General features: G+C 30.7%; 3 protein-coding genes across 5 annotated transcripts; all 3 read left to right on the top strand.

Annotated features, from left to right (window-relative positions):
* The first annotated feature begins 18,008 nt into the window (after positions 1-18,008).
* LOC111636119 (retinal homeobox protein Rx1-like) lies at positions 18,009-21,942 on the top strand. Of its 3 annotated transcripts, none has more exons than XM_023381303.1 (3): positions 18,009-18,210; positions 20,194-20,396; positions 20,747-21,942. In XM_023381303.1, the coding sequence occupies exons 1-3, from the start codon at positions 18,105-18,107 to the stop codon at positions 21,059-21,061; spliced, it is 624 nt and encodes a 207-aa protein (XP_023237071.1). In that variant the 5' UTR covers positions 18,009-18,104; the 3' UTR covers positions 21,062-21,942. The 3 variants fall into 3 exon arrangements, with proteins under 3 accessions (XP_023237071.1, XP_023237065.1, XP_023237079.1); XM_023381297.1 differs by having other exon boundaries at positions 20,735-21,942; XM_023381311.1 differs by lacking the exon at positions 20,747-21,942 and adding an exon at positions 20,462-20,593.
* Positions 21,943-23,397: 1,455 nt separating this feature from the next.
* LOC111636290 lies at positions 23,398-36,671 on the top strand. The gene is made up of 2 exons (XM_023381508.1): positions 23,398-23,503; positions 36,337-36,671. Exons 1-2 carry the CDS (start codon positions 23,398-23,400, stop codon positions 36,669-36,671), a joined length of 441 nt encoding a protein of 146 aa, XP_023237276.1.
* An 856-nt stretch (positions 36,672-37,527) lies between these two features.
* On the top strand, positions 37,528-49,029 carry LOC111636282 (acetyl-coenzyme A synthetase, cytoplasmic-like). Its single transcript, XM_023381496.1, has 16 exons — positions 37,528-37,865; positions 37,937-38,028; positions 39,794-39,897; positions 39,971-40,043; positions 40,123-40,198; positions 40,271-40,400; positions 40,471-40,586; positions 40,668-40,860; positions 40,946-41,079; positions 41,156-41,288; positions 41,784-41,840; positions 47,027-47,107; positions 47,181-47,289; positions 47,375-47,574; positions 48,337-48,382; positions 48,466-49,029. Exons 1-16 carry the CDS (start codon positions 37,528-37,530, stop codon positions 48,690-48,692), a joined length of 2,109 nt encoding a protein of 702 aa, XP_023237264.1. The 3' UTR covers positions 48,693-49,029.
* Positions 49,030-53,230: the final 4,201 nt, after the last annotated feature.

The raw sequence follows: 53,230 nt of genomic DNA, 5'->3' as shown, positions 1-53,230 counted from the left end.
ATTATTATTAAAAAGAACTTACCATTATAGTATGCTATATATAAATAATAAATTAGAATTTGTCAGGAACAACTTGAAGGTTACTGTGTAGTAATTGTTTGTTACTAATGTAAAAAATAATCATTGTAAAAATTAAAGAAATGTTAATGAACAATGGAAGTTAGTGTTTTATATCTTAAAAAATACACATGCTTTCATTTATGTAAATTAGAAGGGAAGGCCAATTGGTTCAAAATTCATTTCTAATTTTTCATCAATCACAAAGATGGCGCCGGACAATTGTGCATGCTCGTGATGTCGACTTGAAATCTCTCTATATGAAAAATATCTCTCGATGTGATAATTATTCTTAAATTTAAAATGATAAAATTTCACTTCAGCAGAAATTCAACGATTATAATTTCGTTAAATCTCGTCGTTTTTTCAATTCGGGAAAGATTATTGTATTAGAAATAAATTTTAATACATAATGCGTTCAAAATTTGAAGTTTAGGTAAAGGTATTATTTTATCACTTTTGTTTTTATATTCTGTGGGCTCTAAAAGGGCAATTTTAACTTTTTGTAGATTCGGCCAAGTCCACAATGGGACGGGCGAGTGGTGAGGGATGAAACCTGATTTATTCGGAACAACAAACAAGAAAAATCCTGGGGTTGCGCATCCGGATTCACTTCCGGACCCTTAGACTAGTAGGTTGACATCTTAATTGCCTCGACCACATACATGTTTCGCTACAGTATACACATGAGCAACTGGCCTTTCAGCCAGATGTTTATTGTTAATTGTCCCTTAACCCTTTTAGAAGAAACCATACGTTTACAGTTTTTATTTTACTTCGTTTATACGAAATGAGTTGGATTGATGGTGTAAGCCTATAAGGTGTTAAGGGAAGATCTGGCAACACGGAAAGAGAGGGATGTGCAAGACAGATGGCCTTGACTAATGTATAAGAGTGGAGATCGCCCGGTCCAAGTAGGACTCCGAATAAAGCATTCGGAGTAAGTGTCTGTATTCCTGTCTCGCGGGGGGGTTTAAGTGCGTCACGAAGGGCGTTTAAACACTAAGTAAATCATATAAAACATAAGGTAACGCGATGGCGATCTGCCAAGGGTGCCTTCCAGGAGGACTTTTTATAGAAAAGGTGTTAGACACGTGAAAAAACCCCACTCTCCGTTGGTGAGGCACGAAACCGCGAACAATAATCTGTGGTTTTATCCACTCGGCCATTGGTGGTTGGAAAAAGGATTTCGAACAGAGATTTATATCTTAATTTTGAAAAGTGGAAAAATTTTTCACTGCCGCAACAAGTTACTGTACTGTACATCATATTACGGGTACTAACAGATGCATAAGCAGGTAATGAAACATTTTGTAAGGAATTAATAAACATTATATTCGTTAATGATTAGCAATCACTTCTTCAGCATTTTTGAGTTAAATTCATAAGAATTTTTTTTTAATATCCTACAATCACTTCAAAGAAGAAGTAGATAGAGGAAGTCAGCAAGGATATGTGGGTTGAATATCAGACGCAGAGAAGGCCAAAATTTTAGTATTTTATATAAGAAACGTGATATATAACTCGATTAATGTGGCTAGGAAGAGTAAAAACGAATCAGCTGTTTATAATATACATATTGCACGTAAGCGGTCTTTATATAGACTTATGAGCGGCCTTGGGAACTGTACCCTTAATTGCCATTATGTTTTATGCTCGACTTACGACCGGGGGTCATGGAAGAGAATTCCAAAACTATTTGTATTTTAATTTAATTATAGACAAAAGTGGTTTGAAAATTCCTCTCGGCAAAAGTTTTTCATGAATTTTTTCAAGAACCTTTGATAAAGCTAATTATTAATCGGTTAATTAAATATAAATTCAACAAGTTAAATTATGAAACAATTCATAATTAAATAAAGAAATTTTCTTTAATTTTTTTTTCCAAAAAATAACTAATTATAATTTAATTAAATTTAAAATATGGAATTTAAATTATAAGGAATACTTTTATTCATACGTTTAAAAAATTTTGTTAATATTTAGATTTTTATTAATTTTAATTTTTAAAAACTTCAGAAGTTTGCGGAAATTCTCGTCAGATGGTGCCACATTTCTTCATAATATCTGTAGATTTTTACATAATAAAATCAATAAGATCTATTTTATTATTTTTAAAAAATAATATTAATCTTTTCTTCTATTAATGGATGTTATTTTCTTACTAGTAAATTTTTATTTTTAAGTTTAATTAATTACAAACTTTTCTCTGCAAACTCTGCAATTGGGAGAATTAACAAATTACTTTGCAAGAAATAAGATTTATTGCCAAATGATAAAGGAGGGATATCTCCCGGAAGAATTTTTTGGGAAATTTATGACCCCTATTTAGATGTAGACATATGAAAAAAACCCGGAAAGTTTCATCCAGCCGGCATATTGTCAAGCGCGAACCAACGACCAATTGCTAGTGTTCAGTGGTTTTATCCACGCATCCACTGATGGGCCCGTTTTTGGCAAGATTATGTTTTGTTTGTGATAGAAGATCATATAGTTATTAATTTTAAGCCAGTAGCTGAGCGATTCCGTACCCTGAACTGGTGGGTTCGCGCCTCACCAGAACGGGCTGGCCAAGTGGAGTTTTCCGGGTTTTCTCCACGTCTCTAACGCCTGAATAGGGCATTAGAGACGTGGAGGAAACGTTCTTTTAATGACCAAATACCATTAAAAGATCTCCTGGAAGGTATCCCCTCTAGTCAAGAGTTGCGTTGTCGTAACCAACAAAACAAACAATATACTGTAAATCCTAAGTCGAGTTGCAAACTATAAAAACGTTTCATAGATTATTAGAAAACAACCGAAATAATAACACTATCTTTTCTGAATACTGCGATTTTTTTCATTTTTGGTTCACTCCGCCCATTTGGGTACTCAGAAGGCCCTTTTCAATACCCATCGTGTGTTCGGCCAGGCCCTTAATAGAGACGACCGAGTGGCGAGCCCGATATGGCCGGGACAGACTGCTCATGAAAAATTTCTGGGGAATTGCTCCCGGATTCGATTCCGGATCTCTTGGAGAAGTAAGCCGACGCCATAACTTGCTTGTTTGTTTGTTTGTTAAGTTATGGCAACTCAACACTTGGGCGATTTGTATATAAATAATCTTGGGCGATAAATATAAATAATCAACATGCAGTCTTATTATAAATTAAATACAGAAATTATATCTGATGTAAGACATATTTGAAAAGAGCTTTTTAAGCTTATTACTGTTCTTCGAATATCTTGCTAAATTTAAAAAAAAATAACGAGTGAAAAAGAAAACACTTTGCTACAAAATGTAGTACATTATGAGAAAATGTAGGACGCATATTTTTCTCAGTAAATACAACTAAGTTACAGATTATCAGGATTGCAGAGGTTGCCTTCAATTAAAGGCAACATTTCTACCCAGGAATCGAGTTCGGGGAACAACCCCAGGAGTACCCATCAATGGTCGAATGAAGAAAACCACTGAACACTAGTAGTTGGTGATGATTTCGCGCTTGGCCAACAGGTGAAAGCATACAACAATGTGGTCTGACCCTATCTCTCATTAACTGGCCACCACCTTCGTAGGCTTGGCCGAACTTACAATGGTATAATTTAAAAGTCTTATTAGTGCCCAAAGAACGGAGAGAGTCAAAAATGGGAAGAAAAGAACTAAGCTACAGGTGATATGGTGTAAATCAATGTATCTATTGTACATTTTATTTGTTTGCATGTCCACCTCTAAAAACAGAAATTTTTAAAATGTAGGACATTCGCGATATTTTGAAAATTACTCTCGAAACCAGACACAAGCCTAATATGTAGAACATATTCGGGAAAATACATTTGGTCAGGTTATTTTTGTGTGATTTATCTGAATAAACTCACAGTAATAAATTCTAAATATTTCATACTAGGGGACTTCGTTCTTTCCCCCACGCCAATGAAGTACCAGTATAATTTTTTCTTTCTTTTCTTTCTGAGTCCTAAGGGAGCCTTTTTTTTTCTCACACTTACTGTGAGTTCATCCAGACGGAGTGATGAGAGAGACATATCTAAGCTAGACCATCCATGAGAAGTTTCTGGGAGTTTCATCCCTCCTATTCGATCCCGAGTCACTCATTGTAGGCCATTTCGACCAGGTCAAATTTTCCAAGCTTTCTTTGTGTGTTTAACAACTAAATACAGGCCAGTTTTCCCTACAAAGTACTACCGGGAAGCACCTCCTTGTCAGATCTCTGCAGTTGGTCAGAAGCGACCAAATACCACTAGTGGGCAAGTTTCAAATACATGGAGTAATTAAAAGCAAATCGTTGCCATTAAAAACATTAAAACTACGATTTTTTGTGATCAGATTGATTTACACTTACTTCTACCAAGAAATCCGCGGATCCTTTCCGAAAATAAAATATTTAAAATGTTTCTGTTCAATCGATTTAACAGAATTTTAATGAGCATCGTTTCGAAGAGACTCAGCTTAATCCATCCCCAATTTTAATCCATTATGGATAGGCCCGATTCAAAAGTAGAGGTTGAAGTGAACAGAAATAATAGCTATGAAAAAAGCAAGAAACTGAAAATACAGAACCTTACGGCAATAAGTATGTTCTTACTCAAATATCAACACTAATTTATGATTATATTTGTTGTTTCTAATCACCGCAGAAGGATAATTAAAATGGGAATATGCCATCATGTTGACAAACTTCAACATGATGGCATATTCATATATAGCCTATATCTAAAATATAAAACACCGTATAATCTCTAATCTGTCATATATCGAAAATAACATTACTGCAATTATCATACGACGCCATTTTATAAAATCTCCACCAGTTCCACGTATCAACCGAGTAAATATTACTGCCTATTATAAAGTTCACCATAACAAAACTACATACTGTATAACTAGTGATTTTAACATAGATTTACTCAACAGAAATGTTTTAGATGTGTTGGTTTGATTAATTTCTCTCAGAAAACCTGACAAAAGCAGCATATCTTTCCCATCCTAAAAGATTTGATCATATTGCTCGCTCATTACTTGACTATGGATTAACTAAACAGAGTTGCTGGTTCTTGAAACTTGATTTAATTTCAGAACACCCCTTAATATTCTCTATTCCCTGTAAAGAAGAAGATGAGAGACATGAAAATCAGAAGAAGTTTGATGAATTTTCAGTGAATCTGTTATGGCATGCTTTGCAATCTTACTTTTCTTGAAATTACGGTGAGTTATTTACAGTATATACTGATAAAACACTTACTGTAAATCAATTATTCGATTTTATTTACAGTCTATTAATATTTATAAGTGAATCTAAGATATAAATATATACAATTGAATTCATGTCTGTCTGCTGTCTGTCCGTTTGTTCGACTATCTTTGAGAAAGGCTGAACCGATTTGTATGAAACTTTTTACATATACAGTATCAGCCATTTTCGAATTCACATCTGTATGTCTGTTTGCTGTTCACGCGAGATCGGCTTAATCCTTCTCAGGCTATAGAATGTATTTAGAGTAAGTTTCCACGTAAAATTGTTTTCTATTGGATCTATTACATTATAAGTACTGTACATATTTTGTTTATTACATATCATTACGTTACTAGTCCAATTTTGGACCAATGCAAAAAATTTCCCATAAATCTAATAAAATATAAAAAAATCAATAGGGATAGATGGAGAATAATGCGAAATATACAGAGACACATCTAACACCTTTTACAAATAAATACAGGACATTGCAAGTGTTTACACAATTCCCCATGAATTGTGTTCGTTCTCAAAATCCGTTCGAACGGTTTTGATTAAACTTTGCCATTTTCTATTAATTGCGACGATTAATCCAAAAATGTATTAAAAAATGGGCGTTTATGATTTCGTTTTCGAGATATAAGGACGTTTCACCAGCGTGCTCAACAAAGCGATATCGCACGAATCGCGCGACTTTGTCGTGCGATGTTTCACAGTCGCTAGCACTTTTAAGGGCTTATAGAATCGAGCTCGTTCTCAAAATTTAATAGGACGATTTTGATGAAACTCTGCTATTTTCCATTAATTGAGACGAGGTATACAGAATTGTAATGTGGATAGATTTAAATGTAAAAAAAAATTCCAGCAACGAGTTGCTTAACTTTCCTGGCAACATTTTAAATTTTGGCAGCGCCATCTGTTACGATATTTTATTTTAAAAACTTTTTACGTTTTTTAATTATTATAAAATGCCTAAAAGCTTAATTTTGTAGATAGAGAAGGGTTTTATAAAAAAAATTATAAATGCTAATAACAAGTAAACTCGTCATTAAGTCCGGTTATACTCGAGATATGACACACGACCCCCGTTTAAAGTGACAATGTTCGAGCTGTCTGATGTGACTGAGCGCGCCTAATCCAGGCCTGGAGCAAAAATAAAAACAGCATTGCGTCGTTCAGAATTACTTTAGTTACCTAATCTTACCTAATTGAAGTCATGAGATATGCATTATTATATTCATTTTTATTTTAAAGTAGCAAAACTCGCTGTGCTTGTATCAAAAGAGGATGCAGCACGTAAGCACCCTTTTCCTGGATACCCCCTGCAAATTGTTAACCATGCAATAGATAGAGTATCCCGGTATAACTATAGATGAAAAACTTATTTGGAGAAGTTTTTCATCTACATGTAAGAAAGTTATAAAACGTTTGTTTCCTGCCTATATAGAACCAAAAAAAAAAAAACGACTGAATAGTCATACTGGAAACTGCACCCGAATATATATAAGTTAAAAATGTAACTAAATTATTTCGTTTCATGTTTAAATAACTTGTGTTATTTAATTAACAGTATTATTAAATCTTTTCTACGTGCATCTTTCAATGAAAAAACAGAAAAATTCAAACCAGGAATTAAAAAACTACATACTACCTAAAAACAACTCCCTGTAGGGCACACTTCACCTGTATAGCAGGCAATACTGTATTATTGGAACCAAATAAATGAGAAATTAAAATTTTTAAAGACTATTATAATAAAGAATATAAATAACTAAGACAATTTAAAAATTCTATAAATAAAATTTTTCTGTTCTCTGAGCTGGAGAAAAAAGGGGAAGGAAGAGAATTCTTTGTCAATAAATAGCAATCTTAAAGATTTGTAATTGTTTGTATTTGATATTTTATAATTTTTAAAATTTGTATACGAATTATTCAGCATAATTAAGCATTAAGCCAATTAAATATAATTTTTTTAATGATTTAATAATTAATAAATTATTGAAAATCTCGCAATTTTGCTAAATGAATGAGACTTTTTAAGCATGTTTTGAAGAACTTTTTTTAAATTTTGGATTCTTTCCATCCTGTGGGCACTAAGAGTGCTTCTTTTCGGGCCCATCGTGGGTTCGACCCACAATGGGTTCAGGCCCACAATGGGTTCAGGCCCACAATGGGATGGTCGGATGGTGAGGACACACGAAAAAAATAATAAGAATTATGTTGTTTTTATAAAATAAAATATTCATTTTTAACAAATATATAGCTGCTTATTATTATTATTATTATTATCAAACGTTTTTATTTAACTTTATATCACATTTTCAAATCTTGCAACTCAAATTTCACCCACTTCTAATCGAGATAGAAGATAAACTCTGAGGTCTACCTAGGTCCCATGACGATGCATTTTAATGGTGTTTTAGGGAGTGGCCCCACTTCCACTATCCTCCCACTCATTCCGAAACCCGATAAACATAACCGAATGTAGACACATCATGATTAAATAATCATAATGTGTCTACTTGTATATGGGGGTGAGGCCATCCCTACCATCCCATCTCGAAAAACATGACAGATAAAAGCGTCATTTTTTTTATTTTTAATTTTTAAAAAATATATTAACATTTTTCTTTTTAATTTACATACTGTGTGACTCAAAAGTCAATTAACCGCGTTTTGTATTGTGTTTTTCAGGTAACTCGTGTGTATACGATTGGTAAATTCGTAAATTTGTGTATTTTGAGAAAGAAGGGTTTCAATTTGAACTATTTTTGTAAAGTTTGTAATTAATAAAGTGTTTTTACAAAATAACGAAAGTCAGTTAACCAACTTCTGAGCCAATCTGTTGGCTATATAAATTTTCAATTTTTGAAGCTAATAGGAGTTTTAATTACATACTTAGTTAATGAAAAATTAATTTAATTAATTTCTGAAGTTTTTAATGCTAAATGAATCAAGAAAAATTGTACACAAATGATGAATATTTATCTAATTCGTTCGTATAATGTATAAAAATATTTTCAATATAATTTTCATTGAGTTAACAGAAGAGCAGATTGATGTGTTTAATGAAATTATTAATTTTAAAATTGTACACAAATAAACTTGCATATTAAATATCTAATATATATATGTGTGTTAGAATGTATATGTATATATCAGGGAGAGATCTAGAGAGGTTCAGAGGAGGTGATCGCTCCTATCGCTCCCTTCTGAATCTTTTATTATTATTATTATTGCTAACAGGAGTGTCATTATTTTTTTAAGACAATAAAATATATTTTTTTGTGTTGTTTAAGTTTATGTAGTTTATTTAAAAAAGCAATAAAACTTTTATATATTGTTTGTTTCATTATACGAATTAAAAATCCCACTAAGATTTTACCTGATTCACCTTTCCTATGGGCTATATATACAATACAGTATATATATTTTATATTTACATAAATTATGCTACTTACTTAAACAGGCTACATAACTAAAATTGATAAATACAAAACCGTCAATGGAGGTAAAAAAAACCTATGGAAACTGGAATGGACATATATGTTCATTCTAATTTTGACCTCCCTTGCCAGTTCTTCGTATATTGTAGATGTCCTATCGTTCTATCCTCCACGGTTATAATCCTAATAACTATCCAAACTCATCTGAAAAGCCTTAAATGTTGAACTGTTATACGCTTCAAAAAGTGCTATTCTAAACACCTCTAGCTTCTTGAGACGATTTCTTAATAAATTCTAAACTAACGCTGAGAGAAATTTTTAGAGGCTTTGCAGGTTAGTACTGGGTCCCTCTGGGCATCTACAATATACCATTATAATTTATTTAATATATAGTTATAGTTATATTTCAAAATAATGAAGAAAATTGCATAAAATTGTGCANGTAAGTAAATCAATAAATTATATTAGTTTAATATATATAGGCTATATATATATATTTATTTTCCAAAATTTTCAAATATTTATTTATTTGTTTGTTTAATGTTAAAATATCGCAATTGTAGCATTCTGTTTTGCTAAGACAAAATAATTATCGATGTATCTCATAGAGTATAATGGAGAAACACTGAATATCTTTAATTATACTGTATTTAATCTAGAATATGCATTAAGATTATGCCATAAATCACACAAATTTAGCAAGGTTAAGCTTAATAATAAATCATTAATTAGAGATTAAAACCTATACGACTGTTAGATATAAATTCGAAATTGTCCACTAGCTACCTGAGACACATGCCTAGACCCCCCCGAGTCTCGGAGGCCTCTTAAATTGAAATAACTTAATCAATTTTACCACTTCAGTTGTATATCATAATTTAAAAATAATCCTATAGCTATAGCGAGATGTTTTTACTTCATGATGTCATAAAATTATATAGAGGAAGCCCCATTCCTCTGTGCCTAAGGGCCCCGGAAGGTATTAATCTGGAGAGTGAAAAAGGCCAAATTTTTGGATGAGAATTGAATGAATATTACTTCGTTTCATATTATTATATAGATCAGTGTTTCTCAACGGGGGGCGATATCGCCCCCATGTGGGCGTTTTTCCATGTTGAGGGGCGATTAGTAATAATTTATATTTTAGGGGCGAAAAACAATTTTCTGGGCGATATAGTAAAACATTATTTAAAGAAAATTAGATATTTTATTCGTTATATTGTACAATAATTAAACAAATAACATTATACTAGTCACTAGTCTATTCAATGCAGTACGAATTTGGCGTTAGTCTTGGTCCTCGGCATCGGAATTTTGAAGTGAAGGGGGCGATAATAGGTAACGGTTTTATTGAAGGGGGCGACGATTCGTTAGAGGTTGAGAAACACTGATATAGATTATTATGCTACGACTACGGATGGATTTATGTAAACGCAAATTAATTCCTAATTAAATTAGCACTCTTATTGTATGAATAGTAGTGATATATAAATTTAATTTAATTTCAGTTCCTGCTAATTTAGATTATTTAATACAGCATAATTGTTAAATTGGTGGATATACCTTGCAGTTTAAGAAGTTTAATCATTACAGAAATATTTGCGTTTTGCATAAAAGTATTTAATTTTTTAAAATTATCATTATATAAATTAATGTAATTAAATTTATATAAAATAAATTTATGTTTTAAGCTATTTTTTCAATTAGATTTCATAGAAAAATATCCAAAATTTTAGCAGAGAGATACAGTTCCTTTACTTTAAAATTTCATTCGTTTCGTTAGAATGTGTATGTACTGTACGGTACACCAGATCTGTATATAGGGCTTTATTGCATACCGTTACTTCAATTTGACGTCACTTTGCGCTTTATTGTGAAATAATCCGGGTAACTTTCCCGGCAACATTTAAAATTTTGATGGCACCATCTGGTATTATATTTCATTTTTAAAACTTTTATATTTTTAACTATTATAAATGGAAAAGCTTAATTTTGAGGATAGGGATGAGTTTTATAAAAAAAAAATTGTAAATGCTAATAAGGAATAAAATCGTCATTAAGTCCGACCCTACCGGAGATACACACGATCCCCATTATCTCCCCACCCCTTGACCTTTACTCGCCAAAATTTAATAGCATCAATTTCACTAATAAACAAAACTCCCTGCAAAATTTCAGAAATTTTTGAGAAAAAACACAGGAGTTATTAAGCTTCAAACAGGGTGAACGGAAATGTGCACCCCTCACACAAACATCCATAACTTACATTTAGAAAAAAACTCTAAATTTTTTGCATTTCTCGACGTTCCAAGGACCCGAGTCCAAAAATATAAAAATCTTGGGGGTCATTTTTTGACCGATCGCCATACTGTTATATATAACAGAGCCAGGAAAGAAAAATGCACAATAATGACGTCAAAATAACGCAAGAGTATGCACTATTCTGATTAAATGAATACATTTTAAATTTAACTATGGATACTTTTCATCCATTTAGCCTATCTCTTATAAAATATTCTAACCACATTTTCTTTAGTTAAATGCGCCGATCTTCGTCATAATTATTTACTTTAATTTAATGTTTCAATACAAAACCTTTTATTTTGATTCGATTTGATGAAAACCTTCCAATTTCTCCATTTTAAGCAATTCATATTTATTTAAATAAAATTGATAATTCGGTTCGTAATGAATATGAATAAAATAAAGTTTAAGAAACTTAATAAATTATTCATCCGAGTGTAAACAATAATTCTTTTTATGTTTAAAAGTAGCAAAAGATATGATTCAGTAAGTCAGAAATACTAAAATAAACTTCGATTCGCTTGCTCCTCGCTGTTTAGAAATACATTTACAGTAGATCAAATGTCAAATTACTTATTATTCTATCTTAAGCCATTTTTTTATTATTTTATTATGATAAAAGGTACATTTACGTATACATTTAAAAATATTACAAATTGAAGATTAAACACAGAAACACCTTTATAATCAATTTACATATTCGTGGGAAGAGAAGGGCATCAAGAGCAACGACTCTTCCAGTTTTAATTGCATCCTGTAGGTGTGAAAAATGCAAGAGGGAGTCAAATTTTTATTCTTATTTATTCCTCATTTTGTAATATTATAAAATATATTTTAATTTTTTGCAATAATCTGGTTTTAGAGGAGCTTTTAATCAATTTATATAATCGTAAGAAGAGCATCCTTCGAAGAGAAGGTCGATTCTTCTAGTGTTAATTGTCTTCTGCAGTTGTGAAAGATGCGAGAAGACATTAATTTTTATTTGTATTTATTCTTCAATTTGTAATATTTTTGATTAAAAATATATTTTAATAAATAGATAAATAAACAAACAGTTAAGTTCAATTGTTTTATGTTATACATAGAACTGAATTTACACAAATTGCCGCTGTATGAGGCACTAAGTCTACAGTTTAGGGCCTCGCACTTTTACGTCTATTATTGTTTGGTAGAGGAAGAGCCTTCTATATGTTATAGCTTATAGGCCACAGAAAGTCTAAGTTCAGCCCTGTTAATTAATGCAAGTATCTCCCTCGGAATGACGCCTATCAGTGGCCAAGTGGATAGAAATCGTCGAACAGTAATCGCGGGTTCGGGTCTCGCCAATAGGCTGAACACGTGGAGTTTTCCAGTTTTCTTCACTGTCTGGCACATTAAATAGAAAATCTTTCCTGGAGGCACTCCTTGGCATGTTATTCATGCGTGCGTTGCCACAATTCAATGTGACTTTGTATGAAGAATGCAACAATTTTATATCATAAAATCAAATACAAAAACAACTTTTAAGCCCTTTTTAAATTGGAGTTTCTAAAAACAAATAATTTAAAATTAAAAAAATTAAAATATTACATCCGAATTTTATATAAAATTTTTTACAAAAGTTGAATTTTTCGAGTTATCATAGAGTCCAGTTAGAAAGGAAGTTACCATTTGTGTATGGGTCCTATATATAAAGGAGCCATCAAAATTCTCTTCCCTATTATGTGACGAGTAGGGCCTACCCTCAGGTCTTACACCATAATGGAATTTCAGAATCTATTAAGTGAAGTTATAATTTAACAAATTAGAAATTTGTATAATGTTTGTGATATTTTTTAAATAATTAAGATTTTTAAAGGAATAATTAAAGAAATCACGGGTTTACACACTTCTTTAAGGGACATATATCTCGAGAATAATAAAGTTAAACAATATTAATCTTATATTTAGATAAATATTTTAAAGTTATTCATTATTTTAAATACAAAGGACTCTCGATATAATAAACTCCTTAAAAGAAAAATCTAAATCATTCACTATATCGAGTTTATTAGATATAAAAGGAGCATCTAGTACCAATTAACGTTGTCCTGTTCACGTTCTAAGTTTAAGTTTTAGTAAGCTAAAACTACACCGGTACTGATACTTCACTACATCGAGTTGACGCTATATCAAGAGTCCATTGTTTTTAGTAGAGACTCTATTAACCCGGATACTCGAAAAAAAACACGAATAATAGAATTAATAATAGAATTTGAATACTAAGCGCACGGTTGATCGAATTCCGATTAACAGAATTTCTAAATTCATTTTCCCATTTACGTGTAGAACTTAAAAATATACAAAATAGAAGGAAAGAATTTAAGAATTTTATCCAATTTAATATCGAACTTTAATGTTATTAATTTAAATATATTTATTATTTTTTATTTCGAGACTTTTGCTATAAATAAATATTAAAAGTTTAAAACCGCCGGTTAATTAATTAAATTATTAATATATGAAGGGAGTGGATTTATATATTTTTATGGAAAAAAATTAACATTAGGAGCTTGGAGACGTGACATTTCTTAAATCGATAAATAAAGAAAACATGGAACATAGTTCAAACCAATTTCTCTACTGATTCTATCCGGTTATTTGTGAATAAGTTTTCCATTTTTTTTGCCTTTATTGAATCAATATAAATGCAGGAGAAACAACTAGAAACCATATTCAGGATAAGTCCTACCAATGAATAAAAAATCGATCGCATTCTAGCAAACTATTAGGCAAAAGTTTAGGGATTTTCCTGAAATTTCGCATGATTTTACAGAAAAAAAATCTATCATATATTAATTATTACATACCCAGCCGCGTAATTATTAATCATTTATTAAATTAGGGCCTATACATCTATTATACTAAAATTTACAATGGTTCCTATAAGGAACGAAAGAGTTACAATGGTTTTTGTTACTCTTTCAATTAATAAAAGATAACAGAATTAATTATAATAAGATACCCGCTTGACAGTTTGATTTCCAACACTTGGAAAACTTTTGCTATTTTATTAATTAATAAATTTAATTTACAAGCGCATTAATTTCCAATTAAAAGTAATTAGTTTTTGAACAGATTGAAGCCGAATTTTTCTTTCGTATAAATTTTTAGAAAATTTTTTCTCCCATTTTTTTCTTGGAATGACTTACTCAATCAATTTTTAAATGTTCGCAATGAAATCTTTGTCACTTTAACATTCATCAATCAGATTAATACGAGAGTTAGCCCATTAAATTCTTTTAAAGCCCACTTGAGTAACGTAAAGGTTAATTTAATATCGTTGTTACTCTAAATTATCTTTTTACTTTTTTTAGAAAACTCCTTTAATAATAAACCTTATCAAGCTTTGGTAAGATTTAATTGAGTTTGGGGGCGATTTTTGCGGGCGAAAACCGAAATTATTAACACGGAAATGCATCTTAATCATCCTTAAAATAATATAAATAGTAAAATTTGTGTTGTTTAAATTAAAAAATAAACTTTGTTCGATACAAAATCACTGTTTAAATCTTGGGAGGAGAACAATAAATCTGTTTATTTTAATTAATTATAATCACAGATCCAATTATAGTTAGAGAAAAAGGAAAAGGGAAGAAAAAGAAAAACCAGAAAAGTCAAGTTAATTGAATTTAACAGATATAATAATATATAAAATTAAAAATTGAAAGGGGGGAAGAGAAAAAAAAAGGAAAGGAAGAAAGATTGTAGTGGAAGAAGGCAACAATGCAGATGAAATGTTAATCTAGTAAAATGAAATGATATCAAACAGAAGTTTAATAGTCAATTAATTAGAGCGCTGACAAATCCTTCATTCTACATTCTGATTTGACAGACAGTAATCCAAGATCCCCTCTACAACAATCACTGCGGCAAACACGACACGGCAATTACTGGTGGATTTGTCCGACAACTCTGTCGACGCACCACTGCTGCTACTTCACAAAAACCACCGAAACTTCGGTTCCAAATGCCAAAAAATTACGCTTTTGTCTTTCCTAAAATTCCACCAAAATACCAAGCCGTACGCATTGTGGGGGTCGTCTAAAAATCATCAAACTTCGTTTGTTAAAACACGGTAAAAAAAAACTCTACACCCCTTTCTTCTTGTTTATATTTTTGAAAATTTGAAATAATTTGAAGAAATCGAATGTTTCCTGACTGCTTAAAATGTAACTTGTAAACGTAAATGTAAATGTAATTTACGTATTTCAGACGTCGATAACTTTGAAATGTATTTTTGAGGTTAACATGCATCTTAATTTAAACCTTCTTAAAGAATTGACAATACTTTTCAGTTTTGTATGCTGCACACACGTTTATAAAATTAAATTTAAACAAATCCTTGTACAGCACATGAGCTCTAGACTTGTGGCTCTAAGCTAAAACATATAAGCCCTTCTCTTCCATATAAAATTACGAGGCCCTAAGCTTGTAGCATAAAACCCTAAGCTGTATAGTCTTATAGCGTAAGGCCCTGAGCTGTATCTTGTTAGCTTGCGTGTAAATCCTGCCCTAATTCGATAGCATAAGGCATGTTTTAACAATGTTATAACGTAAGTAACTCTCGCAAGTTAACAATAACTTAAATTGTTCATTAATAAATCATATTTTTCATATAAATTGAAAGCGTTTTTCTTTCTATCCAAGTCCTACAGCGTTACAGACGTATGTATAGAAATTTTAGCTTATTTTTTAAATTATAAACAATATCTAGCTAATTAAAACGAATATAACCGAATTAGATACTCCTTAGCGACGGAGAAATAACAATGTATCAGAGATATTTCCTCGAATAAATCTATAATAAACTAAAATTTAAAGTCCTTTAGGACTGTATAAATTTTATCCTAATTAATTATTATTAAAATAAATAAATATATATATACTTTGAAATTAATTAAAATTACTTTGATTAATTTAATTAATTGTTAACTTTAATTAACGACCCGATTTAATAATGGAAGATAAAAAAAACCACATATCAGAAGAAGGGAAAAAATAAGCAAAAAGATTCATCAATTTAATAAATTATTAATTTTTAAATAATAAAATAATTAATTACATTTTTGATTAAAAAAAAGAAAAAGAAAAATGTATATATTTATGTGTTTGTGTATAAATAAAAGCTTAAGTTTTTATTTTCATTTAAAATAAATTCAATTAAGTTGGTGGAAAATCTCGACAAATTCAAAAAAGTAAAGTAGAGAGCGGAGAATTGGAAAAACCAAGTTAAAAGGTTGGGGAAGAAAAAAAGAATAAAAGGGGGATAGAAAAGAGTGGAAAGGACCTAAACAACCGCAGCTAATTACGAGTTAACAAGTTTTATTTTGCGCAAAACCAATCTTGATAGGTAGAAAACAGAAAACAAGTAAAACTTTCTGTTCACGTCATCTTCAGTGTTTCAGTCAAACATAATCCTATTGCTATAAGTACAACCAAATCAGAGAATATACCTTTATCCGATTAAGTCAATTTACTGAGCACTTCATGCTAATATGATTGCATTGTGAAGTCGACTTAATGAGCCATGTGGATTTCACCAAATCCGATGGGACCAACCAAGGCAATGTGACAACTCGTGTCCAACAAAAGGGACATCTAATTAGTAGCCCCTTAAGCTCTAACCCTTGCTACTACGAGAAAAGAAAGGAAGAAAAAAGAAGAGAGAGAGAGAAGAAAAAAAAACTGCCAACATAAAAAAACAGCATGGACTTTAGGGGGTGGAAGAGAAATCGCTAAAGATAAGGTTGTCAGGCCTTACCTTGGCGATTTCCTTTCCGTATGTCCCCCGTCCCCCCTGTCAACTATGAACTGGTGGATGGTACATCGCCAACTTTTGACGCTAAGCCTATTTGTGAAGATGATCACGTTTGGTTTGGAGTACAGTGACGTTTCGACTTGGCCCTCTTTCTTCCTGCTTGTTGACAGTGCAGCGTTTAAATAGAACGGTTTGGTTTGCCTTAATGTCACTGTCCGTGTTGAGGATCATACTTCTTTTCAAATTGTTGAAATGCTGTCTTCTCGGGTTTGCGGATATCGTTACTTTTTTGCGAGGATATCTCTTATTTTCTTTATTTTTTCCACCTTTGTACTAGGGGATGACTTGTCAAATTTGTCAATGTTTTATACAACTTTTATCTTTCCACGCCGCTGTGTTTTATATTTCGTTCCTTTTTTTCCCTCTGTAAATTTATATTCTATAAACACGCCCGCCATATTACAGCTTGTTACTACAATGAAATTATCCTTATTTGACCTCAAACCCGCGCTCCGACAAGATACGTCACTCCGCAAATCCAGGATTAACTCTCAAACTCCTCTCCGGAATTAAGCTTCAAATTAGCCGAGCAAGTTCATTATAAGTTAAAGGAGAGGAGGAAACAAGAAGAAAATAAAAAAAAGCAATTTAATAAACGATATTTTAGTATTAATTATCGCTAAATAGAATTAGGTGGAAGGTATAAATAATAATCTTGATTTTTCCTTAATTATCTTAAATGCTTGGTTGGATCCCGTCCTTCAGCCAAATTGAATTGTAATCAAATCTCGTCTTGCACCTTGGCAAATGTTATAAATTTCGAAGAAGGGAACGTTCCCCTCGTCAATGGAGCAGACGTCATCGATTTTTCTTCTATGAAATTTCCACCCATTAACCTCTGACCCGCGGTGTGTTACCACGTGTTGGTGGTAAAGCCACAGCTGCACGGCTTCTTTCATCAAACGAATTGTTGATGCGGAGAGAAGATGTATCAAGCGAAAGTAAGTAAATCAATAAATTATATTAGTTTAATATATATAGGCTATATATATATATTTATATTTTTAAAAAAATCATATTTCAACGCGCATTTAGTTCGAATTGCGTTTATCTAATCGATAAAACTTCACTTTATTACAGTTTATCGTACGTACGGACGACGGGATTGGTGGAAACGGCGTTACGTCACCGGCGAGAACCAATGGCGGTAGAGGGATGAGCGAGGGAAGTTAGAGACCAAAAGGTTATTGAAGACAGCTGTGCAGAAATGTGCCACATGCGGACTTAATGGCCAGTTGTCAAACATCAGAAAAGCCCATTCCCTCTCATTCTATCGACGTCATATTGGGATTGAGGAAATGTTCAAACGATTATGAATATATTTCCGGTACAGGTGAGTCGATGTTTCCGTTTCCGGATAGATTTTTTAACCTTTTTAAGGTCATCGAAACGTCCCATAACGTAAATATTTCCATCGTTTACGTAAATTTACACTCGAAATCGGTCACGGTAAACTTTGGAGTGCATTTTACGTGCGCAACATCCGAAATTCGTTAGTTTATCATAGATCCATCCATAGGGATAACCGAGATCACTCATCCTTCAAATTGATTTAAATTATTAAATAACTATAAAAATAAGCAAGAAATTGTTTCTTTATAATCAAAATTTACAAACGTTAAAATTAATTAATATTACTTTTATAATAATATCTCATTAAAATGGGAATTTTTAACTTTAATTGCATCATTAGTATCATAATAATGCTTATGTTTACATTAAAATAATGTTAATTTACTAATTTACTGTTTAGTATGATAGAATTTTAATTAAATATATAAATAGGAGGATTAATTTTTAAGGTTTGCAGTCCTGTCTTTTTATATTATTATTAGGCCTATAAAAATTAATACCGCTTTAAAAGAATAATTATGTTAATGATTCCGAGCGAATTATCTTTATTCTATTGCTTTAATTTTATTAGATGAGCGATAAATATAAAGTCTGGGTTAATAAATTAGAAAAAATGTTGTTTTAAGCAGGTTTAAAGTCGTTTTAGTTGGCGAAAATTATAAAAGGTATAAACTATTTTTCCATAGTCTTAATGTATCATAAGGCATAACTTTAAGACTGTACAGTGCAAGAACACTATGGTAATTTTTTTAAAAACTAAATTTATATAAAATTTAGCCAATGTATTTATTATCTGAAGCTTTATAAATTTCTCAAAAGATATTTTTGAAGCATTTTTTAAAAATATTTATAACACAAAAACCGCTACAAATACTCCACCTTGCTTCAGCCATAAATGATTTCTTATAACAAGAATTCAATTATCTTTGATTTTATATAGTTTAATTGTCTTATTTAAGTGGTAATTATCGTAGAATTGCATTTAATTTTAGGAAATATTAAAGAAATATAAGCCCAATATTGGCTACAAAAATTAGTTTAAGCATGAAGTAACTTATTTTAAATTCTTTTTAATAATTAATTGTAATTATAAGTATATAAAAGCTCATTTTCCTCTTTTTTTTAAGATTTTAGTATAATTATTTGCGATAATTTCGAGAGAAAGAGACATTTATGAACCGATATAGGCCTATAACTTATATATTCTATATTTTTTTACTTATATTCGCTTACAAATTTAATTAATAAATATGTAGAATATCAACAAGTAGTATTGTCAATTATAAGTTTATCGAGGGCGGATGCGAAGGATAATTGAAGTAATTACTACTTGTAACGAGTAAATACACGCTGATAATGGAAAATAATTGCAGAAATCTCGATTTACACTTCATTTAATTAAAAATAATTAATATATAGATGCAAAATTCTTAAGCATTCGTTTATTTTTCAACTCAAACTGAAGACCTTCCCAAGTCAAAGAGTGGATTAAGCACTGGGTTTAACGCCTCTGAAATCTTAATTATTCAAGACAAAAGTTGGATTTGTGCGTTAATTTAAATATATACGTTAGCTAAAAAGATGCCAGAGCAATAATTTGAAAATAAATTTAAAAATTTTAATAGAATTTTTACGCTAAATGAACTTGTCTTTATCACACTACACGTGTTGATGTATGCAGAATATGGATGGCTACAGGAAGTTTTTCTACCAATTTTTAAACTTTCCTCCTCTTTATGACTTGTTTTCTTGTTTTTTAATACTAATCCAATTAAATCTATCGATCTTTTCACTATAATCTTATCAAATTTGCATACAATACTCGACCTTTTTATGATTAAACTACGCAGAATGTGTCCACTCTATAAGACTAAAGATGAAATTTAGCATCTCGGGTATCGTCATAATACATATATATATATATATATATATATATTATATATATATTTTTTTTTTAACGCAGATGGAAAGACAAATCAAGAATGTTCAAAGAACAGTAAATCCGAGGAGGAGATGGGCAAAAAAAAGCACAGAAGGAACAGAACAACCTTCACTACCTACCAATTACATGAACTGGAAAGAGCTTTCGAGAAATCTCACTATCCGGATGTCTACTGCAGAGAAGAGCTGGCTATTAAAGTCAATTTACCAGAAGTTCGCGTACAGGTAAGCAAAAATGTACAATTTTTATATATTTCTCATTAAAAAGTAATTTTTTTTTTATAATATAGGCCTATATTTTAGAAGAGTACTTAATCCGGTCATATGATTAAAAATTGATAAGATCATCAAGAATTATCTTAGTTTTAAACGTTGTTTACTACCTTAAATAAAGGAATCAAAAATATATATTTATCTAGCCAACAATTTAGTAATTTTCTTAAAAATTATTTAAATTTCTAATGTAAAAAAAATTAATTTTACGTTAAAAATTACCGCGCCTAAAAGCCAAATCTCACACGATTTAACCATTCCGATGTACTGAAAAATAATAATTTCTTTAGGTTTGGTTTCAGAATCGTCGAGCTAAATGGAGGAGACAAGAAAAACTCGACAGTCAAACGTCATTGAGATCGATTAACCTAAATAATCATTGTCACAGTAGCTCCATTCAGCCCTATCTTTTAGAGAACTGGACATCCCCCACATTGTCTCTACCCGGTTATTTCAACCAGCAGAAATCTCTCTACACCAACTATTTTCCCGCACCCCTCAACTTATCGGTACGTAGTGACAAGACGGAAGATAGCAGAAACTCCAGCATCGTAGCCTTGAGAATTAAGGCTAAAGAACATTTGGAATTAATCAACAAAGGGATTAAACCTTTATAAAAGCCAAACGTTTAACGTGTTTACTGTGCGACGAGCTTGGTTTTTTTAATCCATCTCTCAGGAATATTTGTACATTAAACATACTTAACTTTCACTTCTTCCTCCCCCTTTAGAGCTAGTTACAGACGCCAATCGATGTACTGTACACACGAACAGCCTCTTTTTTTTTTTAAATTTTCGGGTATAACACACTAAAATTCACCCTACGAATTGATCTGTACAGCTTTTTGTATATAGGAAAGAACGTAGATCAAAGGCTTGCGTAAGATGGATCCCGTTAATGAAGGCTAGACAACACTAGTTAAGTTTTGTGACGTATAATGCGGATCTCGTTACGTGGCGATGACGTGGATCGACTGCCGATGTGTGACGCAATTTTACGTTACGTGGATGAGTCGGGATCGTACGTTACGTGTACATACATCCACGAGAAGATATAAAGTCTATTTATACGTGTAGCTTCGTGTTTTATGTGTTGGAAAGGATGAATCGATTTGTAAGTGCCGTGATCCATGTAGCTGTAGTAATTTATGTTTAGATTGCCTTGTCAAATTTTGGAGGCAAGCTCGAATGATTTCTCGATGAGGCAGATAGAATTTTAAACTCCTAACCCACCACAAAAGGAGCAAAAATAATGATGTATAGAAGATATGCTAAATAATGTAAACAATGGTTAAGGTGTGTTTACATCAGGGTGATATTCGAGTCTCGAAGTTAAAATTGAATAAGTTTCTCGCGTAAATTACGTGCTTAATTCGTATCGATTGACGTCAAATATTGATTTGTTTGTTTGTTTTTTTTTTTTAATTTCGAAATTTATATGATAAGAGATGGCAGCACTGCGTTGAGTAACTTGTTAAAAGGATGCGTTAAATGATAAAATTTCCTCCATTTTTTACAATTATTTTCTGGAAAATTTATAAAGAAAGAAAAAATATATATATTAATGTTATGAAAATGTTTTTCTTCGAATGAAATTTTAATTTATTGTGCTATTAACGATTAATAAAAGTGAAAAAGTCTTTTCTTTTTGTTTTCTTTTTCCTTTTTGATACTTTATCTGCCATTTGTACCTTATATAAGTTACACTTACCTCAACCACTGAAAAAAGTGAGGTAGAACCAGGACTAGTTACAAACTTAGAGCCTCAATTCCTCCCAAAAGACGTAAAAATATATAAATAAAATAGATTTATCAAGAAATTTCAATTTATTTAGCGCCTTTTACATAAAAAAAAGAACTGTTTTGAGGCCCTGTAGATACGAGTTTAGGCCAGATCTATAGGAGTCTAGAATGCAAACTTCCTACGTGCGTATGTATAGGGGCCTAGAACGTAGGCTCCTACACACATGTAAAGCATAAAAATACGTACATTTATACTCTAAAATTTGATATAATTAAAATTTTATACAATTTCATATGAACATTTTAAAAATGAATCACTTTCTGTCGAATTATTTCAATAAAATTTAAAAAATATGATAGAAAAAATAGAAATTAAATTAGGTTTAAATTAGCTTAAGCTACATTTTCCATAAAAATTTATCTAAAATCAATATAAAATCAGCGAATTAAGTTTGAAAAAAGACCATTTTAATTCGTGGAAATGCTTCAGATTTGCTGCCAACACTATAAATAAAATACCATTTATTATTAATTACACACCAAAAAATGAAATTAGGTCATAAAAATGGGGAAATATTTATCAATAGAAGTGTCTGAATTTTATTTAAATTATTAAAAACCTTACGAAAAGAAAATTCATTTCAACTGATGATCTCTTTAGATAATGGCATCCTTCAAAAAATGTTTTTTCTTCTATGAATTANGAAGTTTTTCTGTTTTTTTTTTTCTTTTTCTATTTTAATAGATCAAGTGTTTTATTTCAAAAAAAAACCATGTTTTAAATGTTTTAAATCCGATGCCTATGTTTTAAAACATGTTTAATAAATGTTTTAAAACATTTTTTTAAAATCATGCCAACCCTGCTTATACGTTATAAATTTAAATTCAGGTCGGCTCTAGCATATTAATGATAATTTGAAATATATGTATGCCTCGTGACATTTTAACAGTTCAGAAAAACTGAGGAAAATTTTAATAAAAATCCTTTAATATATGTTCATATTTCAACGCGCATTTAGTTCGAATTGCGTTTATCTAATCGATAAAACTTCACTTTATTACAGTTTATCGTACGTACGGACGACGGGATTGGTGGAAACGGCGTTACGTCACCGGCGAGAACCAATGGCGGTAGAGGGATGAGCGAGGGAAGTTAGAGACCAAAAGGTTATTGAAGACAGCTGTGCAGAAATGTGCCACATGCGGACTTAATGGCCAGTTGTCAAACATCAGAAAAGCCCATTCCCTCTCATTCTATCGACGTCATATTGGGATTGAGGAAATGTTCAAACGATTATGAATATATTTCCGGTACAGGTGAGTCGATGTTTCCGTTTCCGGATAGATTTTTTAACCTTTTTAAGGTCATCGAAACGTCCCATAACGTAAATATTTCCATCGTTTACGTAAATTTACACTCGAAATCGGTCACGGTAAACTTTGGAGTGCATTTTACGTGCGCAACATCCGAAATTCGTTAGTTTATCATAGATCCATCCATAGGGATAACCGAGATCACTCATCCTTCAAATTGATTTAAATTATTAAAAACCTTACGAAAAGAAAATTCATTTCAACTGATGATCTCTTTAGATAATGGCATCCTTCAAAAAATGTTTTTTCTTCTATGAATTAATTACGATTTTTGCTCGTGCTTGGGAATTTTGGGCTCAAGTTATATATTTATTATGAATAATATTAACTTAAGTTAATGCTGCTGCAACGAGAAAAACTCCCATAATTATAGGGGGAGAGTAGCAAACATTCTTTTATTGTTGTATTGTATTGTCAATCATTTTCATCCCTGACAATCATCGATAGTAAGCGAGTTTACAGATATTTTTCCTATTCTATATTTTTGACTTTTTGTTTTGTACCAGGAAAAGGTAGCCATATTGAAGAATGCTTTCTTATACAAGCGTGTCATTCCTCTCTTCACTGACAACACAACTTATTGTTCGTCCCCCCTTACGACAAAACGTTCACCTTAGTTAATATCTTAAGTAGAATTTAATTCGCTCTTCACTTAAATTAAGGACTTTTAAGCTTTTTACGCTCTTAAACGATATTTAAATAATTAATTATACTGTATATGAAATTTGTATTTAGAAACAAAAAATTGAAAATTAAAGCCAAGGATTCTAAATAAATTCTTCCTTTATAGGGAGGGCCGTAGCATACACCATCATTTTCGATAGCTAATTTTATACTGTTTACCTCGTCTTTTAAGTCGTTTTAAAGGCCTCGATTTCCATTAAGTCTACTCAACCACGTTGAAAAATTTAAAATTTATTGATTCGCATATACATTCTTGAGTTTACGTGAAACCATTTAGGCATATACACTTACAATTATCATCATTCTACTTCCGCGATGATGTGCTGATAAGTAACACGACATTTCAATGGGATCATCCGTGTGAATGATTTTTAACACGCTTTAACACAGAAGAATGAGACGTAGGAAAATTTTTAATTTTCTCTTATTTATATGAATGTGATATTGCTTTTAAATGCTATAAATTATTAATTTACATTAGGCCTATATCACTTATTCATTGGTATGTTTAATGAATTAACTACATTGCTGTGTTTATGGACTGTAAGCTACATTGCTGTGTTTATGGACTGTAGCTGTACCTATATGTAAGCTACATTTTAAGGCCTAACGATACGAGGCTTGGAGCTTTTAAATTTATTATTCGGTAAAAGAGGAAGGGTCTCTTATACGCAGGGTTGGAAAATTTATGTTTTCTTTTTTGAAATAAAACAATAATACACGTTTTATTTAGAAACCTTTGTTTTTTTGTTTTAAAACAGTTTTATATTACATTATAAAATACTGTTTTAAAACAATGTTTTAAATTTAAAAAATAATGTGTTATTACATTAATTTAGTAAATAAATAAACTTTTTCTGACTTGTGAGCTAAACGTGAGCGTAGGAATGGGAAATTTTTCTCACTATCATGGGTCATGAAAGCACGTGACATGTGACTTTTATCACTAAGAGGAGATTTCCTGATAGCACATGCCAGTTAATACTGTTAGCAATACAGCTAATGTAATATTACTTAGATGGAAAAAGACATTATTATTATCATCGTTACTTGTTAAGTAAAAAAATGAGTGCAGAAAGAAGGCTTGATAATGTCTGGAACCAGTACAAACTAATTTCTGGAAATCCAGGAAAAACCAGCATGCAGATGCAATTCAAAATACAGTACAGTATGTAGGAAAGAAATGGTTGGATTAGTCGCTAGTATGAAAAAATATATTGAAGATAACCATCTACAGAATGATATAAAGGAATTGCAACAGCTGGGTGAGTATTTTGAACCATTATAAGTTTAAAATTTTCTATATCTTGCTATAAAGTTTTCCTGGGTCATAACTCAATTGAATCTATATAGATATTCTTTAGTTCTTCGCCCGAGTAATCTCCATAGCGTTACGAAAAAAACGGTCTTTTTCCAAAAATGTATGGGATAATACATATACATTGTTATCTAGGATTTATGAAAATTTTATTAATTACTTTTGCAGCGAAAGTTTTTTATAACATTACTTTTATAGTGTTCAAAATGACTTGCAACAACTTGGGATCACTAGAGTCATGCAAGCAGACAAAGAAAGATTTGATATGGCTATCATAAACTATCACCTTTTAGCAAATCTTCTGGACCCAATATACCAGAGTGCAAAGCTCACAGACAAGGCCGGATTAACCCACTTTGGGGCCCTAGACACTTTCTTTTTACTGGGCCCCCTCCCTCTCACACAAGAAATAGAGCACACACATAATATAAAACAATAAATAAAGCAAAACTAAATAATGTGAAAAACTAAAACAAATCTTAATTTTTTATTAATAAGAAATGTTTAATCGCTGTAAAAAAATTAAATTATCTGAAGAATCTTATTTACAAATGTTTTCAAAATAAACAGTTTGACCGGGATCTTCTAAAAACTGGGCCCTAGACATTTGTCTCATTAGTCTATGCGATGATCCGGCCATGATCCGGCCCTGAGTATGAAGGATGCTGCACTAACTCTGTGCCGCGCTTACTACTGCTAGTCTGTTTTAAAATACTTACATATTTTAAAACATACACTATGCCTTCAGTTTTAAAATACTTGGCAAAATCTAGCCCATTTCTGCAACACATGTTTGCAGAGTTTGTGTTAACTAATATCACTCCTCTTACATGGTGGCAGTCATTTCGTGACAGAATTAATGAAGCTGTTTTAAAATTATTTATACGGCTGCACACAGCAGTAGCTTCTTCAGCGAGAATTGAAAGAATTTTCTCTACCTATGGACTTGTTCATTCAAAATTTAGAAATCGACTTGGACAGGAAAAGGCAGCATAGCTTGTTAAACTTTTCAAGCAATAAACAAACACTACTGAGCGTTGTACATTTCTGAAAATAAGAAATTCTTCAAGTTGCAGAAGCCATTGCTGTCAATCCTGTTTTGGTATTTGTACATGCAAATCTTAAAAATGCCATTGCATAAAGAAACATTTAAAAATGCTATATTTTATATTAAATAAAACATTCTGTACATTCTTGATTCTTACACTGAAGTTTTTCTGTTTTTTTTTTTCTTTTTCTATTTTAATAGATCAAGTGTTTTATTTACAAAAAAAACCATGTTTTAAATGTTTTAAATCCGATGCCTATGTTTTAAAACATGTTTAATAAATGTTTTAAAACATTTTTTTAAAATCATGCCAACCCTGCTTATACGTTATAAATTTAAATTCAGGTCGGCTCTAGCATATTAATGATAATTTGAAATATATGTATGCCTCGTGACATTTTAACAGTTCAGAAAAACTGAGGAAAATTTTAATAAAAATCCTTTAATATATGTATATATATAGGCCTATATATATATATATATATATGATTCTGTTCCCCGTGGGAGATTTTTTTCAGACTTGCCACGCCACAATGGGGCTCGCCAATGATCCTAGTCTGGGCTCCACTGTAGGATGTAGGAGCCATGATCTCTATCGATATAAAAAAATAATTACACTCATATTATTGTAAATTTAAACAAAATTAACTATTTTAAAAACACCATAAAAAATATATTTAGATAACTTACATTTTTCTTGGTGTACGTAACTTTTCAATACGATCTAATAGTAAAAAGGTGTTATAATTTTCATTAAAAAATAGTTAATATTTTTTAAAAACAGACTAGAAATTCATAATGTCAAGGTCTGTTAATAAAGAAAACACGCAAGCATTTTATTTCCTCAAAAAATATCCATTTTTTCCACATTTTTAATCTGCGCACGTTAACGTGGAAAGGGATAAAGGCAGAGAACACGTCTGTGACAAAGACATTTTTCTTTACTTTTATAAAAAAAAAAAAAAAAAAAAATTATATATTCAAACGATCGAAAAATAATAGATTTAAAACGAAATGTAACCTAAACTCGATCCACTTTTCTTTATATATTTTTTTAATTTCTCTCAGTTCGTTGACTTTATTTTTGTCACTAGAAATGTGACTATTGTGTATCCGCTCGAGTAGTTGTCCTTGGAATTACCCGTTACTTCGTCCATTTCGCTTGTACAAATTCATCATCGTGTGAGAATAGAAAATTTTATCATATATATAAGGTTTTACATCAATGAATAAAGTACATTTCGCTTAATTTTTTCGGGTTTTACATCCTCTAAAAGTTAGCGCGATTTAGAAGTTTCCGATTGAAACACTGAATATTCCATGTGGTTTTTATTAAAAAACATTTTAAAATAAATTTTTCCTTATTTCGTTTTTAACTGAATTTTCCCTTTTCCTTTCTTACGCGATTATTTCCTTATTTTTTAAAATATTTTCTATCAGCCGAGTCTAAGTTTCGTTCGAAATTCTCGATTTCTACTGTTATAGCCTATAACTATAGAAAATGGCTATTAAATGAAGTTTGTTATAATCCGTATAAAATGATGTTTTTTTTTTAAAGATTTAATATTCGAATTTTTAAAATATTTAAGCAGTTCTGTTGATTTACTTTAGATTATGTGCGGGATAAAGGTTTAAACTATCAGCACCGAGGCTGGACACTGTTGTGGCCTTAAGCTGTAACGTATAACAGGCCCTTTCTTCGCCAAATAATGATTACGTGTAAAATATGCGAGGCCTCACGCTGTAGACTGGTAGAGCGAGGCCTTATTTATCTTACATGCAAATCCATCCCTAACCAACACAGAAATTCGCCATTTTAAAGCAATTTATTGCCATTTATTACTCTGGATAATTTTCGTGAGTAAAATTAGGGAAAAAAGATGACAATTTTAACACGTAATCTTCACTTGTCAGCAGTAAAACGAGTTTAAAGGATTGAGTAAATCCATTCTGTACAAAAAAATTTCATAAACATCATAAATGATGGTAGGGATCATTGACTTCGGGTTACGCTACAACTAGAGCATTTATTATTCAAACCACTATATAACAAAAAATAAAAAAAATTCATGAATATAATATATGGCAAGTGATCGTGCCCTTATCGCTTAATAAATGGATTATATCCGGTATTTCTTGCATAAAAATACATTTAAAAAATTCAATTATTAACCACGCTAGATATGTTACGGCTTCTAATATGGAACGCGTGGTTGACAACGAATTATTAATAATTATACGAATTATTTTTGATAAATTATTATTATTTTCAATATAAAACAATGCATTATACCTACATTTTAAAATCTATTTTCTATTTAATAAAATATTGTTTGAAATAAAAAATTTATTTTAAGTAACACACAAGATCGATGAGGTTCGATACGTATAGAAATTGGATATTTAATGACGTGTTTGCATTATTAAGATTGGTTTTGTGAAAATTTAATTGATAGAAATGTTTTAAAACCAGGAAAATTGACGTGTAAAAGTATACGCTGCGTTATATGGAAGGGTTGATAACAAATATAATAATCTAAGTAATGATATTTCTCGGGTAGAGATGGGTCAATTCATAAATAGACGTAAAGGATGTTGAAATATTAGAAGAAAGGATTGGACTGGTAAGGCAACGCAACACTTGAAGAATCTGCCAAGAGGGGTGTTTCCTGCGAGGACTTTCTATGTGAAACTGGCCCCTATTTCGGTGTTACGTTTTTATTTATTTTTTCTATTATTTTCTTTAGTAAGTGCATTCTAAATCACTTCACTATGTATATGGACTAAGGATAAAATTCTAGACAAATTTCAATGTAAGAGAATAGTTCTTTTCTATCTAATATTTAAGCTGTTTTAAATTAGAGCAGGATCTATGAGAATCACGTATTTGCATTTATATAATTTATATTAAGCCTTCCAAAAATTAAGCTACCGATGTACAGTACAGTTACAGTTAAACCATGATATAATACAACCGAAGATAACCTCTATATTCTTGTTAACACACAAATAGTACTACTTTTAAAAATATTCATTCAGTTGTGGCTTAGAAATTAAGGAAATGATTATTAAATTTTTTATTCATTATTATATTTGTCGAGTCAAAAATTCACGTTTTAACTATTAATTCAATTACATACTTAGGTTAGTTTATAAATATTGCAGTTATAAGTTATTATACATATAACTGCAATATTAAATAAATTTCTTTATTATTTATTCTAAACAATAAAGAAATTTATTATTTTCAGTCGTTTTGTCAATTGATTACAAATTTGTTTTCTGTAATGGCACCCACAAATTCCAAACAAATTTCTATATTAGTATTAGTCAAAAATTCAATTCAACTCAAACTAATCATTTCTATGAAATTAAACTTCTTATACATACATAATAATCCGTTAAATCGAGGTTTACTATATTTATATAATGTATAAACGAGCACAGGAGAATTTCGTTAATCCGGACCTCTCTTTATTTAGAATGCAGAAGATTTAGAATGCATACATATTACAGCCTTTACTGTAATATGTATGTATGTACTGTACAGTATAAAGGCCTGTATACAGTACAGTACATATAATTATGCACATACTTTTAATATAATATTATAACATATCACTGGTTTACTGTTATAAGCAAAAAACTATATTTAAAAAGAATTTAAATTTTAAAACGTTAAACTATTTTAATCTATTTGGCAATTAATACATATGTATAAACTATATCAATGTATACGTAAATATATCGTCTTATTTCATGTTTTATTTATTAAAAATGATATATTAAATAATATTGAATGATATTTAACAAGCAATAATAATAATAATTTTGAATACAATATATTTATTATTAATATATTGTATTTTCCTTCTTTTGAATATAATTCGTTTTCGCTTGTGTATAAACTGTATACCGGTTTATATATATATTACAATTTGTGTTAATTGTATAATAATTGTTGTATATACTTGAAGAAATATGGGGCAAAACGTCAGGAATGGATTCGTCATACATAAGAAGAAAAATATGTGACAAAATTTAAATCCAGAACATTTTATGACCCAACAATATGGGTCAGGAAATGCTTCGGAGTTAAATTTCGTCCAATATTTTCGAAAGGCCACATATATAAAGACTATATATATTCATTTTTCGTTCTTTCCACGGGCACCTAAGAGGGCCCATGAAAAGAACGTGGGATGAAGACCACCGATGCTTGCCTCCTACCACGCTGAATAAGTTGAGAAAATTGGCAAAAATTTACTCAAAAAGATCAGTAGGCTTACCCTAAATAAGGTTCAAGATACGTTTTCTTCTTTACAAGAGAAACGAAAGATAATTCCCAAAGAGAAATTACATAAATGAGATTATTCACAGATATATACTTAGGGAGATAGTCGATTCTGCATACTACTCTATACAGAGGCAGCCACACGTACAGTAAAAGTTATTGTACACATTTTTATTGTGTTTTACTGTCTGTTTCAACATTAAAACTATTCATATTATTGTACATCTAAAAGAATCTACCCTGTATCTCCATCACTCTGTTAATGCGACTCAAAATAAATTTTGTCTACGGCCTCTCACAATTCCTAGGGCTGCTCCATTGCTATATAAACTGTATAAACTATATATATATGTACAATTTATACAGTTTATATACATACACAGAATATGTTTAGGAAGACATTAAAAAAACCTATTTTCTCCCAAAAGAAAAAAAAAACTAGACAACTGTGCAGTTCCCATTATTTTCCTGTGACGCAGAGTACTTGGGGCAACGTTTGACAACAAGTGGCCAAAATTCGGCAGGGAAAAGAAATAGAGAAATGAAATATAATTTATTTACACATATTCATTAGAAATTAAATACAGCAGATAAGTCAATTTATAAAAAAAAGAAAAATAAAAGAAACGAACATCTCAAATATTAAATCACTACAATTTTAGGTAACAGATCCTGACTTGACCATGGCAACCTAAAATTGTAGATTACTTTAGTTTGTTTAATTCGTACACGGCAAGGCCTACGTTAAGGTACTTGAAGTATGAATTACATTTACATTTTATACGTCATTTTAAAGCTTATTTATTGTAAATTAGCGCTCTTGCATCTATTTTACAGTTTAAAGTAATTAGAAATGGAAATGTTCCCAATTTCGATCTTTATAAAACTGTAATTAGAAAACAGAATCTTTTGATGTGAAAGTAGTTAGAGTACCTTCATATTGTGGGCTTAGAGGTACCATATTTCTAAATGTGCCACTGCATACAAGTAGCAGGATCGTATATAGAGACGTATTGTCCTCCCCTTCTTTTTTTTTGCACAATAAAGTTAGCAACCTTAACAACTAGTAATATACGAATTTTTCTAGTGAGTAAATGATAGAAGGTAGGGAAAAACAAAAGCTTTTTAGTGTCTATATCTTTATCAAGTAGGGTTTTTAAGGAAACTTGGGAGTAGAATATATTGGTAAAGATTGCTCATGTAAATGTTTAATCTGATTTTAGTAGAGTGCCGATAATCTCTGCTAAAGCGAAGAACATATTACGTTCTTTTATTTTAGAGACCCAAAAACAGAAAATTTCAATGTTACAACTCCACGTGTTACTTAATTCGGTGAATTTTGACACGAAAAAGTAGGTGACGCACTAGTTAAATGCGTCCAGCAAGCACAGAACCAGTAACAAGGTTCTGTGCTGTCTGCAAAAATCGTGTTGAAGCCGGTCGCCGCCATAATCCCGAAAGTCCTTCACAGTGTAATTGGGAGTTCTTCGATTTAGTTAAGGCTTATTTTGAATGGCTTAAATCAGAATATTTAAAATTTTTTGTGTTTACCTTCTCCACGAATATAATTGTGTAGCTTTTGGTTATGCCAATAACAAAAGAAATAAGAAGAAAAATGAGGAGGAAAAATAACATTACATAGGTAGCAAATATGGCCTGATTGTGTTTAATTTATAATAATAAATTATTCACGAGTAAAAATATGCTTAAGATTTTTACAAATAGTACTTAGTAAATAGAATCCACAATGAATATTCTTATTGTTTGTAATTTCTTGTAACCAGCTATTTAAAATATGCTTTGGGTAATTACTAGTAAGTAATTATATATTACTTCATCTTTTGCTTGTATTTATTTTCTTCGTTGGTTTTTCTATTCATTATTTTATTTAGGCTATGTAAGATACATTACAGATGTATTCTTTTTGATGTATCTGGATACTTGTGAAAAATAATTAATTTCCTTTGGGACTAAACATTGTTTTGTATATTTCTTTATTTCAATTCTATTTTTATATCGATTTATTATTATATCTAAAAAATGGTAATTTATTATTATTATTTTATGTTAAACCTCATATTGTATATCTGAACCACGTATGATAAGCCCCAAAAGATGTTATAGTCCTAAAAGGATAATTGTACGTAATAATTAATAATGGTAAATAGAAGGGCTAGAAGCATGCAATTTACTATTAACTATATATTACGCTTATGGAAGTTATAAAATTAGCAACGAATATAAACATATACAGATTATTGTGAAATGTCTTAATGTTTATATTTTACTTATCTTTGTATAGCGAATTAAGGAGGTCAAAATAATTTATAATAAGTTTTTCTTGAGTTCAGGAAACATTATTAATATTAGGATTTTTGAGTATCAGGAAAGAAATTAGAAAAATTATCAGGAAAAGTGCTACGTCCAATTCCCAAATATCTCTTGATTTATGTTTTATATGTATATAAACGAAGATCATAATTTAGTCTTTTATTCATTAAAACTATTTTATTAATTTTTAGTTTGTTATATTTTTTATTTAAAAATACTGGAAAAGATGTATCAACTTCCATCACCAAGCATCTCTAAACACGTGTTGCAAAACATATTCTGAAGATGTAAAGTGGCTTTCTTAACTTAAATTGTTTCAATTTGGCCAAAAACCTTTATTTATTATTTAAATCTCCATTCCTTTCGATGAATATTATTTTTAAACTTTCTCTGTCTCTTAACACGTACTTCGTTAAATATAATGCTTAATTTTTGAATAAATTAAAACAAAACTCTAGATGTACAGTACAGTACTTACATGCTTTAAATTGCTAAAAAATAACATTTCAATTGCATTTATCACCTATTTTTTCTGCAGTTGTTACTGTAGAAGAAACTATAAATTAATAAAATTAAAAATTATCAATATTTTAAGCAACATAACTCATATACCATTACTTACAGTACGATCTTCATCAATATATAAGCATCACTTGATGATTTCAGTGTGTAACGTATGATAAAACAAATTATTTCATAAAAATAAACATAAATATACATTTATAAACAATACAATATTCATATTTTATTCTACACTCGTGTTAATTTAAATAATTATTCTTATATGACTTCATATACTAACTATTACTAGAATTTTAAGGGATATATTTAATTATTCACATATTCAGAAAATCTTAAAATTATAATTATTGTTTAATGTACTAGTTTAATGAGTATTAATTTATTTATATTGTAGAGGTAGATACCTCTATAACATAATTATAAGGTGTACCCTAAAATTCACTCCTTATAAATAGAAATGCAATATTAAGGTAAATAATAATAATAACAATACAAAAAATAACACGAGTAATAAATTTTAAAAAATAAATATAAGTAAAGAGGAAACTTTAACATTATAAACAAGCATTGAGTAGTTTTCCTTAATATAACTTGAATTTATGTTTAATTTTTCATTTTAAAATGTATGTTGCAATTTCAATTTTCATATTCATAAAAGAAAACGCGATTTCAGGTAATTAAAACTCTTAATTTGTTTGCCATTGTCATCGGCTATAAACATCGAATAAAGAATAAAATGAAAAGAAATTTCACAACACAAAATTTCGATTTCAAATTTTTCTTCTCACACCACAAATACGCAAATTCAGAGTGGAGTCGATCCTCATCCATAGAATCTTTAACACTTTCATCTCTTGTATAAGACATATACAAAAAGTATCTGCATAGATAGCCATAAAGATAGCTAAGTATTCTAAGTATTCGGCATCTCTGACTATTTGTCATAACTACGAAAAAAAAAGCTGGCAAGGTGTCTTGCTGGAATTTCCTAGCATTCGAACAGGAGATTAAGAGAGTCCGATAATTTTCAATTATACTAGAATATAAAATTTAGGTAATGAAAGCTTAAAATGGACAATTTTGTTCAATTATGATAAAAATCTTCATTTAAATAAAACTTTTAAATTTAAAAAAACAATATGAAACCAGCTGAAAGTTAAAATTGTGTGTGGGGCCATCTATTACGAGATGATATTAAAAATAACTTTTATATTATTAATTATCATAAAAAAAAGCAAAAAAGACTTAATTTTGAGGGTAGAGTTTTTAATAATATTGTACATGTCAATAACGAGTAAAATTTTCATTAAGTCCGATCCCATTTGAGATTTGACGCATGTCCACCCCTTTGAGTTCCATACTCCAAAATTTAATAGCGTCGATGCCCTTATAAGCTTTCGTGCCAAATTTCATTTTTTAATCTTTAGCCCATCCTGAGATATTAAATGAAATAGACATCTACACATCCCCAAACACACGTAACTTATTTGGAAAAGAACAGCATTATGAACATAGAGAAAGGTCTGACATTTGCATATTTGAACACGAGTTCTGTAATTTTTGTTTATTCGAAAAATCGATATAAGAAAAGTTAACAATTTCTTTTGTTTTTATCAATATTTCCTTATGTAACTATATTTGTTAATGAATAAGCTGATATACTTCGTAACCAACTTCTTCACGTGTTCTGTTCTCAAATCTTAAAATCCTTCGCTACATTATACTGAGGTAATGGCATCGCAGCAATCTGGATGACTCCATTGTGTATGTAGGAGTTAGAAATTAAAAATCAAACTATACATTTATTATTTATCGACTTAGAAAGAGCATACGATAGCGTGCGAATAAAAATTTTTGGCACGTTTTAGATAACAATAAATAGGAAGATAATAAATCATATTAAAAAGCTACAGCTTATCTCTATTGTCAGAATCCTTCAAATAACCTTTGGTAACTAGAAATCCTTCAAATAACCTTATCAAGGTTATTTAAAGGATTTCTAGTTACCAAAGATTTATGCCAAGGTTGCTGTATTTCTCAACATTATTTAAAATTTATATTCAAAAGGCTATGGAAATATGGAGGAGAAAATGTAGTGATATGGGCCTAGTGGTCGGAGATAGTACTGTATATACATTATTATTTGAAGATGACCAATTAGTTATAGCTGATGATTATGATGATTTAACATATATGACAAGAAAACTGAAATAAGAATACAATAATTGGGGACTAAATATAATTATGGAGAAAACTAATTATGCGGTAATTAAAACTGAAGACATACGTGATTTAGTTTTGGAGGAAAATGGAAAACCTGAGGTGATTAAAGGATGTGATGAATTTAAATATTTTGGAACAAAAATTACTAATGATGGTCGGATGGAAAATAGAAATTAGGGACAGAATTACGAAAGGAAGATGCATGATAAGACTATTAAATGGCATCTTATGGGATAAACAAATCTTTAAAACAAGAAAAATAAACATGTATAAATCATTAGTTCTAAGCGTGATAACTTATGGAGCAGAAGTGTGAGTATTGAATTCAAAATTTAAATCCAAATTAAAATCCACAGAAATGGACTTTTTGAGAAGATCTGCTCGATGTTCAAAATTAGATAGAGTAAGAAATGAGGACATTAGGAAAAAATTGGAATATCAAAATTTTATAGTCGACTATATTCATAACAAACAATTACCTGGATATGGCCATGTTCGGAGAATGGAAGAGGGTAGACCGGCAAAACAGATATTAGAATGGATCCCTGCGGGCAGAAAGAGGAGAGGAAGACCGGGGACTACGTGGATAGAGGAGATACAAAAAGCTTTGGATCACAGGAGACTGACAGAGGAGGAGTGTCGAGACAGAATAGAATGGAGGAGAAAAGTTTGGGCAAGGGAAGATGCTTAGGCATTATGAACCTGACGACAGATAGATAATTGGCATTGAAATTTTTATCACTTCTCCACTTCTAGTTCTCAGTTTTTCATTTATTTATTGTCAGAATTAATAATTTATATATGAATTCCATTGTTGTAATGACGATAAACTTCCTAAATGACGTACTTTTTAACAGAATTAATTTATAAAATATATTTTAAATGCCTTAAATTATAATTGAAATTGAGAGTTAAAATTAATTTTAAATTGTTTTTCATAAATAATTTACTCGGAAATATGATAATTTATAGAATTATTTTAGTATTATATAATTTTAAATTCAGAAAAAAAATTTAAATAACGTGATTAACCAACCGCAAATGTTATTTTTTTATTTATTTATATGTTACGTGAAATGTTGCTTGAAGAAATAAATAACAAGAAAACATGTGAAATTTTGGCAATTTATCTATTTTTAACTCTAAACGCTTGTTTCTATACCAGCGATAAAATAAATATCTAAAAAATACGTTTGAAATAGTAAATTACACGTTATACTTCCCTATAATTATATAATTATTAATTTTTTAATATTGCTCCGTGAGCAATTAAACGAATTTCACCGACATTTCTATCGACTGTAACTATTGGCTACAAAATTAAACCCTTACATAGATCACGCGACAGAAGAAGGACTAAAAACTAGCGAATCGGGTGGACGGGCAAAAAGAAAAATGTCCATCAAGCGAGAAGATTAAAATTTTGAAGCAGAACACAAGTCAGCTATTTCCCTAAATGGCTACAATCGCCTCTCCACCAATCACGTTAACGATTACAGGGGGTATTTAACGTGACGCGTGAGTGACGAGAGTTTACTTTCTTCGAGATGAAGCGCGATACGGATCCCGTCTTGACCATCGACGAAATTTGCCACCAGAATGAAGTCTATTATCCAACTCTTCAGAATACCCATCTTTCAAATATGCAGAAATTCTGGCAGATGTACAGGAAGTCGATCGAGGAACCGGAAATGTTTTGGGGTGAGGTCATGACGGAATTCTATTGGAAGTCCGGTCCCAAAGGAGAATTTTGGAGTTATAATTTCGACTTGAGGAAAGGACCCATACACATCAGTTGGTTGAAGGGTGCCGTCACTAACATCACTTACAATTTACTCGAGAGGAATATAGAAAGAGGTTTAGGAGATTCTGTCGCATTTTACTGGTTAGTAACCAGAAATCTTATTGAAATTTCGCAATTTCGACATAATTAAAGTCGCCTTTTATCGTTTACAGGGAAGGAAATGATCCTGAAGAATCTTCCAATATCACATACAAGCAATTATTGCAGAAAGTTTGCAAATTTTCCAACGTTTTGAAAAATAAAGGTAAGCAAATTAATTTATCCTTTTAGTAAATGAAAAAACTTCCTACAGGATCTGTTAATTAAGTTATAAACTTGAATTTATTTTTTAAAAATTACCTCGGAAATGCCTTAAAATTAATATTTAAGCATAAATCTTTCCTACTAAAAATATTACAGATCGATTATGCAGAGGCTCTACATACGGCAAATCGTTTATAAACACATAAAATTTAATTTTAAAATGATTTAAACGTGGCATTAATTAGGAAAGGAAAGTTATTTATATAAATATTTGCATTAATATTTAAGTAAATACTAAAAATATATAGAGTGAAATCGCCTTGTAAATATTTAAATAAACATTTGATATTCAAGATTAGAAAAAAAATCCATTTAATAAGTGAAAATATGATTTAAATTTGATAAATTAACATTGTACTAATGTGTTACGCGCTGTATATACATATATAGCCTATATATATATAAAATATAGGCTCTATATATCGTATACACCGAAACGATACTGTATACATAATGATTTGCTGCATTTACTTTATTATATATATAGGCTTATATATTTTATATTACTCCTAGTTTAAGATTTATATCTGTCACATGTTTCTGAACGTAACTTCGAGGTGCTTCTTAAATTCGGGGTATTCTTCGTTACTCTGTCTGTAACCAAAATTTACAGCATTTCATTATACCGTATTGGACGCGCAGATGGATGAGGTGGTTAAGCCACCAGTCTACCTCTCTGGGGATTCGGATTCGAATCCGGACCAGCAATCCTAAGCATTTTTCGTGCGGGCTCTGTTCAGAATAAATCGGGCCCGTACCTTACCACCCGGTCGCTTTCCTTTGTGAGCCTGGTCCAACTCACGATGAGCAATTAGCGCGTTATCCTATATGCAAAAAGGGCAATTGTCCGAGGCCCTCACCGACAGGGGACCCAGATCAATCTTTTATATAAGAAATTATTTCCCCGAAAAATTCCTCCGAAGAAAAATGTCTGTACGCCGGGCCCACTAATTAAAATTTGCCTGGGCCCCACGAAGCTATTACGCTCCACTGACAATGGGTACGATAAGAGAGGGACCCGAAGGGAGGAAAGACGTCTATTATAGTTTATAAAAGAGTTTCTGAAATCTTTTAATGCGTTTGTATACGTTTAAATTGAATTTAAATTCAGGAACGTAAAATAAAATTTTGAGAAAAAGTTGCATATTAAATTAAGGAAGCAATCACGCGATCCACCGATAACAATTTATAATAGTAAATGCTTATCAAGCTTGAATATATTTAAGCATTAAGCTTATCGAGATTAATACTTAAATACATTCAACGAAAAGTTTAAAATGGATATAGGAGAACGTTATAACGAGGGAAAGATACTCAAATGATAAATTAGTTCTGGAAGATGAATTTTATTAGGAGATTTTTATCAGAATTCAAGTTTTCAGGTGGAAAAAAAAGTGTAGTGAAGGAAGAAAAGATCGTAAAATTTTCAACGCTCGAAAAACCTAGTGGTGTTCTCACTCATATCGAGAAGAATAGAAGTTGGACGTAAGATACAGTCAGTGACACCCTCCTATACGATTCACTGACCTTCTAAAAATCCTACAATTTCAAGGTTAGCCGAAATCCGAAAGGTCAATACATTCGACGTGTAGCACGTAACCTGTTTCTGTAAACTCCCGCTCATACCCCGGGCGAAAATATGTTATACTATAGTAAAAACTAATTGATAGTTACGATTTTTTTCGAAATTGTTTTGTGTATTACAGGGGTGAAGAAAGGTGATTGCGTCGCCATATACATGCCTATGATACTCGAACTTATTATTGCTATGTTGGCTTGTGCGAGGATTGGGGCAGTACATGCCATTGTTGTAAGCATTCAAAAAATATAAATAATTATATATATATGTATTTTAAGCATAAGTAACATTTTGTGGTTCCTAGTTTGGAGGTTATTCCGCCGAAGCGTTGGCTGGTAGGATCTTAGATGCTAGGTGCCCAGTGCTTATAACTGCGGGTAATTATATAAAGATTTCTGTTTTAATTTGATATTATTTTAGAAATTTGTCAATTGTTTATGTTTTTTTTTAATTTAGATGGTGTCTGGAGAGGAACGAAGTTAATTAATTTGAAAGAAATTGCGAATTCTGCAGTCCAAAAGTGCTTACAGAGGTTAGTTTATATGGAGGTAACCCCAGGAATTTCGAGAATTATAATTATATTTAAATCTATTTTGTCGTTCAGTGGACACAGGCTAACTGCTACAATAGTAGTGTTAAGTATCGGAATTCCTAAACGTAACGGAGATTCGAGCAATTATTTAATGAGAGATTCGACGAGACAATTAGGAAAACGACCCGTCGTAGATCTAATGGTAAGATACGAAGAAGAATTGATTTATTTGCGATTTAAAAACAACTTAAATTTAAACTTGTACGCTTCAGACACCGTGGGATCCAGATATAGACGCGTGGTGGCATTTAGAAATGTCCAAAGTTTCCTCTTCCTGTGAACCCGAATGGATGGATGCAGAAGATTTGTTATTTCTGCTATACACTAGGTGAAGAGTAATTAAACATTGTTTCTTTGTTTGTTATCATAATCTCGTTCTGTTTACATAATTGCTTACGATTATATTCAGTGGTTCCACCGGAAAACCAAAAGGAATCGCTCATACAATAGGAGGTTACATGATTCAAGCGGCTTTAAGTTTTAAATACGTGTTCGACTTTCATCCAGGCGATGTATTCTTTTGCACTGCAGATATAGGATGGCTGACTGGTCACACGTATACAGTTTATGGTGCTTTGCTCAACGGTGCTTCATCTATTATTGTGTGTATCTCGACCATGAATTTTTTACATTAATTTACCGGTGTTAATTATTATATTTTTTTATGGACTTATTTTTTTTCTTTAGTACGAAGGAGTACCTTGTCATCCAGATCCTGGTAGATACTGGAAGATCGTCGATAAGTATAGCGTATGTCAGTTCTACACCGCTCCGACTGTTCTGAGAACTCTGATGAAGTATAGTGACACTTACGTGAAGAAGTAACGCTTTAATTCGTTATTTAGTGTATTTGATTTTATAATTTTATATATAATAAAGATTAATTCTGATAAATAGATACAATAGAGAATCTTTACACGTCTTGGGTAGCGTCGGAGAACCCCTAAATCCTGAAGTTTGGTTGTGGTATTATCACGTTGTTGGCAATGGAAATTGTTCCATCGTCGACACATTCTGGCAAACTGAAAGTGTAAGTGTTTATCTTCAAATTTAGTATCATTGGCCTCCATTATTTTTATCTAAAAAAGAACACTTTTATCAATCGTTCACCTCGTATGATTGATAGACATCCGAGTTCTACATTGCCACGTCTATTATAACGTCAAATATATCATAGCGTGACATCGTTATATATAATTATATAAAAATAATACGTGTTTACGCTGTCATATGTCATATGACAATCGTATTTTTTCTTAATAATAGGTTTTAGTTATAGAAAATTGAGTGTTTCGTATCCGAATTCTTCTACGTAAAATTTATATCAATAAATTGAGTAATTATTCCAGGAAAAGGGTTAAAAATATATGATTTCACTTTATTTCCTCCTTATTAACGCACTTAATTAATAATTTTCCTATTATTTTATTTGTTAAAACACATTTTAGCGCATTTATATTTTGTGGAATCGATTTATTTAGAGAATAAATTCACTTGAACAAAGCATTTTTGTGGTTTTTTTCAGGGATCTCACGTGCTAACTTCCCTACCTGGATGTACTCCTATGAAGCCCGGTTCCTCTGTAAGTACCTCACATGTCTATTTTGTTTGTTAAAGGAAGTGTAAAGAGGAAAAATTAAGTATTTTTAAATTAATCACGTTTAATTGGGTAATAAATTTTGAAATATTTAGTTTATTAAGAGGAAAACTCTGTATAGATTTGCAAATTTTCATTTTCTTTCCAAAAAAATATTTACTTTTATCGTTTTTTTTATTATACTTAACTTAATGCGTGTATATAAGCCTATCTACATGAAAATTTCCTCATACAAGGAAAATTATAATTAATGTACATATAATAAAATTGTGAAATTATATATATATTTAGCTTTATCATAAAGAAAAATATTGATACAAGTAAACTAAGCGATTACGAAAATATTCGAGTAAACTACAAAATGGCTGCAAGAAAACTGAAATCTTGCAAAGAATTTAGTAGAATATTGATACAAAATAGCTTAATTATATCTTTTATTTATTAAATAAAACATGATGAAGTTAGATTAGACCATGATACAGTATATACACAAGCTATTGTATACATAAGCCTAATATATAGTCTACATTCCTTTCCTAATCCTCAATTCTGTTAGAACTTAGTGATACGAGACTTATAAATTATCTATTAATACTTAAAGTAGTGTTTTATGATACAATATAGTATAGTAAATTTATTAGTCGAAATAGTATAAATAATTAAAGAAGAGAACTCTAATTTCTACAGAACCGAGTTCTACAACTTCAATCAAGGATAGTTCTACTGTCGAAAATACCATAAAACTTGGATTTATTAAATTTTAATTTTGCTAATTTGTGCAAAATTATAGACATATATTCAGTAGAAATACATTTAAATAGGAAGATTCGGTTCCGGATTCTGTCTAGAAAACCAGAATGAAGTAGAATTACCAGTTCAAAAAACTCCAGTAACGAGTTGCTTAACTTTCCCAGGCAATATTCGGTGGTGCCATCTGTTATGACATTTTGTTTTAAAAACTTTTTATATTTTTAACTGTTATAAAATGGCAAAAAGTTTAATTTCGAGGGTAGGAATGGGTTTTATAAAAAAAATTGTAAATGCTAATAACATGTTAAATCGTCATTAAGTCCGACTCTGCTGGAGATACACCACACGACCCCCTTTATTTCTTCATCCCTCGACCTTTAACCACCAAAATTTAATAGCATCAATCCCCCTAATAAACAAAATTCTTTCCAAAATTTCAGAAATTTTTGAGAAAAAGCACAGGAGTTATTAATCCTCAAACAGGGTGAACAAAGTCGTGTCTCACACTAACATTCATAGATACAGAAAAGACGCCGAATTTTTGTATTTCTCCCGAGTCATTTTCAATAATTCATATTATAATTCTGTAAAGGAGTGTTTCTATAGTTTGGGAATAAAACAAATAAACAGATTAAGACTCAAACCTACTGCTATGGAGGAGCCAAAATCGAATTCGGGAGAGCAATTCCTGGGAGTTTTCGTGGACACTCTATGTCGGGCCCTTCCTGTTGGGCCTGGCCGAATCCATGATGAATATGGAATAGAGGTCCTCTTACTGCTGGCAGGACGAGAAGAGCCAAACATTAAATAATAACAATAAATAAATAAACGTGAACATCAGTTCAAAAATTATGAATGAAATCTGTTTTGATTAATGGATTGGATTAATGGGATAAAGCAGTGATTCCCAGGCTTTTTCGAGCCGTCGCCATAAACTTATACCGTATTCGTTCCCCCAACTCGTCTTCCATTGTGTGAGAAAGACTTGGAAATATTCTTAGAAAATTTTTCCTACGAATCTTATACTTGTCCTTACCATACAGTACTGTACATTGTTGTCAGCATCTGGAAACCATTAAAGGCAATATTTCTTCGTATCCATTTTTAACGGAAGAAAGGAAAAGATTGTCAGCGACCGTAACCCTCGCATATGGTCCCTGTTAGTCAGGACCCTACCACCAGCTCCCCCTTGCTTTTTTTTGCCCCTAGATTTAATCACTGCAACCAAGGGTCGGTAGCGCCGACTTGGGAACCACTGAGATAAAGCAACGCAATACTTGGGCCAGAGGGTACTTCCAGGGAGGACTTTCCATAAAAAACTGCCAAGGGGATGTTTGTAGGAGGACTTTCTATGGGAAACTGGCCTCTAGTCAAGTGTCAGACAGGGAAACCTGGAAAAATACACGTTTTCTTCACGTGTCTGAAATTCTTCACGTGTCTTTTATCTTATATATATATATATATATATATATAAGATAAAAGAGAACTTGCCTCATATACATAAAGTGTATGAGATAAATTCTCCTTTTCTCCGCTTCTTACTTGAACTTATTTATAAAAATCTAGCAACGAGTTGCGTAACTTTCCGGGCTGTTATGAGATCTTATTTAAAAATAACTTTTATATTATTAATCATGATAAATAAACAAAATTGTGTGTGGAACTATCTGTTCTGAAATTTTGTTATAAAATCTTTCTATACTTTTAATTATTATAAAATGACAAAACGTTTAATTTTGAGGGTACAGATGAGTTTAAAAAAACTAAACGCTAACAACGAGTAAAATCTTCATTAAGTCCGACTCCATTCGAGCTATAACACGTGACCATCTTTGACAACTAAGGTGGATCACACTTATCTTTAATTAGCTTTAAAGTGCTCATTGTCTTTATACTCTTTAATGAGCTTTAGAGGGCTAATTGAGTCTTTAGAATGCTGTTGCACTCATTAAATAATCTACAGCTTATATAGTTTTGTACATTTTCCTTTACAATTTTACTGTTTTTTTTCGAAATTTCTGTTTGAATTTTAATTGGATATCTACTTTTTAATTAGGACTAATAATAATTGCTAGTTTTCTGGACTTTACTGCAATAAAGAATAAAAAATATAAAGGAACTAATTAAGAAATTTAACATTATAAGTAATAAAAAAGCATAATAAAGTCTAATCTATTTTATACCTAAATTTAAACTTAACATTTATGGGCATTTTTTTTAAATTAATTAATTCTTTATTTTGATTTTTTATTTATGTTTTTGCTTCTTAAAATTCTTTTCGTACAATTTTTCGTTCTTTAATTATTTATGAAATTTTAATTCTTAATCTCGCCATTAAAAGTGAAATAATTTTCGTGTAGTGCTGATATATGAACAATTTTGACGTAGATTTCATCTTTATATCTTATATTTTATAGTAATATGTTTAATGTATGTTGTTATAGAAACTCTGCATTTATTTGTATATACAGTATATATTTATTATCTTACAACCTGAGAAATTTTAAGTTATAAATAGTTAGAATATAAAACATTGAAATATATTCATTACGGACCACCCATTAGGGCACATTTAAGGGCATTATGTACGAAATTTATAGGCCTACATCAGCAGTGCGTTATAGCTTCATGGGACCTAGGCAAATTTGAATTATGGGAACCCATGTACTGTACATTGCTGACTTCGGGGGATTTTTTGGGAAAATATTTTCTTATAAAAGATTAGTTCGAGACCCTCTGTTGGTGGGGGCCCCATGAAATTGCCCTTTTTTTCCGTAGAATTACATTAAATATTCAGAAATATTTAAAATTATTAGTAAATAACAATACGTGTTTGGTTTTCTGCATATCCTCCGTATATTGTGTTGCCTTATCCTATTAATCCTACAATCTTTAAGGCCATAACAGCGTATCTCACGAACTATTTTAATTTAATTATTAGATTTTTGACTAATTATCATTAAGATTTTTTTAATAAATATAATTTAATTACGGATCATGGGGCCTGTAAATGTTGTTTCTGCATCTCTAAATACTCCATCTTTGAGCATTTTTAACTGAATTTTCTCTTGATTCTAATTTATGTATTATACAATTTTATAATATTTTCTCTGATTAAATATTAGTTTACATATATTAATTATAGTCAATGCTATAAAAATTGATTAATGTTGATGACAGAGCCATGTCGTGTTCATTTCCTTGTTCGAAATGAATCATTTACGATGTTTCCTATTGGTGTATAATTAATAGGCCTATAGAAAGCTAAGTAAATAAGTTGGATATGATTTATATACAATTTAAATTCATTTAAACAGCATTTTACATTTGAAATTAGAACAATTTAGCGTGTTAAGCGTTTATCGTTACAGAAAACTGCCTTCAAAAGGAGTGAAAAAATTGGATTTTTCTAAAATTCTTAGGAAAAAATGAGTTATTTCTTATAAAAATATAGTAGAAGGAAGTGAAAATAATAATTAGAATGAATTATTTTCTATGATAAGTTATGGAATCTTTCTCGGTTTGTTGCACAAGAACTATAATTTACTTCTTATAACTCGATTTATCATTTAGTAATAAATTTTATTAACTTATATTTTTTCATAATGATTAATTGACCCATTAATGGAGCTGGTTACAGTTTTTGCCTATTAAGACATAGTCTTAGTCTCAATGAGATGAGTGTGGATGAGGACGGATAACAAAGACTCCATACATTATAAGATTATAGATCAGATTCCAATTTAAAATACTCAGATTTATACTTAATAATCCAAAATACTGGGACAAAGTATAATTTTCTGTGTGAACTTCGATTTTCTTTACAGTGAACAAAGAGAATTATGCAGAATTTCAATAATATAAGTGCAATGAGGGGCCATCGAGCAGAGGATTTTTCAATCTTTCTTGATTTAGGACTCCTAAATGGTCTTCACAGACCATTACGGGGCCTTAAATAACGACAAAAGACTCTCTTTGTCTCGAGCACCATACCAGGTTTTCGATGACCCCCCCAATGAGCGTCATACATGAAGGCAAATTACAATAAACGATACTAATTTTGTACATAAAAGTTCGAGTAATTTGATATTATTAGTATAAAAACAGAAATAGGAAAGGAAAAAAAAGCAATTTTTTAGCATAATTAATGGCTTCTCCTTTAAAGCCTCTCCATATATAGAAAAAAAATATATATATTTCTGAGTGCACGACTCTATACATAGCCTACAATTGAGCTTGTTGGTTAAGATGTCACCAATTTGTCATACTTAAATGCTTCGGCTGTAGTAAAAGAACGGATGAGAGTTACGGTTGATGCACCACAATATAAAGCTTAATTTAAATACAATCGTTGTTATTTGTAGAGCATAACGTTAACTATAATAAGGTTTTTGTTAACGTAAATGTTAATCTACTTGCAGACTTTTCCGTTTTTTGGCGTGGTTCCTGCGCTGGTAGATGAGGATGGAAAAGAGATTGAAGGAGCAGGAAGAGGGAATTTGGTAAGTTTCTTGCATCTTTTATTTAAATAAGGGTCATGCCCATTAATCATTAAGAAATTTGGAATTAAATTAGGTGTTTCGTCAGCCGTGGCCTTCCATGTTTAGAACTATTTATGAAAATCAAGAGCGTTACGAGCTTACTTATTTTACGAAATTTCCTGGTTACTACTTCACGGGAGACGGTATAAATAATTTATTTTACTGTAATTCTAATTATATAACATTTATAAGTTAATTAATTCATTTTTTTATTCTATTTTTTTCAAGGAGCGGTACGCGATTCCGACGGATATTACTGGATCATAGGAAGAACTGACGACATGTTGAACGTGTCTGGTCATTTGCTATCAACGTCTGAGCTAGAATCTGTTTTGATTGAACATAAAAATGTCGTGGAAACGGCCGCAGTCGCCTGCCCTCATCCCATTAAAGGCGAATGCTTATATTGCTTTATAGTCGTTAAAGATGTGAGTAGTTTGATTTCTTACCGTCAGATGGTGGCTCGGTCGTAGTGACTTTTTAATGAGTGGTGCCATCTGTCGTGAAATTCACATAAACTTTTTTAAAATTAAATTTAATTTCTTCTATTAATGAAAATTTTGAGGAGAAAAAAATGAATTAAAAATGTAATAAAAATATATTTTTTTAAATTAAAAATTATTTAATAAAATAAATAATACCGACAGAATATATATTTATATATGTATATGTACAGTATATGTAATTTTCCTTAATGTTTATTAATTATTTTTTAATTTAAATTTTTACTTTATTTATTTGTTAGAATATGTTCTTAATTATAATTTACTTAAAAATATTAAAGAATATTTAATTCATTTAATTTTTTTAAAGTTTCTTTCTCATAAATAAATTTTCATATAATTAAGAATCTAGATTTAATATAAAACTTTTAAAAACTTTTATATTAAANCAATGACAAAAAATCTCGCAACGAGTTGCGTAACTTTCCCGGCAAAGATTTAATACTGTGATGATGTTATCTGTTAACATTTTATTGAAACTTTTGATATATTATTAATTGTTATAAAATAATTTTTTATTTTTGATATTTTTATATTTTTATATTGAGTAAAAAAAGTATAAAAATTAATAAAATTATAGTTAAATTAATTTTTAATACTTTAATTTCTAACTTTAAAATATATATATATTTAAATTTATTTCTATAATTTCTCAAGAGATGGCGTAACGTAATTTTCCTTTTGCAGAAATTAGCAATCAATGAAGACTTAATAAAAGAACTAAAGCAGAAAGGTAATGGCATCTTTCTAAGTAATTCGCTTGCTTAATGTGTCTTGTATTAATTTATATAAATAATTTTAATAAATATTTTACAGTAAGAGAGAAAATAGGGTCATTTGCTACTCCAGAATACTTTCACTTCACTGACGAATTACCCAAGACGAGATCAGGGAAGATCATGAGGAGAATTTTGAGAAAAATCGCTACGAATGATGGAAATTTAGGGGATGTCAGCACATTAGCTAATGAATCGATTATTGAAGACCTGAAGAATCCTTTAAAGTCCAAAGTATATAAATTATCCACTTATTTTTCCAGTTAAATGTGATTTTGTATATCTTTCCCTATGCATATATCATTTTAAACCTATGTAAATTTGATAGTGGGTTGGACTATAAGTATATTTATATAAAAGTATTGTACGCATGTAAACCTATATATATATATATAAGTTATATATTTATATATATAATAAACTAAAAGGTAAATAAATGAAAAGAAAGAATTTTGAATCTGATGATGTACAGCACTTGAATATTGGATGATAAATCTTTCCATTATCAGGAAAAAGAAAGGTGATAAATTCTTAAGGTTACCAACCAAAGATTGTATTAGTTATTGCCTAAATAAAGTAATTATTAAGTTTATTTATGTATTTTTTTTTTATCTAATCATTACGTTCTTTTAAATATAGATATTACGTCGCTGAAAGTGTAGAGTAGTATGTCTGTGCTTGTAGTAACTGCTGAAAGCGATACTGTGCAATATAATCTTGTAATTAGAAATTGCCTAATTTTATATAATAAGAAATTGAAATGCTATTGCTTTTTATTATCAGTTGTTATCTTTATCACTGCATCTACCGTTTTCCTTATTACTATTCTAGTCTTTAAGTTCTGGTAACATCTTTACTATTACCTATGACGGGTTCTCCTTCGACTTGTATTTTATTAAATTTTACGAATTTTCAAAAGAGAATTTTATTATTTGATGCCAAAAATGATCTGAAATAAGATCTTTTAAAATATATTTATTTCTATATTTTAAAAGTAAAATAAAATCTGTTACATTAACTGTTATAGTACTGTGCTTGGTTTGATCCTTGCAAAACATTATCAAACAATATAATATAGTGTAATGACGAAGAATGATATTAAAATTCCGCTTGCAATTTTGTAAATCGATAAGAATATTTTACTTATTAAATTATAATTAGGAAAAAGAAGGTTTAGTTTAATAAGATTTCTGACTCTCTCTTGAGAATGACAGATTTTTATCTGTTACTTTTCCAACCGGTTGCAGGTAAATTACAAGCAAGTGTGACCTCACAAACGATACCTTAGATTAATCGCACCAATTTCCTTATCTCGCAGCCAATTATGGACTATTCTCTACTACTCTCCTGTGGGTGATTTCAGAGACAAGAGCGTGATTTACATACAGGATTTTTGCGGTCGTAATTACCATTAATTCGAATTCTGGATATACAACAGTAGACACTTTGTCTATTTTACGGAATTTATACTTTACAGTGCCGTGGGTGGTGGTTAAAATTACATTGGCTTCACTCTTTAAAACGGAACGTATCCGTAATGAAATGGCTTAACGAGTAGCCCCCGACAATGATACTTCTCTGCTCGACTCTCTTACTTAAAGGGAAAGGCCATTGGCAGGGGGTTACGTTTTCTTGGCTTTTTAAAACTGAGATTGACAAGATTTTAAAGATATTTGAAGCATCGAAGAAGAGGTTTTCCTCCTCCCGGTTGAACTCGGTAACTGTTCAATTGGAAGTAATGCCAAGATAATAGAGAACGGATGAAATAAACTGTATATAATTGTTAAAGATTTCTTCTAATTCTGTACGGGAAATAAATAATCTGGTGCAAAGAAATGGTGTGTGAATGACAAATGGATAATTTAAAATTTCTCACACACAAAGTCAGTAAAATCACTTAATGGTCCTAACCGATCTGATGGAGTGTGTAAGAGAAAAGGGAGGGTGGAGAGTTGATGTAAAATTCATGACATTGTGAGAGAAGCACTCGGCGAATCTAATCATTCTCAACGAATAGCATCAATATGAAAAGAGACTCTGTCGAATTAGTTGCATGAACTTGTTGCCGTCTTATCAATAAAGAAAAGTTTAAGAAAATATTCTACCGTACGATCCCTAGTAAATTGACATCTCTGTCTCGGCTTCATTTCTTCCTAGAGATGGAGAAAAATTTAATTTCTTCGCACTCTCTCGTAAATCATAAGATATCAATTTTCGGCGATAAACACTTAGGAAGCTTTCGATAATTTTCTCAGGTAGAAAACAAGAAAATAAATTTACCTCTCAGCCTAGTCGGATGCGGAATGCACCACTTGGGATAAAGATGCGGAGGAATAAAACCATATAGGTTACCTGAGTGGGCCCAAAAGCAATGTAAATATAAGCGGTAGTCGAGGAAAAGTCGCCTATGGGAAATTTTGTGTAAGGTTGCGGAGATTACGGTCTCACAATTGTGAAGACATCAATCGGAGAGAAACAGCCCATTTCAATAAAAGGTAAAACCCAATATAGAAGCTTATTCGGCAATATCGGTATTCGTTTATTTTGGTTAATTTAACATTTAACAGAAACAAAGAGCGAGTAAACGCCAGCTGTCACTTTACAACTATCCACCGTTCAATCACATCCGGTTTAGTTTAATTCTCTCGTAATTGTAAGACCGCAGTCATAAATAAACCCGCATCCGTCTAGAAAAATTAAAATATTCCCGTGACAATCCACACACCAAAATTTACAACACTCTTTAAAGATTCCGTCCGAAGAAAAGAAACTAAATTAAAATCGTTGCCACAAAAAATGCAGGCGAAAAAGAAAACAAAAATTGAATACAAGCTGCTACCACGTGATAAGGTAAAATTTGATTAGCTTGAAAAACAGCTTATTCTACTTTTTCTACCTCTATTTATATCGCATTTAATTTTTCTTATATACGGTATATAATATATTTTTTCTACTTTACAAGAGGTAAAAGTAGATAATTTCCTTTAAGGAAACTTTTGAATAATTTTATACGCCACTCGATTAATTTTAAGTAAATCTATTGGACGTTGAGCATTATTAATCTCCGAGTTTGTCTAACGTCTAGTTTGCATATTTATTAATAAGAGAAGGACGAAAGATAAAAACAGTAGACATATTGACCGTCCAGATACAGGATCCTAAAGAGGTCTGTCACCCAACAGTAAAATAATTACCCCGATTACAACATTTATCTTCAAGTTCTAAACAGTCTGGACGATTCTGTAGGACAAACAACACCTGGCGACGAAAGATGGTATTATCCAAACGGGATAATTAGAAATAAATTCCGCTACACCGCTGCATATATTAAGACGACACTCCATCCATTTTCCTATCGTGCCGAGGGGATTAAGCAATAAAACTCGATTATTCCTGCTTATCCTGGATTAATCCTCCCATGCAAGTCGATGGCTTTCAATTGCTGCACTGCACATTTACGTTATTAAAGTTTGAATGGGGGAAAAAATATTTATTTTCTATAATTTTAACCTCGTGTTTTTCTAAATTTGAGCGTCAATTATTATTCTTTAGGATTAATTGCTTACTGCTCACTGTTAATATATCTGTTTGACTTTATGAATTAATAAAGCAATTTTCTGTTTTAATGTTTAGATATTTAAGAATATAGTGGTTAAAGATCAGAGAATTAAATTAACTATTATTATATCTGTGATAAGAGATATGTATGTTATTGTAGGAAATTTTTAGGTTTTTGTGGTATTTTTCATGCACAGAAACCTGTAGAAACCGTCTTAGATAAAACCTTTTATGCAAATCATGAAAAAATCCATATAAAAACCCGCAGAAACCTAGAAAATATGCACATAAAAAAATCCACACTTTGCATAACTACTATCTTAAAACACACAACACCTTATACCCTATTTTCTCTCCGATATCCTTATCAATTTCCCTAATTTAAACTCGCAATCCATTTAAATTTATTATAAAAATCCATTTCTAACCTTCTCATCCTTTGCATAAGAGCATTAAAATTTCATCAAATTAATCACGTCCGATTAGGAAAATTTCTACAAAAAGCAATGCAAAATTTTATAATTTCTACCCGAATTACCGGAAAGGACTCAAACTACACGAAAATTTATTTAATAATTTAAAAAATCTATTAATTAATGCATATTTATAGCTAGACTTTATTTAATAATTTAATACGGGAACTTAAAAAAGCACGCGCGCGCACACACATATATAAATATCAGTAGACAATTCTTCACTTTTTTGAATTTGGGATGAAGACGTCACTAGGTTTCGTATGCATGACGTCACGAGAACGGCTAAAGTTGGGAAAACGTGTTTATGTAAATGAATGTGCAAATGTTGGCAGTGAAGAACAATCAGCATTCACAGTAGACTGATTACACCCGTAGAGTGAATGTGGTTGCCTAATTTATGGCCCGTGGCTGTAAAGGTCCCTGTACGAATGAATATTATTATAGAGCGTATTTGTTTAACTGGCAGCAGTGGAGAACCCCGAAGCTGTCTGTACGGAAGAAAGGTTGTCAAAGTCGACTGTGAAACCATCCCTCGTGGGACCATGTCGTTAGGGATTTGCAGTGAAAACAATATTCTTTCTTCAACTATTTTTCCTTTTTTTTTTTATTTTTTCCTTCACTTTGACATCTGTCATCGAATGGATAATAGAATATTTATTAAAAATTTCAAATCGATAATCGGGATTTTCTATTATTTTTATTTGTTATCAAGAAACGTAGGCGAAATTATTGGCTCTTCGAAGTTTCTCCATCCCAAACGGGTGTTTAAAA

This window comes from Centruroides sculpturatus, unplaced genomic scaffold (assembly GCF_000671375.1).
Source record: "Centruroides sculpturatus isolate CEXI.00-Female unplaced genomic scaffold, Cexi_2.0 scaffold158, whole genome shotgun sequence".
Taxonomy (NCBI): domain Eukaryota; kingdom Metazoa; phylum Arthropoda; class Arachnida; order Scorpiones; family Buthidae; genus Centruroides; species Centruroides sculpturatus.
Note: the sequence above shows the minus strand (reverse complement) of the source record. Positions and strands in the feature narration are given on the sequence as shown.

Excerpts from the sequence above, each read along its gene's own strand:
- LOC111636119 (XM_023381297.1), top strand. The coding sequence starts at position 18,105 with ATGGCCAGTTGTCAAACATCAGAAAAGCCCATTCCCTCTCATTCTATC. Across the intron at positions 18,211-20,193 it reads TGAATATATTTCCGGTACAG|ATGGAAAGACAAATCAAGAA; the intron begins GTGAGTCGATGT and ends TTTTTAACGCAG. Across the intron at positions 20,397-20,734 it reads TACCAGAAGTTCGCGTACAG|GTTTGGTTTCAGAATCGTCG; the intron begins GTAAGCAAAAAT and ends TAATTTCTTTAG.
- LOC111636290 (XM_023381508.1), top strand. The coding sequence starts at position 23,398 with ATGGCCAGTTGTCAAACATCAGAAAAGCCCATTCCCTCTCATTCTATC. Across the intron at positions 23,504-36,336 it reads TGAATATATTTCCGGTACAG|AAATGGACTTTTTGAGAAGA; the intron begins GTGAGTCGATGT and ends TAAAATCCACAG.
- LOC111636282 (XM_023381496.1), top strand. The coding sequence starts at position 37,528 with ATGAAGCGCGATACGGATCCCGTCTTGACCATCGACGAAATTTGCCAC. Across the intron at positions 41,841-47,026 it reads CTATGAAGCCCGGTTCCTCT|ACTTTTCCGTTTTTTGGCGT; the intron begins GTAAGTACCTCA and ends ATCTACTTGCAG. Across the intron at positions 48,383-48,465 it reads AAAAGAACTAAAGCAGAAAG|TAAGAGAGAAAATAGGGTCA; the intron begins GTAATGGCATCT and ends AATATTTTACAG.